General features: G+C 41.9%; 1 protein-coding gene across 1 annotated transcript; it reads left to right on the top strand.

The window, feature by feature from the left end:
* The first annotated feature begins 61,512 nt into the window (after positions 1–61,512).
* LOC118386475 (fidgetin-like) lies at positions 61,513–64,901 on the top strand. The gene has a single exon (XM_035774203.1). The coding sequence runs from the start codon at positions 61,516–61,518 to the stop codon at positions 63,733–63,735; it is 2,220 nt and encodes a 739-aa protein (XP_035630096.1). The 5' UTR covers positions 61,513–61,515; the 3' UTR covers positions 63,736–64,901.
* The last annotated feature ends 7,188 nt before the right edge of the window (positions 64,902–72,089 follow it).

Here is a 72,089-nt window from a genome sequence, read left to right as displayed (position 1 = left end):
GTCTGCCCCTGAACGAGGCAGTTAACCCACTGTTCCTAGGCCGTCACTGAAAATAAGAATTTGTTCTTAACTGACTTGCATTGTAAGTTAAAGAAATGTCTTGAGATGTTGCTTCAATATATCCACATAATCTTACAGCCTCATGATGCCATCTATTTTGTGAAGTGCACCAGTCCATCCTGCAGCAAAACATCCCCACAACATCATGCTGCCACCCCCGTCCTTCACGGTTGGGATGGTGTTCTTCGGATTGCAAACCTCCCCCTTGTTCCTCCAAACATAACGATGGTCATTATGGCCAAACAGTTCTATTTTTGTTTCATCAGACCAGAGGACATTTCTCCAAAAGGTACGATCTTTGTCCCCATGTGCAGTTGCAAACTATAGTCTGGCTTTTTTATGGCAGTTTTTGGAGCAGTGGCTTCTTCTTTGCTGAGCGGCCTTTCAGGTTATGTTGATATAGGACTTATTTTTACTGTGGATATAGACACTTTTATACCTGTTTCCTCCAGCATCTTCACAAGGTCCTTTGCTGTTGTTCTGGGATTGATCTGCACTTTTCGCAACAAAGTACGTTCATCTCTAGGAGACAGAACGCGTCTCCTTCCTGAGCGGTATGATGGCTGCGTGCTCACATGGTGTTTATACTTGTGTACTATTGTTTGTGTAGATGAATGTGTTACCTCCAGGCGTTTGGAAATTGCTCCTAAGGATGAACCAGACTTGTGGACGTCTTGGCTGATTTCTTTTGATTTTCTCATGATGTCAAGCAAAGAGGCACTGAGTTTGAAGGTAGGCCTTGAAATACATTAACAGGTACACCTAAAATTGACTCAAATGATGTCAATTAGCCTATCAGAAGCTTCTAAAGCCATGACATAATTTTCTGAAATTGTCCAAGCTGTTTAAAGACACAGTCAACTTAGTGTATGTAGACTTCTGACCCACTGGAATTGTGATACAGTGAATTATAAGTGAAATAATCTGTCTGTAAACAATTGTTAGAAAAATGAGTTGTGTCATGAACAAAGTAGATGTCCTAACCGACTTGCCAAATGTCACGTTCTGACCTTAGTTCCTTTTTTATGTCTTTGTTTTAGTATGGTCAGGGCGTGAGTTGGGTGGGTTGTCTATGTGCTTTTTTCAACTTGCCAAAACTATAGTTTGTTAACAAGATATTTGTGGAGTGGTTGAAAAACTAGGTTTAATGACTCCAAATACGTGTATGTAAACTTCCGACTTCAACTGTATGTGGGCAAAGCTGACGTCTCTACCTATCCTCCATTGATGTTAATATATCCCCAGTCTGATTCCCAGTTTGTCCACTAGATTGCAGTAGGAGATCACATGATGTCTCTTGGCCACTTAAAACTAGTTGCGTCTGGTTTGGGTAGTGAGTCACTGTGCCAAAATGTCTGAACGGATGTCTGACATCCCAGTCGCCTCTTCACTGTTGACGTTGAGACTGGTGTTTTGCGGATATTATTTAATGAAGCTGCCAGTTGAGGACTTGTGAGGCGTCTTTTACTCAAACTAGACACTCTAGACACTGATGCTCCAAAATACTCAACTAGTCTAAATAAGGCCAGTTTAATTGATTCTTTCATCAGAACAAGTTTTCAATTGTCCTAACGTAATAGCAAAAGGGTTTTCTAATGATCAATTAGCGTTTTAAAATTATAAACTTGGATTAGCTAACACAATGTGCCATTGGAACATAGGAGTGATAGTTGCTGATAATGGGCCGCTAAATGCCTATGTAGTTATTCCATAAAAAAAGATGCCGTTTCCAGCTACAATAGTTATTTACAACACTATCAATGTCTACACTGTATTTCTGATAAATTTGATGTTATTTTAATGGACCAAAAACGTTTTCATTTTCTTTCACAAACAAGGGCATTTCTAAGTGACCCCAAACATTTGAACTGTAAGCGTACATTTTTAGTCCATTATCTTCAAAGGCACATTCAAAACCAAGTGAAATGTCCTCTCTCAGTGCAGTAATATAGTCACATAATTTGTCATCCCCACGCTGGGTAGGAAAGTTTTAGACGAGCTCGATTGGAAGTTGTGAGAGTTCAAGGGAACAAGGACCCATAATATATTCAAAATGGTCCAGAGCAAGGTCACTGTTCCAATCCCTCTCTAGATCTACGTGCCATTCAGCAGGCAAGGATGCGGCACATTGCATCTGGGCCTGCCAGAGAAGACAATGTAGAGCCATGACTTGTCTGTATACCTGACACTCGTCCTTAGGCCAGGGCTTAAATAAATCTGTAGCTGTGTCGAACACCCATACTAGCGTACTACATACTTAACCTGCATACTATGTACTCATCGTCACATACTATTTAGTACATACCTTTCAGTATGCAACGGCAGCAACGCAGTAGCAGCTCCTGACTGGCTGAGTAGCTGGGGCAGGGCTGAGTACGGGTGGATTCCTCCAAATTCAACAGACATGCATCGCATTAATAGCTCGTTTCAAATTCGATTAATTTCTCTAAACTCTGAATAGAATAGGAATGGAGTTATAGGCCTACTCAGGCTGGTTTTTGGCAGACTATCACATTCAAACTATACTGTGGCCCATATTGCCCATCTATCCTATTTTATTAGGACTGAAGACAGAAACAGATCATTTGGTTCCATTTCAACATATGTATTAGTGAAACCAAAGTGCTGTAACACATATACATGAAATCAAATAGCCTAGTATACACACCAAAACGTTTCAAATGTTCAAATCAGAAGGCCATGGCACTAAATAACATGGACAGTGGGGTGCATCGCAAATTCAGAACCACCCGACAGCAAACTAAAGCACTGATCACTGGGAACATGATCAGATGGACTGCTTAGGCTTGATCCATAAATGAACTAGGTAGCCTATAAAATTGAAACAATCCACATGCTCAAATCATAAGGCCTGATTAACATGACATCAATAACGCAGCAACGGCCCAAGTCCGTGAGGACACATTCAGAAATCAAAGATGTTTTAGTATTTAGTTTAAAAGCTCAGATGAAGGCCAAGAGAACAAGAAACAGAAATCCACTTAAACAGAAAATACTTGTGTTTTCACAAGTATGGGCATTTGGACACGGCCTGTGTATAAATCAAAATCACAGCGATTCTCCCCCAGTCCGGCTGCAAGAAAGTGGACTTCATCTGCAGTTTAATACATACACTTATATACATTCGGAGATAATATTGGCTTAGGCTTGACTGATTGAACTGCATTCTGGAATCAACCCCCTTTTGCCGGACCACACCTGGGGCTGGCGTGTGGCTTTCACTGGCCATAGCCATAGAGCGGGATTGATGACAGCCATTCACTGATGAAGCTGTATTCATCATTCCTGTCCGGGGCTGCACTGACCAGATGGACCCTGACCATCCATCCACTGTCAGGGACACATCTGTTCCCGTTGTTGCTTAGAGTACTAACAAGTCACTGGCTCCCCGAAAGCCTCCGTGTCAGCCAGAGGAGGAGGGACATTGATGCATGCTGCCTGTTAAAGACATAGCAGTGCTTTACAAGGGGCCGAGGGAATCATCAGATCCCTCTTCCACACTGCTGGGAGAGCTTTGTCCTGCATAATCACTCAGCAGACGCCTGACTGTTTTACTGCTCACTGTGCTGTTGTGTTCAGACTCCGCTGGTGCTTAGAAGGGATATTTCACTCTTTGTTTCTTCGTGTTTTGTGGTGTCTGCCTTTAAAATCATCTGCTCACAATCTGAGTTTTGGCATGGAGTCCTTTCTTGCTGGCTGACAAGGGCACACAGACGTGTTCCCCTCCCTCTGTCGCTGACAGGCAAATCAAATACAATTGTATTTGTCAGAAGCTTTGTAAACAACAGGTGTAGACTAACAGTGAAATGCTGATTTACGGGCCCTTCCCAACAATGCAGATAGAACACATTTGAAAAATTATAGAAAAATTATAACACAAAGAATAAATACACAATGAGTAATTATAACTTGACTATATACTGTACAAGAGTTATCAACACCGACTTGATGCGCAGAGGTACGAGGTCATTGAGGTAGATATGTACATATAGGTAGGCGTGAAGGCACCACACAAAGAGACAGAGGTCTCTAATCTTTGTGTCAATCTCACAACCACAAATGGTATCAGTGTGGAATTTTCACTCAACATCTCAATTAGTATCTTTTTTTATATCTTTGATAAAAAAATGTTTCTACCTAACTTCAAAAGCACACAACACCGCAACCTTGACATACTGTAACTGCCCTCACTTGATGATCTAAATCAGGGGTATTCAACTCTGACCCTACGAGGTCCGGAGCCTGCTGGTTTTCTGTTCTACCTGATAATTAATTGCACCCGAGTGGCGCAGCGGTCTAAGGCACTGCATCTCATTGCAAGAGGTGTCACTACAGTCCCTGGTTCGTGATCGGGAGTCCCATAGGGCAGTACACAATTGGCCCAGCGTCGTCCAGGTTTGGCCAGGGTAGGCTGTCATTGTAAGGAATTTGTTCTTAATTGACTTGCCTAGTTAAATAAAATGTAAAAATCCCTGATTAGAGGTGAATAATGAAAATAATGCAGTGGAACTGGCTTTCAAGGTCCAAAATCGAGTGTGAGCAGTCCGAAATGAATGCGGTGAAGGAAAGTTCCCCTTTCATTCCATCTTCTCCTGCTGCTTTTGCCCACTCAACCTCCCTATAACACATAGCTTCCCTCTCCAAGCGCCTCACACTAGAGAGAATGGGATATGAAAGGGCTCGGTGTGAGTTTCCGATGGGAATCCCTGCTGTTGATTATTAATCTCTCTGTGTTGTATAATAAAAGCGTACAGCTCTGCTGCTCCTGGTCTCTGTGTGTTTGTGTGTGTCTGCGTGCAGGTGAGAGGTAGGTAGTCTGCTCTGCAGGACTGCTCTCTCTGCCAGTGTATTGGGCGGTGGATGTGAGTTCATTAGGCTCCTACCAAGGAGTCTGCGAGCGCCGGGAGGAAGCCCTGTTAAGTTATTCATTATCTTAAGACTCAATTCTAATCACCTCACTCAGTGTGACTGACAGGGCTGCTCTCTAGTGTGATTGAGAGTATTGATCTCTCCGTCGAGTCTTTCTGGCCACGTCGGGGATGCACAATCATAGCCTTCACTTTCAAAAAAATCTCTTCATCTGCCTTAATCATCTGATCGATAATTAGTGTCAGGAAAGTGGGGCTTTGACAGAGCCGTGTTAGAGAGTGTTTTTATTCCCTGCCTCCAGTCTTCTCTCTTCCTGTACATTCCCACTGGGAGCTGGAGGAATGTGCTGAGTCAAGCTGATCTGTTAGATTGGGGCAGTAAGGGCAGGGTGACGGAAGCCTTAGCAGCGTTGAGTTTTGGATCCCCTCGCTCCTCCTCCCTGTGTTGTGTCCACCCCTCTTTCCTGTCGTGCAAGATCTGCAAGATTTCTGTCACCTTCAGGGATGGCAAGGGGCCAAGAACTCTTGGAACTGAAATCCATTCTCAAAGCATCCCCTCATAGCAGTTTGAACTTGTTAATCTTTCGATAATTGCCGTCTTAAAGGAATATCATAACTCTTCTGGCGGAAGAGTCGGTGTGCAGTTTTTGATCGCACTGTCATGTGGACATGATCGACATGAATCTATTGTATCTAACCATACTGAGTATTCAGAGTGGAAATGACAGGCAGTGTTGTATTGATTAAATGGATAACACAACGCTAGTGACCAGCCAGTAGGTTTGTCCTTCTACTCTTTTCCATATTCACATGGTAACATGTGCCAGAAGTCTCCCATCACATGCTCAAGTTAGCAGAGCTACACTGAAGTGTGAAGGACCAAGCAATCTGGTTTCTGGATCAGTCATGAAAAGTGTTTTTCTCGCTTTTTTTTCTCTTTTCGGGTCAATTGATTCAGATCCAAGAACTGATGATGGTGCTTTTTCTGTCTGCATTATCTGAAAACGTCATCCACGCTATTATAACAGTTTATCAGCAAAAGTTAGCTTGCTGGCTACGTCTGCTGTGTTTATATTTTACACACTGTAGAAAGTTACTTCCCACTTCCTCTCGCTCTTTAGCAATGTCATTTGAGTGGGTGGAACTTCTTGATGCACCCATCCCAGAAGCGGGATAATTTCCGTCAACCACCGCTGAATTGCAGAGCGCCAAATTCAAATTAAACCACTAAAAATATTTAATTTTCATGAAATCACAAGTGCAATATAGCAAAACACAGCTTAGCTTGTTGTTAATCCACCTGGCATGTCAGGTCAGATTTCAATAAAGATGTTCGGCAAAAGCATACCAAGCGTTTATGTAAGCACATTTCTCTCAGTAGACAAAATATTACAAACAGCTAGCAGCCAAGTAGATTGGTCACGAAAGTCAGAAAAGCAATAAATTAAATTGCTTACCTTTGATGATATTCGGATGTTTGCACTCACGAGACTCCCAGTTACACAATAAATGTTCATTTTTTTCCATAAAGATTATTATTATATCCATAATACCTCCATTTGGTTGGCGCTTATGTTCAGAAATCAACAGGCTCGAGCGGTCACGACATCGCAGACGAACATTCCAAATAGTATCCGTTATGTTCGTAGAAACATATCAAATGTTTTTTAGAATCAATCTTCAGGTTGTTTTTCAATATATAATTGATAATATATCAACTGGGAATATAGCTTCTTCAATAGGAGAGAGGGAGAAAATGGATGCTCCAAGCTGTAGCATACAAAACGCTGCTGGCACCCAGCCATACAATGACGCGATGTGATCTTTCTCGCTCATTTTTCAAAATAAAAATCTGAAATTATGTCTAAAGACTGTTCACGCCATGGGGAAGCCATAGGAACAGGAATCTGGTTGATGTCCCTTTAAATGGAGCGAAGGCAGGCTATGGAACATGGAGCTTTCAAAATAGAGGCCACTTCCTGGTTTGATTTTCCTCAGGTTTTCGCCGGCAATATCAGTTCTGTTATACTCACAGACAATATTTTGACAGTTTTGGAAACCTTAGAGTGTGTTCTATCCTAATCTGACAATGATATGCATATTCTAGATTCTGAGCCTGAGAAATAGGCAGTTTAATATGGGTACGTTTTTCATCCGAACATCAAAATACTGCCCCCTACATTCAAGAGGTTTTAATGCAAAGACACACCTTGCCCAAAAGGCCAGCCCAGAGCAGCTCAGGGCCCAACCCCCATGTTTTGTTGACTCTTTCACTGGCTGACAAACACCACAACATGCACTGTTTGTACTGTAGATATGCCTCTCTCCACTAACTGCCGGTTGTCCTCATAGTGTGACTGATCTAGTACTACGGGACAGCAAAGCACCAGGAAATCTGCAATCAATGGCTTTGTAGCGTGACTCTGCCATTTGAGTAAAGCTGGTCAACTCGATTACAAACTCCTAATCTCTTGTGTAGATAATGATGGGCACAATTTACGGTGTGCAGGTCAGTTCGTTGTTTCACTGGCACCTTCTCTCTCTCTCTCTCTCTCTCTCTCTCTCTCTCTCTCTCTCTCTCTCGCCTTCACTTTCTCTTTTTCCCTCTCTCTGCCTAGGGGCCAGGCAGCTGGGAGTAAAATGATTGGGTAAATTCTTCAGGAGGGAAACAAAATATCATCATGGTTTGTGGTGTGACGGACTAGGTCAATGTTATAGGGCTGTAATCAACACAATGGCTTTAGTGTGAGATTCGACTCCCTCTCAGAGCCCAAAAAATCTCCAAGAAACCAAAACATGTTCCAACGGACAGACAGAGTGAGAGAGATCCATAGATCTGTCACAGAGTAAGTAGCCTGTCAGAGATGATCATTTCAATGATCATTTCAATGATCATATTACACTGGTGTGTCGTTGCAAATCTAGCTTTTTGTTTTGTCATATGCCTGTCTTTCATCAAAAGCCATTTAATTATTGTATTGTAATTACTCAAAAGTAGACTACTAAAGGCAAGGATTCCTAAATATCTCGCCAGCTCCTCTTATCCAATGCGTCAAAATGTTTGTGTTGATTACAGCCCTATAACACTGACCCACTCCATAGAATAACCCATCAGCTAATTGGTGTGGGTATATGTCCAGGTCACCAAACAATTAAGTCAGTTTGATCCCCCAATTTGCTGTGACGGCTATAAGGCTGTAAGCTAGATCTTACAAATAGAGAAGAAGAGAAGCTGCCAGCTAAAGCTTAAATCTTTTATACTTTCGTAAAGAATACGCCATTCTCTGGCTTACAAAATAATACTTGTCTATCCCTCAGAGATAGTGTTAGTGTTTGTTGTGGGGGGGGCATTGTGGGTAAGCCGATTTTTGCTTGGAACAAGGAGGAAGGACAAGTATGCTCCATGAGTCCTATAGAGAGAGCGGAACACAAGTCACGCTGCGGATGCTACAAAAAGCAGAAACTCTCCGGCACAATGGATGTCTTGAAGTGATTCTGAATGGGATTTAACTTTACGCAGAATGTTTTATTAATTCACGTTTACAAAAAAATCCTTGTCACATTGTGTTGAACACAAGAAAAGCATTCACCTCTCCACAGGGGCATTCAACATCTCGTTGTCAGTGGGATGAAAGAGGCACATAGCCAGAGCCGCGTCATCCTATATGCAGACTATGCTCTGCGCACAGGGCCCGCGGCTGCCGAACAAACATTTTTATTATCATTTCAGTTGGGGTCTCAACTTATTGTTTCGTAGTGCAATTTCGAAAATGTGGTAGTGCATCAGCAGTTTTATAGTTGTTATTTCCGTCAGTTAATTAGTCCACGTCAGCTAAAATGTTGTAGATTGCTAAGGAAGGTAGTCTAGCCAACTATCTAACCCTTGTAGTAGGCCTGATTATCACCACATTACCGACCAGGCACACAGGGCATGTGCCCAGGTACCCTGACCTCAAGGGGTCCCCCATTGATTTTGTTACTCATTCTAACACAGATATCATATGAACATGGTATGAGTCATGGAAAAAATGTGTAGAATTGCAGGAAATTAACTTTAACACCGCAAAAAAAAAGTTTTGATTGTCACGCCCTGATATGTTTCACCTGACTTTGTGACTCTCCGCCCACATCCAAGTGTCACCCGTTTTTCCCATTAGTCCCTATTGTCTGTTGCCAGTTCGTCTACTCAAGTCAACTAGCATGTCTGTCCGTGCTCCTGCCTTTTCTTCTCTCTTTTGCTAGTCCTCCCGGTTTTGACCCTTGCCTGCCTCGACTCTGAACCCGCCTGCCTGCCTGACCATACTGCTTGCCCTGACCTCGAGTCTGCCTGCCACTCTGTACCTCCTGGACTCTGACCTTGTTTTGATCTTTTGCCTGTCCACGACCATTCTCTTGCCTGCCCCTTGGATTATAATAACTATCAGAGACTCGAACCATCTGCCTCCCGTGTGCTGCATCTGGGTCTCGCCCTGCGCCCTTATACTGATAAGAAATGTTACGAATGAAATGTCTCCATTCCAAGGCATTTGTCATTCAATCATAATCTGTCAAATTGTCAAATCAAATTGTTGGGAAGTCAAATCACAAAGGGAAAAATAAGAAATATTGAAATAGTGGCTCATTCAAGGCCGTCAATGTCAATAAGATTTTTTTCTCAAATGACTTGCCTAGTTAAATAAAGGTTAAATAAATGACATTTTAAAAAAACATCTTCACATTGAGGGATACTTTCTATCAAATATTGTGACATTTTCACATCTCATCCACCTTTAGTAAACTCAACATGGCCACACTCACAATACTTGTGGAAAAAACACAAGGGACGTGTCTCTTTTCCATTATTGCCCATTATATATCCAACATCAAGTCCTGCTTATTGAGAGCCATACACTCCAAACACTTACTCATACTTAACGGAACATTTCAATTCAGCAAGAGCCTGTCCAAGTTAGAGAAAATCAACTATTCAAGCAATTGATTATGTAATGCTAGAATCCATCAAGTCTCCCCTTTTCAAGTCTCCCCATCTCAACTGGCCCCTCCTCATTTTAAGGTAAATCCCAAATATTGAAATAGGTTCATGCATTAATGAATTTTCCACATTTCCCATTTAACAAATGCATTACTTACATAAGAGTTGTGCATACATCTGAAGTTACTTTTCGCATGATAGATCTCAATAAACAGAATATAGGAGACAGTAGTAGCTGATTGTGTGTTAAGATCAACTCCAAATAGTCCCCCTTACTCTCTTCCTCTCCTGCTCCCTTTCTTTTAGAAAATATCACAAGTTTACAATGAATATTTGACCAGCTATGTTCTGTACAATATCATACTTAATGTGTGGTTTATCATCTGAGTGCTATAGCCCTTACATTTACTAGTCAGAGCTCATCAGATCATTTGATGTGTTTCAGTGCACATTTACTCAGGGAAACTGCATAGAGTACATACCTTGAATTTTTTTTTTTAAACTGGTAAAATCCAAGAGCAGGTATGTTAGTCAAGCTGAATGGCATCAGACATGACCTATTGCAAGGTGGCAGTCTGTATAGAATCCATGTGACCTTCTTGTCTTCAGGCAACCTGCTTCTTCAGGGGAAGCATTCAGACAGAGGTATTTTCACAGTATTGTGGATGACAAACAAGGGAACCAAATCGTTTTGTAAGTTGTGAGAAAGAAAACAAATCTAACCTTTTGGATATGTTATGATTTTCCTCCAGGAAGAATTTTGCTGAATTTTCTTTGTGTGCTTAATTGTGAAACTACTGTAGCACTGCATTCCCTGGGGGTGTGACTGGCTGGATCCATGCCAATTCTGCTTCATGGGTTCAGTCTATTACGTTTGCATTAGTTCAAAAACAAAAGGAGAGCAAAGAGAGGAGCTGGTTGATGAACCCACAGCGACCTCTGGGAGACCATAAAAACTACATAGTTATTAAATATTCAATAACAAAGATGGCTGCCATGAAAACCATGCGTATTGGCAATTTTCCACTGTAATTCTGTCATGATCTTTTCATTTCTAAAGCAATAACAATCTACATCCAGTTTCCATCAGGGAAATACACAGGGCCGGCCCTAGCCTGTTGGGGGCCTAAGTTAAATGTTGTTCTTGACATGGGCTAATTGAGCGAGTGTCAGTGACCAACTTAACAAGCAAAAACTGCTGACGAACAACCAAATTTTGAAATTGCTCATTGTGTATTCTACTATTCTAATTCTCAACTGTAAGTCAAGGCTCCGACTGAGTCCTTTAAAATATATTTAAGTGGTTGCTTATGTCGCTATTGCCGACCAAAAATATTTGCTATGTGGGATGAAGTTCTTGCATACATTCTCTTAGATACATTCTAAATGCCCTGAGTGAAGGAAATTAAAACTTATATCCACCAATTTATCCCGTTTTTTAAAATCAGAAATCTTTGCTTAGTTAGGGGTACCTTCATGTGTGAGTAAAATATGACTGTTTTCAGATTATTTTCTGAACAGATTTTAGATGTGTATGGATTAATTAATCGTTTTATTTTTTGCAAAATGCTATATACTGTATGTATCCATCGTTTACCTGGAATGGAATGTTTGTATCCTCTATATTTGCCTGCTAAATGACAAAAATATAAAATAAAATGTATACATTTTAAAAAATGTAGTTATTTGTTACATTTGACAATGTGTAAAACCTAGCCGTACTACTTATTTATCTGGGAGTGAGGCGGATATATTGCATTTGGCAAAAAATCATGATTATTTGTTTCTCAAAGTTATTTTATTATTATTTATTACTTTTTTAACCTTTATTTTAACATGGACATATTGAGAACTCGGCCTCTTTTTCAAATGCACCCTGTATGACTCAACTTTCACATACATACGTGCATACATACATACCTATATACATACATACATGCAATAAAATGCAAATGAATTACTTAAAAATCATACAATGTGATTTTCTGGATTTTTGTTTTAGATTCCGTCTCTCACAGTTAAAGTGTACCTATGATTAACATTACAGACCTCTACATGCTTTGTAAGTAGGAAAACCTGCAAAATTGGCAGTGTATCAAATACTTGTTCTCCCCACTGTACATACATACATACATACATACATACATACATACATACATACATACATACATACATACATACATACAGTGGGGCAAAAAAGTATTTAGTCAGCCACCAATTGTGCAAGTTCTCCCACTTAAAAAGATGAGAGAGGCCTGTAATTTTCATCATAGGTACACTTCAACTATGACAGACAAAATGAGAAAAAAAATCCAGAAAATCACATTGTAGGATTTTTAATGAATTTATTTGCAAATTATGGTGGAAAATAAGTATTTGGTTACCTACAAACAAGCAAGATTTCTGGCTCTCACAGACCTGTAACTTCTTCTTTAAGAGGCTCCTCTGTCCTCCACTAGTTACCTGTATTAATGGCACCTGTTTGAACTTGTTATCAGTATAAAAGACACCTGTCCACAACCTCAAACAGTCACACTCCAAACTCCACTATGGCCAAGACCAAAGAGCTGTCAAAGGACACCAGAAACAAAATTGTAGACCTGCACCAGGCTGGGAAGACGGGAGCAATTATTATTATGGGAGCAATTATTAGGAAATGGAAGACATTCAAGACCACTGATAATCTCCCTCGATCTGGAGCTCCACGCAAGATCTCACACCGTGGGGTCAAAATGATCACAAGAACGGTGAGCAAAAATCCCAGAACCACATGGGGTGACTTAGTGAATGACCTGCAGAGAGCTGGGACCAAAGTAACAAAGCCTACCATCAGTAACACACTATACCGCCAGGGACTCAAATCCTGCAGTGCCAGACGTGTCCCCCTGCTTTAGCCAGTACATGTCCAGGCCCGTCTGAAGTTTGCTAGAGAGTATTTGGATGATCCAGAAGAAGATTGGGAGAATGCCATATGGTCAGATGAAACCAAAATATAACTTTTTGGTAAAAACTCAACTCGTTGTGTTTGGAGGACAAAGAATGCCGAGTTGCATCCAAAGAACACCATACCTACTGTGAAGCATGGGGGTGGAAACATCATGCTTTGGGGCTGTTATTCTGCAAAGGGACCAGGACGACTGATCCGTGTAAAGGAAAGAATGAATGGGGCCTTGTATCGTGAGATTTTGAGTGAAAACCTCCTTCCATCAGCAAGGGCATTGAAGATGAAACGTGGCTGGGTCTTTCAGCATGACAATGATCCCAAACACACTGCCCGGGAAACGAAGGAGTGGCTTCGTAAGAAGCATTTCAAGGTCCTGGAGTGGCCTAGTCAGTCTTCAGATCTCAACCCCATAGAACATCTTTGGAGGGAGTTGAAAGTTCGTGTTGCCCAGCAACAGCCCCAAAACATCACTGCTCTAGAGGAGATCTGCATGGATGAAAGGGCCAAAATACCAGCAACAGTGTGTAAAAACCTTGTGAAAGACTTACAGAAAACGTTTGACCTCTGTCATTGCCAACAAAGGGTATATAACAAAGTATTGAGATAAACTTTTGTTATTGACCAAATACTTATTTTCCACCATAATTTGCAAATAAATTCCTTAAAAATCCTACAATGTGATTTTCTGGATTTTTTTCTCAGTTTGTCTGTCATAGTTGAAGTGTACCTATGATGAAAATTGCAGGCCTCTCTCATCTTTTTAAGTGGGAGAACTTGCACAATTGGTGGCTGACTAAATACGTTTTTGCCCCACTGTACATACATACATACATACATACATACATACATACATACATACATACATACATACATACATACATACATACATACATACATACATATACAGTACCAGTCAAATGTTTGGACACACCTACTCATTCCAGGGTTTTTCTTTATTTTGACAATTTTCTACCATTGTAGAATAATAGTGAAAACATCAAAACTATGAAATAACACATATGGAACCATGTAGTAACCAAAAACAAATTCAGAAAATATATTTTATATTTTAGATACTTCAAAGTAGCCACCCTTTGCCTTGATGACAGCTTTGCACACTCTAGGCATTCTCTCAACCAGCTTCAGGAAGTAGTCACCAGGAATGCATTTCAACTAACAGGTATGCCTTGTTAAAAGTTCATTTATCATGATCTTCCAAGATGGCGTAGCAGTCGGATGTGTGTTTTGTCTTGTCCCATCCTGTCCCGTGTAAATATATTTTTCTTCATTTTTTCCCCTTGTCGTCTATATTTAGTATATTTTTCAATATCACTTTCCATCTATGGACTGAATATACTCTCCAGCAACCCACCTAACCCAATGTGGTACGGATCTGCTATTTTTATACTTTAGAACCGGAAACCTCATCAGGAGCTAGCCATTTAACTAGCTACTAGTTAGTAGTCAGTTAGCCACTGCTAGCGGTCTTCACCGTTAACTCGGACACCAGCCAGCCTCAGCTCGGTCAATACCTTCCAGTCTGCACAGTGTGATATCAACCCAGAGCATATCGGACTGCTTTTTCTCTATCACGTCTCCAGATTCCTACCACAAGCTCTGAACCTTTACACCGGATCATCGCAATTGTGTCATTGTGTCAAGAGATACACTTGAGTGTCTCTCTTGATCCTAGGTCCTGGCAGAGTTGTCCAGACTCAGGACAACTGAGCTTTGGAGGAATATGCGGATTTAAAGAAGAGTCGAAGCTCTGCATCTGTCCTCTTGCTCCTAGACCTTAGTGCTCTTTTTGATACCATCGATCACCACATTCTTTTGGAGAGATTGGAGACCAAAATTGGTCTACATGGACAAGTTCTGGCCTGGTTTAGAGCTTATCTGGTGGAAAGATATCAGTTTGTCTCTGTGGATGGTTTGTCCTCTGACAAATAAACTGTACATTTCAGTGTTCCCCAAGGTTCAGTTTTAGGACCACTATTGTTTTCACTATATATTTTACCTCTTGGTGATGTCATTCGGAAACATAATGTTAACTTTCGCAGCTAAATGTTCTACTTTAAACTCGGACAAAACAGAGATGCTTGTTCTAGTTCCCAAGAAACAAAGAGATCTTCTGTTGAATCTGACAATTTATCTTGATGGTTGTACAGTCATCTCAAATAAAACTGTGAAGGACCTCAGCGTTACTCTGGACCCTGACCTCTCTTTTGACGAACATAACAAGACTGTTTCAAGGACAGCTTTTTTCCAACTATGTAACATTGCAAAATTCAGAAACTTTCTGTCCAAAAATGATGCAGAAAAATTCATCCATGCTTTTGTTACTTCTAGGTTAGAGTACTGCAATGCTCTACTTTCCGGCTACCCGGATGAAACACTAAATAAACTTCAGTTAGTGCTAAACACGGCTGCTAGAATCTTGACTAGAACCAAACAATTTCATCATACTACTCCAGTGCTAGCCTCTCTGCACTGGCTTCCTGTTAAGGCAAGGGCTGATTTCAAGGTTTTACTGCTAACCTAGAAAGCATTACATGGGATTGCTTCTCCCTATCTTTCCGATTTGGTCCTGCCGTTCATACCTACACGTACGCTACGGTCACAAGACGCAGGCCTCCTTACTGGCCCTAGAATTTCTAAACAAACAGCTGGAGGCAAGGCTTTCTCCTATAGAGTTCCATTTTTATGGAATGGTCTGCCTACCCATGTGAGAGACACAGACTCGGTCTCAACCTTTAAGTCTTTATTGAAGACTCATCTCTTCAGGTCCTATGATTGAGTGTAGTCTGGCCCAGGAGTGTGAAGGTGAACGGAAAGGCACTGGAGTAACGATCCACCCTTGCTGTCTCTGCCTGGCCGGTTCCCCTCTCTCCGCTGGGATTCTCTGCCTCTAACCCTGTTACAGGGGCTGACTCACTGGCTTACTGGTGCTCCTCCATGCCGTCCCTGGGAGGGGTGCGTCACTTGAGTGGGTTGAGTCATTGACGTGATCTTCCTGTCTGGGTTGGCTTTCTTTCTTTCTTTCTTTTTATTCTCTCTCTCTGAGGACCTGAGCCCTAGGACCATGCCACAGGACTATCTGGCCTGATGACTCCTTGCTGTCCCGAGTCCACCTGGCTGTGCTGCTGCTCCAGTTTCAACTGTTCTGCCTGTGGCTATGGAATCCTGACCTGTTCACCGGACGTGTTACCTGTCCCAAACCTGCTGTTTTCAACTCCCTAGAGACAGCAAGATCGGTAGAGATACTCTGATTAATCGGCTATGAAAAGCCAACTGACATTTCCTCCTGAGGTGCTGATCTGTTGCACCCTCGACATCCACTGTGATTATTATTATTTGAGCCTACTGTTCACCTATGAACATTTGAACATCTTGGCCATGTTCTGATACCCAATTGAGATGGTTTGGGATGAGTTGGACCGCAGAGTGAAGGAAAAGTAGCCAACAAGTGTTCAGCATATGTGGGAGCTCCTGTTGGAAAAGCATTCCTCATGAAGATGATTGAGAGAATGCCAACAGTGTGCAAAGCTGTCATCAAGGTGGAGAATCTTAAATCGAAAATATATTTTGATTTGTTGAACAGTCTTTTGGTTACTCTATGATTCCATATGTGTTATTTCATCGTTTTGATGTCTTCACTATTATTCTACAATGTAGAAAATAGTAAAAATAAGAATAACTTTTGAATGAGTAGGTGTGTCCAAACCTTTGACTGGTACTGTGTAAATGTACCCACATAAAAATACAAAAACACAGTCAATGGAAGAAATGACTTAAGTAATTTGAAACAAATAGATGTCAATCATTGAACAACCATGCCATGGTTATAGTGAAAAAACATACAAATCTCTTTCAGAATTTCTTAAAACCATATAATTTCTGATAATGGATATATAGTGTTTTAGAATGAAACTCTTCAAGTGTCTATTCTCATACATAACTAATGGACATGTGGTCTCCTATCCTCTGCTTTGTTCAAATTGATTTGATGGTCATATGGTCACACGATAGAAATTTGCTAGTTCGTTTTGGTCTTTTCTTCAAGTCATTGTCACCTTCAGTAAGCAAAAAAAAAACACTAAATGGGCTACTTCACTGTTTTGAGCAACTACTGCTACATACTTATCAACCTATGATTACGTAGACAATGGTTTTGTGATATCATTTTCATCAGCAACAGGAATTAGAGGACTTGTTTGACTTGTCTGTGTTGATAATACCTCAGTCAGCTTGACTCTATGGACCAACATCTTTGTGTCTGTGACTGAGGGCCAGTGCAGCGACGCGGCAGGAGGGTGGTGGCGGGGGGTTGGAGAAGGAGGAGGGGAAAGGGGGTTGATTCCTGCTCTGTGCTCTCCTCCTCATGCACAGGCACTCCAGAGATAATAATGGAAGCTGCAGCTATCGTGGCTGTATTGATTGCTCAGACCTGCAGATTATTGCTGTGAAGAGTGACCAACAGCAACAACAAAGTCTGACTCAACCCAGAAAAGCAACATGTTTAATTGTTTGTGGTGTTCTCCAGTCCCTACAACTGGAGGCCTTTTCCTTTCCACAGCCAGCCTCATGCACAGATAGAACAGGAAACATATCAACGCTTCTCACTTCAACATTCCTCTAATTACCAGCTACAAACAAGGATGGAGTTAGCCCTCATGAGTTGAAATAGTGCTGGGGTTGTATTGCTCAGCATTTGTATTTAATTACGTTACATATCAGATACGATGTAAAGCCTTTTTGAAGTGTGCATTCCAAACTGATAATTAAACGTTTGAATTGTAAAATAATTGTTACACGTGAAATGAAGGTAAATATTCAGAAGTCAACATGTAAACATAGATTGATTAGTAGGTCTACTTGCTAGTTTGTAGAGGGTTTTAATTGAATAAAGGCTAAATCTGTTAAGATTCTAATCACCTTCCTGAACACCTGCACTAGCAGCACTGCTGTTCTGGAGGTGCGGAGGGAAATACAATGAAAACAATACCAGCTCTCTGCTGGTGTCCACAGACACTCAATCTGCATTCATCTCAGTGTTTCCCAATCATAATGAATATTAATGGCTGTTTTTCTGCTCCATAATAATCTCATAATTACCCTACAAAGTAAATGTAGACACGCTAGAACAACCATTTATCATCACTACAGCATCTCAAAGCAGCAATGCTATCATCTTTTGCTAAACGAGACCCTCATTGGGTTTCCAAATCATTCCAGTCTAGCAGGAATAGTACAGAGAGACAGAAATAAAAGAAAAGTTGACTTGTGAATACATTCGCCGCTGGGTTGGTCGTAGTAGTGAATGAGTACCATCCTACTACACAGTCTTCGTGTAGAGCATGGCTTTTTCATCCTACAATGTGTATGTGGGTTTCTGTTGAGCTATTTTTTATTGTATATTTATAGGGGTGCTGGTGTTAGTGTGGAACTAAATGATTCATGTACACAGCCTCCATTCCATTGTTCAATCATTCAACCCCCCCATATAAACATCCTTCAACCGTCCAACGAACAAATGCATTTTGGCAAATAGAACAGAATGAAATTGAGCGTTGTGTGTGCTTAATAGCACTTCTTTAGTTCCCATCAAACGCCTCTCCCATGGGTCTTTACCACATGGCCGAGGAGTCCAGCTCAATCCACACAGATATTATCTGCGAACGTCTGAACTCTATTTGGGAATTGGTAAAGCGTACAGAGAAATAGACTCGAGATAGAATACCCTGGCAAATTCCATTTCACATCTGAAGTGGTCTGCTTGTGAAAGATCATTTGGTTTGGAGTGAGTAAACAGAGAGGACTCCATCGCTCTCAATGAGTTATGTGTGAAAGCTGGGGATTAGGGCCTGATCAGGAAGTCCTGGAGATTGTTTGGAGAAGCGATGCTGCTTCGCAAAATGAGACTCCAACTCCACTGTTTCACAAGAAGCCCTCTTTCTCCTCTGATTGTTGTCACACTTTGATACAGTGTGTCGTTTTTGTGGATTTGCTTTCCATTATGTGATCATCATGTATTTCCAATGATGTAACCATCTGGCTTCGCATCACATCCTTCATTTCTGGCTTGAGGAAGATTTATTTTTCTTCTCTAGCGTCTATAGTCCTAAATACTAGGAATTCATGAATAGGAATGACTGCTTTCTGTTTCTGCTTTCTGAGGCAATATCCTTACTTGTATGTAGAAATAATAAAATGTATATTCATGTTAGTTAACATAATTATTGACACAATCAATTACTTGCGTCCATCAATTTCTTATACTGTATACGTACGGTATTCCCTTTATATATGTCATTTCTCCTCAATAAAAGTACATAATGACTGATATAGATAAAACTTACATGAATATCTTAAGTTACTTTAATCATTTGAATGCAGAATAACGAGAAAAACCACATGGACTCATCATGGTGAGCTTCTTTTTATTTTGGACAGGGCACTTGAGTGTGATGGGCGAAGTGTGGCTCCGTCACAATAGATCTACTAAAACTGATGAAAGGCACAGACATTAATTGAATGACCTTGGCATCACAGGTTTTATGGAGGAGATCCACTTCAACGTCAAAGGCACACAGCAGGAGACATTTTATTTTTATCTTAGGGAGCATTTCATCTCCATCTTTGACCATGTCTACTCTGAACACTGACAACTATTGCCCTAAATAACATTACGCAGTTAACTTCGGTGACCTTCTCCTGCTCCTATGGAGTTTGAAATAAATGACGACACACTGAGCAGGTAACAGTCAACAAAGAACTGGTTGGTAAGCCTTTTAGGGCAGGTGAGTGATGTCCTTCCACTGAGAAAATCACAGACGACGGGGAGTATTTCAGGATGTATCTTGAGACGGCATAAGATGGTTTAAAACGGTCTATGTCTCAAAGTCTCTTAAGATGTCTCAACTTTATGTCTCAATACGTTTCGAGACATTTTAAGACCGAGTATGTACTGTACATTGCGCAGTTTTTGCTTGCCTGTAATGTAAACCAAAATAACATATCACAATATACTGTAGTAGCTAACAAGATGGAGGTCACAGAGGTTGTTTTAAAAGAGTGCGTTTTGCAAACGGCTAGTTTGCCTCAACTACCTTAACTACCACTGCAAAGGTTTTGCCTGCAAACTTTGGTTTTGAATCGCGACGTTCTGGCATGTCTGCCCTGTGATTTGTTGGGAGAGTCCTTACTGACATAGGCAATAACGTAGTTCCTAAAAAGAGCCCATTGAAGCCAGGCCCTAGTCACTGTGTTACCTGGAGTTGGGTTTTCAAGACTATGATCAATGTAGAGGTCTGGGGGCTTATGCCTACTTCTCAAGACACGTTTACAAATAGTGTACTTATGAGCAGTATTCTACTCTGCCGCTCAGAATAGCGGGAAAGTGACAGCTACCATCTTGTCATGAACTTCAGACCTTGTTTGTTGTTTGTGAAACTTGTTTGTTATTAAAGTGAATATAATGATCCCTATTCTCACATTGAAACATCTGCCCAACAATGTATCCCAATGGAGGGTTACCAACACAACGGATGCGCATTTTTCACGTTGTCGAACGTGGTCAAAATGTGTAGGAAAATGACTGAAATACAGAGTTTTAGAAGGTATGGGGAAGGAGATGGGCTTAATTCCCCGCCCTGCTTTTTAATGATGTTTTAGTGGTGGTGGTGGATACCTGAACTACTGAGAGTAGGGCAGAGTCTACACAGTGGCAAGATCCGTCAAAGCAGTGGAGGCGGTCTCACCTGATGTGGAGTCAGGCATGGGGTTTCTGCCTGGCACAGAGAGATGGGGCCCAGACTGCACTGTCCACTGGCACCCAGCCAAACTGGTCTACCTACTATTGTCCTTCACTCCTCAGGCTCATGCTGAAGCCTGCTATTCAATTAGGATTCTATAACTTTCTGTTTCGGGCTTCAAGTGATACAGTACATCATCACCTTATTTGAAGTTCAAAGAAGATGTTAAATAGAAATGACATGAATTGATATGTAGAAAATTGCTAAATAATATCAATGAATATTGATAGGTTGACTTCAAATAAGTCAATGTCAATAGTGACAACAGCATCTTCTTTTTCTTTTTAAATGGTCATTATCACAATGTCTCAGACACCATATGACACACTGTATTGTGTCCAGGACAACTCTGTCTGACAATTTTGTCGTCTTCGAATCGTCTGGAGTATCTGTCAGATATGCAATAGTATTATTGCTGTTTAATTCACAAGAGCGACTGTGTCAGGGTTCTCAAAAACCAAACAGATGGAGCGAGACTGGAACAGAAGGTATGTAAATCTTGGATCACACCATTGGAATTGTCATTCAATTATTTCTCCAAGTGGCCATCTTTGAGAAGTCTTCATGAGTGCTGTTTACTGTGTGTGTGTGTGTTGGCAACTTTTTATGTTGAACCTGACACATACTGCTTGTGAAATTCACTTAATGAATGACTGATTAGATCGATTTTGAGATTGCCAGAATGGTTGATACTGTACTTATTTTTCATTTTATTTTTAACAATTATCTGAATACGAACATATTTATTGACAATAATACCACAGCCACTACACCTATGGTGATGACAAACACTGACAAAAATAAATCAAATAAAGACAAAGACCAGGATAATATCTAAATAGAACTGATGCTTTTGACAAGGTATCAGCTGTCCAGTCTGAAAACAGTATAGGAGATGTACAGTATGTCACAAACATATACTGAAAAATATAGAAAGGCAACATGCAACAATTTAAACAATTTTACTGAGTTACAAATTTATATAAGGAAATCAGCCAATTGAAATAAATAAATTAGACCCTAATCTATGGATTTCACATGACTTGGCAGGGGCGCAGCCATGAGTGGGCCTGGGAGGGCATAGGCCCACCCACTGGGTATCCAGGTCCACCCACTGGGGAGCCAGTCCCAGCAAATCAGAATGAGTTTTTCTCCACAAAAGAGCGTTATTACAGACAGAAATACTCCTCATTTCCATCAGCTGTCCGGATAGCTGGTCTCAGACAATCCCACAGGTGAAGAAGCCGGATGTGGAGGTCCTGGGTTGGTGTGGTTACACCTGCACTATGTTCACATTGACATCAGCAAAACGCTCACCCACACAACGCCATACACGTGATCTGTGGTTGTGAGGCCGGTTGGACGTACTGCCAAATTCTCTAAAACGATGTTGGAGGTGGCTTATGGTAGAGAAGTTAACATTAAATTATCTGGCAACAGCTCTGGTGGACATTCCTGAAGTAAGCATCCCATTTGCACGTTCCCTCAAAACTTGAGATATCTGTGGCATTGTGTTGTGTGACCAAACTGCACATTTTAGAGTGGACTTTTATTATCCCCAGCACAAGGTCCACCAGTGTAATGATCATACCGTTTAAACAGCTTCTTGATATGCCCCACCTGATAGGTGGATCGATTCTCTTGGCAAAGGAGAAATGCTCACTAACAGGGTTGTAAACACATTTCTGCACAAAATTGGAGAAAAATAAGCTTCTTGTGCAATGTTTTATTTCAGCTCATGAAACATGGGACCAACACTTTACATGTTGCGTTTATATTTTTGTTCAGTACATATATATACTGATACTCTGAGTGCATTCTGCTGCAGTGTATGTTTAAAAAATTGTCAGAAGCTTTAGAGCCCCAGTTGAACATTTTGCTCCTTGGAGCTTAGATATTTATTTCATTGAGTCCATCCAACTGAAGAGCTATTGAATCTAGTCTAAACCATGGGGATTTTGTCCAGCCAAGCAATATTCCCCTCCACCTTGCCACAGTTACCCCTTCAGTAGAACCATGATTACTGTACTCTGCTGGAGTGGGCAGAAAATAGCAGAATGTCTAAGAGTTTGAACTTTTGGTATGTAGACAAATTCTATGCTATCTGCATTTCACACAGAAACATGCTGTTCTTTGTAGATCTCCCCAGGGCTTTTTTAAAACCGACCACTTACAAGTGAATGCATTACCAGAACTACTGTGTTGTTCAGATTCATTCATAGTTGATCATTTGAATAAACACTACTCAGATAAACATTAAAGCAGTAACGTGGGAGAGGAGATGACCCGATTTAGTTCAAGTGTCTATTTGATTGAGGACTTGATGGCTGCAATGCTGTAAAGAAAGAGCAAACTTGAATTTCAACCAACAAACACCATACTCACATCACAGTAAACCTCAAAAATATCCGTCCTACACATTTCAGCTGTCATTTTCATTGCATGTAGGGATTTTAAAACAGAAGTTAATGTCAGCTGCAGTTCTGTTTAACGTCTTCGCCGCACAATGCTGAAAAGTGACAAGTGCTTATCTCCATGGAGATGGGGGACAGGATCAACTGTGTGAAGTGACTGCAGGTTTAATGCAGATATAAGATGTCATTATTGTTTTACTTCCCCTAATGACGGTCAAAATGCATGGACACTGATTGAATTCCATTTGTTACCTGCGCTTGAGCCTGAGTGGAATAATTACCATTTAAGTATCTCCATTAAAATTCATACACGAATGTTCATGACCAAACCTCCTGTTAAAAATAACTAAAATATTATTTGAATATGAATTGGATTATTAGCCCAGCCCTGTTTTAAATACCTGATTAACGAATAACGTCTGACTGTACGAAATGTGTTGTCCATGTGTTGCTTTTTTTGCTGTGTCCTTTCTCAGAAGATGCACAAACCACAGCAGGAAACCACTTTTAGCTACTCGCATCTTTCTCAGCATTCTCACCTAATATTTCATTTAAATGGATCTGCTGGTGAATGTAATCAATATCAAGCTCCCAGTCTAAATGTCATTTTCAACCTCTTGTGCCACATTCCAAATAAGCATAGCTGTTTCACTGTAACGAGCGTTTGACAGGAAGTGTCCTATAGTAACAGTGCACTTTTTTGTCTTCTTGGTACATGTATGGTTTGTTTAAAATGTAATGCAGAGAGATAACCCGAGATAACCCGGTTGGCTAATTCTAAAGCAAACCCCATATAATTCAGGTGTTCCAATAGTTCTGTGCAACACATGCATTAAACAATGCCCTTTGACCACGATTGCTGTGTATTTGGGAATTGAATGTGGTTATGTTCCGTTATGATAACAACCATAGCCAGCGTGTCCACTGTCCATTAAACGCTGCTGATACCGGAAAGACTGGTCAATTCAACAAGACAACGTCACACAGGGATAACAGCTGAAATTGTTATTTTAAACATCTTGGAGTCATTGGGCTATAATAATGCGTTTGTTTATCCCTGGGTGCGTGCATTCAGCCACAACAGGAACATGTCACTTCTCGTTTCCTGTTTTATTGGCATTCACCCTGCACACATTTACTCAAGTGGAATTAAGCGTGCTTGTGTAGCAGTAAATAACGCATGCACTTCCCTAATACAGCCCTCCTGCCACTGTATCGCATGCACAGCTGTGACTGAACATTGAGACTGCAGAGGCAAATAGGGCGGGGATCTAGTGAGACCCAATCAATCACTGACAGATTACTGGTAAAGCCACTTCCAGACCCATTAAAGAGGGACCAATGCAGAATTGCAACTGAACAACTTATCGTTTTAAGCCAACAGTGGACTTCCTGGTTATTTATCAAAGTCATTGCTGGTGAGCAGCACAGCTCGCTGCGCGATTGTAGTTCACAGCAGATAGAGCCGAGTGGCAGCACAGCATTGAAAGCAGTGTTTATGCCCTCAGCTGTGGCGCTGTCAGCCTTGTGGAATCTACTGTAAATCACATTTTTATTGCAACATTTAGTAGCTTATTCTCTGTGGGCTTCGTTCACGTCAAGCTTGTCCCCATTAGGATTTTAGCCCCAGTCCATAAAGGGACTTGGCTACACATCATCAAATAATGAGAGAAAGCAAACCTTTCCTTTTGTTTTTCGGGTCCATTTCTGTTCTTTTCTACCTGGACTCTTCAGCCATCATGGATTTTCATTGTGGAGGTTGCTATAGACGTATCCTTTACCTGGCCACTTCCTCCCCCCAAACCCCCTTACAGCATATCAATCCCCCAGAGGACAACTTTACTTTTATTTCTATTCATGGACCTTGGTGATTTGCACTAGCTTTATTTGTTAAGATGCATCTGTGGACTGCATTTTGAAATAACACCGTACAGAGCTTACTCTAAGTATAGAAACAACATTATATTTCATTTTAGGCAGCATATTTTGTCCACAGCCTAGACTATAAAATGATAACTACTTCAGGTGTGTTTTGCTAGATTCATGCGAAAAGATGTTCTCATCTCTATTACTAGATGGATGTTAAGTTATAGATCTCCTGCATGTCAAAATAAATGTGAACAGCCTAAATGCAATGAACAGAGAACGAGACGTTTATCTGATTCCACAAAGCAGTGAGCCAGAGACTGAAACATGTCCCATTTGCTTAAAGCATCTCGAATGACACAATCGTCTCCTTTGATAGGAGCAGTTGGTAAAGCTTTCTCCAAAGCTAGTGTTTCATGGCAGACTTAATAAACCACCAGCAGCCACTGTTGAGGTGATCAGACGTGACACAAGAGTCTGTAGGCAGAACATTAAATAACAGCTAGTTACATGCCTTTGTAAATCCCTAACCTTGTTCCTGAGGGGATTTTCACTTTTGGGGACACGTGAGCAAACATTCTAGCCACACTCATTGCATCAAAGAGTTACTGCTTGTTACAGGTGAAGTGGGCCCAGATCGTAACCTCAGATTAATGCAAAATGTACTCTGATTATCATAATGGAGTGGCTTAGTTACCTTACCTGTAAGTGCATACTATTTTTCAATTCTGTCAGATCTAACCTGTTGTCTATATTATGTAAGAGACCATGTACTATTTAAATAGAAATCGTGTTGCAATTACATATTTTGATGATCATTTTACAGGTGTTCATTAACGCAATGTGTTGTAGTTTAACATACAAAGATGTCCCAATTGCAACAGCATTACTCCTGTAACAGCATTACACTGTATTCTAAATAGGGGGTTGGGGGGGGTGTTAATTTGGTCAATCCGAAGGAACGATTAACAGTCGCAGTCATGCACGTGAGCAGAGGGGGAAGGTGAAAAAAAGATGCAAATTCCTGATCAATGTTCCTTTTTGTCTCATAACTTGATCACTGACCGTAGGAGCTTTCAGGTGGGTGATACGATAGACATGAAACTGCAGCCCTGATATGTGGGAGAGTCTAGAGGATGTGCGTATTGACGTGCTGTAGCAAGAGTTCAGGGAGGCAGCTGAGCAAAATCATCCAGAATGTCCTGCCTGCTGACACAAGGACAAAAGGCACAGACAGAACATTTTCGTATGAGGGAGGAGACAATGAACGTGGCTACACCTGGAAATGCACTGAGTTTGTTTTCTCCCTGACCTCTAGGGCACACTGAGGTTATGTCCCAAATGGTACCCTATTTCCTATATCGTGCACTGCTTTTGACCCGAGCCCTATGGACCCTGCTCAAAAGTCATGCACTATGAAGCCCAGTGATAGGATGCCATTTGGGCCGCCGTCTGATCTTTTAAGGCTGTTCTTAGGAACAGACAGAGTCTGGTAGCTATAGTAGGAACTGGGCATTGTCACACTCAGCTACTAGCACCGATGAGCAGCAGCGTGTCCTCACCTAATTCCAGGGCTGGAAACATCTCAAGCAGGAGATTAATACCATCTACTGTTCTGCCTGTACTTTTGGTCTCCTCCTTCGATTTCACCTTGTCTGATCTCAATTGAAGAATGAAGCAATGAGCCTTTTCTTTATCAATATATTCCATATTTATATTGCATCATTTTCTTTCACATAAACAATGTCATATTACCTTGCATAATCCTTCAGAGATGGAATAAGGAGGGAATGATTGGAAAAATGACGAGCAACACAGAACAATCGAGGTATGGCTATTCTTTCCCACAGGCTGCTAGCTATAGGTATCCGCTGTGCACCGCTGAATCAGTGCAGTGATTATTACCTTTGAGTGTGTGAGCTGGAGCTGGCATTGGTCAGAGCTGCACAGCGAGTCTTGTCTACCTATGGGTAGGAGTTATCTGAAGAGCTCAGGATCTGCTGGAAATGGCACGGGGATCTGTGGGGAGTGCTCAAGGCTGAATCGATGCATCACTCCAAGGCCCTTGCAAATGAATTTCAGAGGGCATTGTGGGACTAACGGTGCCAGGATCTAGATCATGTGTCTAACTGGGGTTCCTCCTAGCCTGCAATCCCAATGGGCTAGAGAGATAACTTTCTCCCTTCAAGAAGCTGAGAAATTATAAAAGAGAGATGGAATGGGGCATTTAATTATCAATTTTATATAATGTAATATAATGTATAATTTATTTATTATTATTTATTAATTGTTTCATTACAGTCACCAGTGCATTTGACTAGGCCTATTGAATTATCTATTTATAGCCTAATTATTAGCTTTGGTTTTATACTGAATTAACTAATCAATATATTCGTTCTTGATACTGAAGCTATACGCTAAGTGTACAAAACATTAGGAACACCTGCTCTTTCCATGACAGGTAAATCTAGGTGAAAGCTATGATCCCTTATTGATGTCACTTGCTGAATCCACTTCAATCGGTGTAGTTGAAGGGGAGGAGACAGGTTAAATAAATATTTTTAAGCCTTGAAACAATTGCGACATGGATTGTGTATGTGCCATTCAGAGGGTGAATCCGCAAGACAAAATATTTAAGTGTCTTTGAATGGGGTTTGATAGTAGATGCCAGGCACACCGGCTTGTGTGTGTCAAGAACTGCAACACTGCTGGGTTTTCCACGCCCATCAGTTTCCCGTGTCTATCAAGAATGGTCCACCACCCAAAGGATATCCATCCAACTTGACCCAACTGTGGGAAGCAATCGAGTCAACATGGGCCAGCATCCCTGTGGAACACTTTCGACACCTTGTAGTCCATGCCCACACGAATTGAGGCTGTTCTGAGGGCAAAGGGGTGCAATTCAATATTAGGAATATTTTGTACACTCAGTGTATATTCCATGTGAAATATAGACTACAGTGCATTAGAAAAAGCAAAGCAATTATCCAATGTAAACGCAACCTATAAATTGTCATATCTATGGAAGGAAGCGCTTTGAATTGGCCTCGTCCGACAGAATACATGCGCAGTGCGCCTCATGCTGCTTTCTGTAGAGCAGCTGTCCAGGGTTTGGAATTCCAATATGGCAGAGGCTTTGGTCAGTCTTCCTCTCACTAACTTGGAATGGTTTCAAATCGCAAGCAGTCGCGTTTAACCCGAGCACCCATTCATCAAGCATATCCACTGGATCGATGTTACTCTAATCTCTGAAGCTACCCTGTCATATACACAGGTAAGAGTTCAAGTGCCTCTATCTTAGATATGAACAATTAAAAAGAAGCGAGGCTGCAATACGCAAGAGTAAGCGCTTTTTGTGTTATACCCCTTGAAACGTTCTCACGCATTACGCATTATGCAGCTTAGCACCTATCCAACTGTCATCTATTAAAAATGTATATATAGGCAATGTCAAATGCGAAAGTAGACTATAGCTAATGCGAGGATGTGAAGTTTATGGCACGGCTGAGAATCAATCAGGCGCTCGAGGCAATTCATAATTTAATAATCAATCATTTTAATGTGAAAGTGATGAGGACTATACAAATTGTTGCAAAGTAACTTTCAAGTGAAAACAGGATGATATTCGGAAGATACACTTGCTGCGATAACTGTTGGCAGGTGGCTAATAAATACGTTGTCATTGCGCTCTTCGTGGTGACAATTGGCTGTATGTAGTATAACAGTATTTTAAAAGTAATGGGAGAACATCATTCATGCTGCTTTAGCCGCTTCCACTAATGGGGTTGCAAGAAACTGTGTTTTTAAATCATCGTAGGGAGAGTCAGCAAGGAACAAGGAGTACTGATCTCGGCTTAACATTCATGGTCATGTGTTTTTGGCTCTCTCTTCACGTGTTATCCAATAGCTTTTGTTGTTTTTTATTTCTTCTTAGTTATATGCATGTCGGTTCAAATGAATACCTGACGAAAGGACCCACGTTTCAAGGCAGTGAAATTCGATAGCTTAAAGGAAAAGTGCCTGTAATGAGAAGCAACATTTGGAATTCCTCCTCGTGAAAATTCCGATTCTGCTGTTTTTATTTTCCTTTCCCCTTGTTTTTAGGCGTAAAGAAGACATGATCACTAGCACCAGTATTTATGGTATGTTGGACTATTTCACTTATTGATTGATTACATGAAACCTGGGAGAATTTTCCCGGTGCGTTTATGTCGTGTATGCATGGCTCATCTTAATGTTGAAAAGTTCAACAGTGACGTTGCAATTGCAGCAATAGTTTCTTCTAGAAATACCAATAATAGGTTAGAAAATATCAATCGTTTGTTAAATGCACATAGCTGGTTGTGAATAGCATGTTTAACATGTGGAGGCATGTTTTTTTAGGATATGTTGTACTGTGCTATTTTAGTAAGGTATATTGGTTCAAAAATAAAAGCGAACTACTAATAATAATGATAATAATAACAACAATAGTTACAGAATAGCATAATACTGCCACCAGCCTAAAAATGTAATGACGATACTTCGGCTATTATCAGTTTTACATTGTGAAGAACAAGTTAGTGCGTAACTTCTGTCATTTGCATTAACATTTCGTTTCACACACTATACATCTTATTTATTTTTTTGCATGTGTCTGAAATGTATGTATTGTCGTATTTTATGCGTCAATTTATCTTAACCTGAAGGGAGCTGCTTCCCCTATCCGCATTAACAAAATGATTAGTGGTGGTTTCAGATTAACATCATGTAAAAGTAGTATTTGGGAGTGGGAGACCAGCTCTCGTGTCATTGGGGAAGTGATTCCTATATGAGGGATCTCTTCCATGTATAGTAACACGCTCCCATGTATTTGCTCTCTGCTGTTTTGCCTGTCTCTGATGTTCAGAAATTCAACCACTATATTAGACCCTGGCATTAGCTCCAAATTGCACTGTCATGCATTCAGTCGAGTCCAGGGACATTTCAACAACTCCACATAAGACTTCAGCTTATGATCATGAAAGTGCATGGGGCATTAACTCTGTTTGTGTGGTGACATGAATGGTTAAGTGGCCCGTCATGTGTCGACTTATGCATGTTTTATCAATCAGATTTGTCTTTGTATATGCCATTTCCGATATGGAGTTAATACATTGAAGTCATTTGATACCAGTAAATAACATGCCACTTTAATGGGTTTGCAGACAGCCAAAGATTAGAGCCGGAACAGCCTTTTTTTTTGTGGTGAAGATCCAGTAAAGCTGTAGGCAAATGTGTGAGTTAATCAGTAAGGACATTGATCATCAGCACAACTCCCAACATCCTTAAAGTGCTGTTTTACGACCCCTCATGTCTGTCTTGTGTTGTGCTGTCCTTGTACTTTCACTTTTCAACATTATGGGAAACTTTGCTCATTCTTTATTTTATTATCAGAAAATTCACATTCAACATGCTCACATTATTTGTCTCCATCAGAATTGGTTACCCTCATTCTATAGCCTACAGGGGCACACATTATGACCCTCTTCCGTCCACAGTCCAACCCGCAAGTGTTAGCAGTTGTTCAGGGTGATACATAGATTTACTCCAGATTTGTACTTAACATTATAACACTGACACAAGAAATTCCGATTCAGAACTTCCACACTGGGCACAGACGTCAGTTCAGCGTCTAGTTTTGATTTACATTTGGTTGAGTTTTCGACTAATGGGAATTCAACATGAAACAAACAAAAAATGTCACCGTGTCATTGGATTTAGGTTCAAAGTTGGGTGAAAAAAATATGATTCAACGTCATCGCATAGTTTTTCTTTGGTTGAAATGACATGGAAACAGCATTGATTCAACCAGTGTTTACCCATTGGGTCTTGTTTAGCTGTATGAAGTTTTAATACTTATATTGAACACTTATTATCTCAATACAAAAATCTAACATATTTTTGTTCACACTTCTCAGTTGAATTCATATGCGAGGGAATTAAGTAATTAACAGAGAGCTGAGATTCCTCTTCAGTAAAATGTACATCACAACCACTCAAATCAAATCAAAGTGTATTGGTCGTGTGCACAATTTTGCCGTTGTTATAGCAGGTGCTGCGAAATGCTTGTGTTACTAGCTCCAAAAGTGCAATAGAATGTCTCGCAAATACATTACAAATACACAAATAATCCAAAAATCAAAACAAGACATCAAGAAATGACAGAACGTATCCAATTAATAATGCTGAGAAGATACTGTGAATTAGCATGAGCAAGTGTCAGAACCAGAATATACAGTAGGTTTTTTATCAAGGATCTCTCTGTAATTTGCTCCGTCCATCTTTCGCTCGATCCTGACAAGTCCCTCAGTCTCTGCTGCTGAAAAATATCCCTGCAGTATATTAGGATGGGCTATGTCGAAAATACAGTATACAGTGCATTCAACATTTTGTTACGTTACAGCCTTATTCTGAAATGTATTAAATACATGTTTTTCCTCATCAATCTACACACAATACCCCATAATGACAAAGTGAAAACAGTTTTTTTATTTTTATTTCTAATGTATTAAATATAAAAAACAGAAATACCCTTTTTATGTAAGTATTCAGACCCTTTGCTATGAGCTCGGGTGCATCATGTTTCCAGTGATTGTCCATGAAACGATTGATTGTCTCTACAACTTGATTGGAGTCCACCTGTGGCAAATTAAATTGATTGGACATGATTTGGAAAGGCACACACTTGTCTATATATGGTCCCACAGTTGTCAGTCCATGTCAGAGCAAAAACCAAGCCATGAAGTTGAAGGAATTGTCTGTAGAGCTTCGAGACAGGATTGTGTCGAGGCACAGATCTGGGAAAGGGTGCCAAAACATTTCTGCAGCATTGAAGGTCCCCATGAACACAATGGCCTCTATCATTCTTAAATGGAAGAAGTTTTTAACCACCAAGACTCTTACTAGAGCTGGCCTAACTGAGCAGTTGGGGGAGAAGGTCCTTGGTCAGGGAGGTGACCCAGAACCCAATAGTCACACTGACAAAGCTCCAGAGTTCCTCTATTGAGATTGGAGAACCTTCCAGAAGGACAACCATCTCTGCAGCACTCCAATCAGGCCTTTATGGTGGAGTGGCCAGTCAGAAGCTACTCCTCAGTAAAAGGCATATGACAGCCCGCTTGGAGTTTGCCAAAGGCACCTAAAGGACTCTCAGACCATGAGAAACAAAGGGGAAGGCTTTCCACTAGATGTAGGGTTGACTTCAGGGCTCTGTGCAGGCCAGTCAAGTTCTTCCACACCGATCTCGAGAAACCATTTCTGTATGGACCTCGCTTTGTGCATGGGGGGCATTATCATGCTGAAACAGGAAAGGGCCTTCCCCAAACTGTTGCCACAAAGTTGGAAGCACAGAATCGTTTAAAATGTAATTGTATGCTGTAGCGTTAAGATTCCCCTTCACTGGAACTAAGGGGCCTAGCCCGAACATTGAAAAACAGCCCCAGACAATTATTCCTCCTCAAGCTAACTTTACAGTTATGCATCGGGGCAAGTAGCGTTCTCCTGGCATCCGTCAATCCCAGATTCCTCCGTCGGACTGCCAGATGATGATGCGCGATTCATCACTCCAGAGAAGGCATTTCCACTGCTCCAGAGTCCAATAGCGGCAAGCTTTACACCACTCCAGCAGCAATTAGCATTGCTCATGGTGATCTTCGGCTTGTGTGCTGCTGCTCGGCCATGGAAATCCATTTTTATGAAGATCCCAACTAACAGTTTTTGTGTGGCCTACCAACACTTACAGTAGACCGGGGCAGCTATAGCAGGACAGAAATTGAATGAACTGACTTGTTGGAAAGGTGGCATCTTATGACGGTGCCACGTTGAAAGTCACTGAGCTCTTCAGTAATTCCATTCTACTGCCAATGTTTGTCTATGGAGATTACATGGCTGCGTGCTCGATTGTATACACCTGTCAGCAATGGGTGTGGCTGAAATAATCGAAGCCACATAGGGCCGTCCACATACTTTTCTATATACAGTATAGTGTATTTAAATTCCTAAACTCGTCAAACATTTGTTTTTTAGACAATATTTTTGTTCATCTTCACTCTAGCGTTTTCACAATCAACACCATACATTATGATTTATCATACATACTGTATATGCATATGCTTTTACAAGTCATGTAGTTGTATGGTAGAATATGTTTTGAAGATATGAATTCCACCATGTCAGATCCTAGGGATCCCAACCTGTTCTTCAGTAAATCAATAAGAGAGAGAGGTGGCGTCAACCTCTGAAATCGAGTCCAGGGCCATAAACATACAGTTCCTTCAGAAAGTATTCATACCACTTGACTTATTCCACATTTTGTTGTGTTAAAGCCTGAATTCAAAATGGATATACGTTTTTTTCTCACCCATTTACACACAATCCCTCATAATGACAAAGTGAAAACATGTTTTTAGAAATGCAAATTTATTGAAAACGGAATACAGAAATATAATCTACATAACTATTCACACCCTTTTGCTATGATGCTCCAAATTGAGCTCAGGTGCATCCGTTTTCCTTTGATCATCCTTGAGATGTTTTTACAACTTGGTTGGAGTCCACCTGTGGCCAATTCTATTGATTGGACATGATTTAGAAAGAAACACACCTGTCCATGTAAGGTCCCACAGTTGACAGTGCATGTCAGAAGTGTTGGGTCATTGAGTTTGGATGGGGTTTTGAAGAGATGTTTTTTTGGGGGGTTGGAAGGAATTTTGGGGATGGGGGAGGGTCTATTAGAAGTTAGTAGTACTGAGTTAGGTAGGAGGATATTTAGAAATGCTGTAAACCGTGACGAACCACACACTCCAGCACAGTAGGTGAGGACATACAAACTATACTATGAAGTCCAATGAACTGTCCTTAGAGGTCTGAGATAGAATTGTGAGGAGGCATATATCTGGGGAAGGACATAAAACAATATCTAGGGTGTTGAAATTTTTCAAGAGCACAGTGATCTCCATCATTGGGAAATGGGGGAAAAAAATGGAACTACCCAGACTGCCTAGAGCTGGCCGGTGACCAAACTGAGCAACCGGGCAAGAAAGACCTTGGATAAGGAGGTGACCAAGAACCCAATGAACAATCTGACAGAACTACAGAGTTCCTTGGCTGGAAGATGGGAGAACGTGCCAGAAGGACAACAGACTCTACAGCACTTCACCAATCTGCGGTTTATGGGAGAGTGGCCAGACGGAAGCCACTCCTGAGAAAAAGGCACATGACAGCACGCCTAGAGTTTGGTCTGATGAGACATAAATTGAACTCTTTGGCCTGAATGCAAAGCGCTATCTCTGGAGAAAAACAGTTACTGCTCATCACCAATCTAACACCATCACTACTGTGAAGCATGGTGGTGGGAGCATGCTTCAGCGGCCGGGACTGGGACTGGTAAATACTGGTAAATACAGGCAAATCCTTGATGAGAACCTGCTTCAGAGTGCAAACAAACCTTAGACTGCGGTGCAAAGATTTACTTGCCAACAGGACAATGACCATACAGCCAAAGCAATGATGGAATAGCTTCAAAACAAGAATGTGAAAGTCCTTGAGTAGCACAGCCAAAGCCGAGACTTGAATCCCAATGAACATCTGTCACGTTCTGACCTTTATTTCCTTTGTTTTGTGTTTATTTAGTATGGTCAGGGAGTGAGTTGGGTGGGCAGTCTATGTTTGTTTTTCTAGGTTTTGGGTATTTCTATGTTTCGGCCTAGTATGGTTCTCAATCAGAGGCAGGTGTCATTAGTTGTCTCTGATTGAGAATCATACTTAAGTAGCCTGGGTTTCACTGTGTGTTTGTGGGTGATTGTTCCTGTCTCTGTGTTTGCACCAGATAGGACGGTTTTGGGTTTGCACGGTTCTTGTTTTTGTATTCAGTTGTTCATGTGTACATTTACGTATTAAAAGGAACCATGGACACTTACCACGCCGCATATTGTTCCTCTGATCCGTTTCGCCTCTCCTCTTCGGAAGAAGAGGAGGAAATCCCTTACAACATCTATGGAAAGACTTGGAGATTGCTGTTCATCGCCTCTCCCCATCTAACTTAATTAACAGAGCTTGAGAAAATCTGCAAGGAAGAAGAATGGGAGAAAATCCACAAATTCAGATGTGCAAAGCTGATACAGACATACCCAAGACAACTCAAAGGCATAATGAAGCAGTGTATTTTAACATTGTCTGTAGATAAGTCTCTCAGCGAGCTACAGTAAAGGGTGCGTTATAAGTTAGGGCTGGAATTGGTTTCAGTGGAAGATGTGACCAGAGCCATTTCCTGTGGGATGGTGTGTGAATACGACTCACAGTTTTTGTTGTCCTCTAATGGTGACAATTAAAGCAAGCTTGTGACTAACTTACGTTACTTCTGTGTAAACACCCCTGGGAGGTCTGTGGGGCTTTTGTAAATTGATGACACGCTCATCCGTTCAGACAGATACATTTGTCAGTTACTGTAACAAATCCCATTCGGTCTCTCCCATCTCAATTCTAGACAAAGCCTTGCGCAAATGAAATCAGTGCAGGCTTGTCATCTTTCAGCAAATATGTTAAGTGTTGTCTTTTGTGCTTTTCATCTGAAAAGTGAGGGAGACCCCAGGGGAGTGAGACATGCAAATAAGAACAAATCCCATCTCTTCTCAATGCAGCATTCCCCCTCTCCTCTCCAATGCCCCTCTCTCTCTCTCTCTCCCTCTCTCTCTCTCTGTCTCTTTCGTCTCCCACATGGCAACTTGCTATGTTATCTTTGTATGTTTCTCGGGTGCGCTGACAACTACAGTGATCGAAGTTGGGTTGCTTTAGAAAGTGGAAGCAGCTGTCTGTCGCTATACTGAGAGACGTGTGCTCTAATGTAAAGATGAAGGACCATGCATCCTTGACACCCCCTCCCCCCACCTCCCCTCCCACCCCCTATACCTTGCCATTTAGACACAGGGACTGTGGGCTCACTGTTTCCCCTTCTTCTTCGTTTCTGACTGACAGCCTATAGACATTTCATAAAATGCATGTGTGTCCATTATCTGTTGCTTGTGCTTACCCTTCATGTGTCTCCTCCCTTTTGTCCTGTTCATTTATTTATGCATGCTCTCTGGATCTAAAGACATGCAGCTCCATTGAGATCCTTGTAAACGTAATACATTATCAGACACTTGGATTTAGATCATTTAAAAAAATGTGGGTTAGTTTAGGCTACTTCTTATGGCGTATGTTAATTACATAAACTCACGGTGGTATTCATTTGAGTTTAAAAGGCGCTAAGACCATTTCCCTTCGTCTCTCGAAGCCTGTCTTCAAGAGGTTTAACCCCAACTCACATATACGCTTGACATTTACTGTACATGTTGTGGAAAGAGCAGCGTTTCTCAAACATTTGCTTTGTTCAGTCTTTCTGAAGATTACAGTGAGGATTTGACTGTTGTGTTTTGGTGTATTTAGAGCCAGATTACCTCTAACCTTACCCTCACCTTAGCCCTAGCCATCACCCTTAAAACCGCAACCAGCGGATATAGAAAATAGTAAAATAAGGAACATTTGCACAGAAAATTGTAACATGCATACGACATTCAAGAGAATAGTAAAAATGCTTTGCTTTTAGGCATGATACCAGGTAGCAGTCAGTCATTAACCCATCAATTGTTTGACTGACCAAAATGTTCTCATTCATCCTTTTAAATAAATCTTAGTGTTGCACGGGACATTGTGCTTACTTAGTGATAACTTCAAATGCTTTCAAAATCCATACAGCAAGAGTGGTTCATTCAGGCCATGTATGTCATATGGGTAATTTAAATGATTTAATTGGAGTGTAACTCTGCCTTTAAACCCATTTTCTTGCAATTGGAAACAATGAAATGTAGGTTTTGTTTCATCTCCTCCACATAATCCTTGCTCTGTCTCTGGACTCATAAAGAGTGGAGGCAGCTCAGAGCCTGTTGGGGATTGGTTAGAATAGACAATCCCCAGGTGTACAAAACTAGGTTCAGCAGTAATGCTTTTAATCTGGATTTGTAGAGGATTCATGTGCATTCATAGATCTTCTTCAGTAATTATCATACCCCCAGTGGCAGCAAGAGAGACGTTTGCCTAAATCACTGATGTCCTCATTACACTGTTTACATTTGAATTAGATTTGCTAAACTTTTGATTTCTAATGGCCATAATGATTGGAGATGTTCTCCTCTTTAGTTCAAGGGAAGCGGAGGCTCCAGGCTGATCATACAGTTACACTACACTCGTAGGAGGAGTGTTTTTCTGTTGACAGCTCACCATGCTAGGAAATAGTTTGGTCAAGTGTTTGTGAGGATATAAACAAATGTTTTGCAGGTTTAATCAATGACCCCTTAGCAAGACTGTGTGCTTCAAATGTCAGTTTGAGGCCTCTCATAGAGTATTCTTATCAACACATTTAGGCTAGGGGAATGATTGTGAAATTGTCACTGGTAACAACAGTAAATTGAAATGTATTTATAGTTTTGCTCTCGCAATGACATGTATAGGAGGTTGGATGCGACTCCTTAAAACAGATCTTGCCATGTGAGGTTGCCTATTGTATGGAAGGAAATGTCAGACACAAGGATTCTATTCTCAAAAAAATCTACAGTTTCATGCTTTTCAAACATCAGAGACACTTAGAAATGGTTGGAGTTCATCATTCTCTTCTTGTACGTAGCTTATCATTGAACAGCCTTGAAAAGAGAGCCACTTTTCCCTGCTTCAAGGTGTTTCCCTGCATAATACTGTTAGTGTTTTCTATAGCGATTGAAGCACAACAGGGTAAGCGAAAACTCAATATGTTACTGTACTGAAATTCCACTTGTCTTCTCACAAAGCACGTGTCTAATATTCCGAGCGAGGCCACCATCCTTGGTAGCTTCCAAGCCCATGCATTCAACAAGTCTGGAACAGAACAGATACTCGCCTCAGAGAGCTTAGAATTAACATTTTGTCTCTTTTCAGAGCTATCTTAAATCTCAACTCACACAATAGTCGACATTGTTCTATTGACAATAATATCCCCCATCCTTGGAATGTGAAACGTGAGTGTTTGAAATTCATTGTATTATTCAAAGTTCCTATGATCCTCTTTTCATCTTCGTCAACTTTGAGTTGAATTGCAAATGTTATTAAGTAGTCTACTGTAATTCAGCTTCCATAACCATAATTTGTCAAATGCCAGGTGGATTTATTTTGATTAGAGATTTTACCACAAAAGGCATCAGTAGCTATGTGTAATGTTTCTTATTGACTATATTAGAATAGATTCACATAATGACACCCTAGTTTTATAATTACTGCATTGAAATTAGATTCTCAATAAAGATATACACGAATATTCAAGAGACCAGGCATGTGTTTGCGTGAATCTGAAAGTCAATGTTTTGGCTGCTTTTGGAATAGAGTCATCACGTTGACTGGTTAATTGTCTCAAATTTATATTTTGATGTTCCACTAAAGATCACATAAAAGAAGTCAGATCTTAATTAGGAAGATGATCATAGGGAGATGCTTGTTATCAGGGGTGCTTGCTAACTTCCCAATGATTCATTCATCCTCGGCGGAGCCGTGTGGCTGACAGGTTGGCTGGGTGCCAGGGACTGGCAGAGATAACCTTGAGTGCCTGGGAGAGAATGGGTCTGAGGCCTGTCTGCAGGAGAAGAGAGCCGGGGAGGGGAGAAGAGAGGAGAGGGGCTGGTACACTGCCATGGAGGTTTAAGGCGACAGGCTGCGGGCGGGCGGGCTGAGTGTGTCTGCATTTTCACAGTGATGTGATGATATCAACCACTGCAGGGGTGAGTGAGTGCTACTGGCCTTGGCGGGGGGCAGGGGAGCTGCTGCTAATGATGCTATGTAGTGTGATTATCTCATTCTGCCTTCTGCGCTAGAGATTGGCACTGGGCTCTTTAGATGGCCAGAGGACATACTGCACACAGCCCCTGGTTTATCCTAGGCTTTCAAGGAAAATTTCATGCATCCTGTTTTTCCATTAGACCTTAGACTAAATTCAATCCCATAAAGCACTAGGAGATGTATGCTTGTGTCTAAAGTTAGTGTTTTGCAGATGAAAAGATGAGCACAGCAAACAAAGTGGTTTATTGCTCACGTTGTTTTCATTGGTAGAAAAGCACAGAAAAAGTTTTGCATGAGCAAATTAAAAAGCTGCCTACTTGTTGCCTGTTGATTGATATTGTTTATTTTGTCGTCCAACAGCAGCAATATATTACTGGACAGTATAATGACCATCCCCAGAGGACTGGACATGGATTTTAGTTTTTTAATATGTTGCAAACCACCTCCCTCTTAGCAACCACCTTATTCATCCGTTTAAGATGACCCTATTGTTTGCCACAAAAGTACAATCATTTTGGTTTCAAATTAGCTTGAAAGTATCCAGAAAGTTAATTTGAGTTTCTACACAATACTGTTGCACAGTGATATTTGCTTGTGTATGTATAGAATTAACAATTTCCCACTTTGAGACTGAAATGTCTTGTGAAATATAACATCTTTAACCCTGTCAATGTCCTGTGGTTATATTGTGTGGACTAGGTGTGGATAGACGCAAAGCCAATGTTTATGATCAGATTTGAACAGGCGTATGGGGTCTTTGTCTCCCAGACAGACAAGCAGTGTCCCATGTCTGTTATAGACAGATCGCCACGGAAAAGCTTGTTTTGTGTGTGGCCTATTTGACGTCCCCTCTTAGTGTCCACATGGAATTAGATTAAATTAAAAGCTGCCTACTTGTTGCCTGTTGATTGATATTGTTTATTTTGTTGTCCAACAGCAGCAATATATTACTGGACAGTGTAATGACCATCCCCAGAGGACTGGACATGGATTTTATTTTTTTAAGATGTTGCAAACCACCTCCCTCTTAGCAACCACCTTATTCATCCGTTTAAGATTACCCTATTGTTTGTCACAAAAGTACAATCATTTTGGTTTCAAATTAGCTTGAAAGTTTCCGGAAAGTACATTTGAGTTTTTACACAATACTGTTGCACAGTGATATTTGATTGTATATGTATAGAATGAACAATTTCCCACTTTGAGACTGAAATGTCTTGTGAAATATAACATCTTTAACTATGTGAATGTCCTGTGGTTAGCTTGTGTGGACTCGGTGTGGATAGACGCAAAGCCCAATGTTTATGATCAGATTTGAACAGGTGTATGGGGTCTTTGTCTCTCTGACAGCCTAGCAGAGTATCCCGTGTCTGTTATAGACAGATCGCCATGGAATGGCTTGTTTTGTGTGTGGCCTATTTGACAGCTCCTCTTAGTGTCCACATGGAATTAGATTAATTTAAACCTGGAAATAAAATAGTCCGCGTGAAGAGTTCAGCATCATCCTGGAGCTTTATGAGGGTTGACACTTATTTTGTGTTCATTATCGGGAAATCACCTCAGGGAGTAGTGTTGACTTTGCGTTGTCTAAAATAGCTGTTACAGTACACTGTTCCATGCTCTCTGGTTCACTTAGATTCCTGGGCTCGGGGGAGGGAGGTGGAAATACCCAATCAACGTTTTGCTGAGAAACCTTAAACATTGTTTTAATTCTCTCTCTTTCAAAAAGGGAATCAAGTCAGCTAAAGCTTATATTGGCGGTCTATTATTCTCTAGTATGTTCTGTGTTCTGACCTTTATTCTAGTTAAATTGGTGCCTGGAGGAAAGTATGGACTCTGAGTAGACTAGAGGACAAAAAAATGCCCCCTTTTTGGTGTGTAGTTGCCAATATGTGACCCACCTGGATTCAGTCCTATTTAGCAACATTTTAAATTGTATTTTTTACATTGGATAAAAGTAGAGACTCAGAGCTAGAAAATGGTATATCATACACTGCAGTCGAGGGACAATGGGAAAGTCATTCTGCCTTTGAACGTTGATAAACATGGGAAGCTCACTTTTGAGAAAATGGTCCGTGAATTTTTTGGTACACCTACTGGAGAGCTCTTCTTTGTCTACACCCATTCAGCATCGTTCACACCCCTTCAAACCTGAACCCCACCCTTCTCTTTAAGGATTCACAATGTAGTAAACAACCAAAGATTGTAAGACTATAAGTGGTGAAAGTAGTAGAAAAAGTAGTTAAAATACACTTGATCTAGTCCTTATCCTAATCTGCCTTTGGTACAGGTCATGTTGTTCTTCAGATTACCGTCTTTGGTAAACACACACTATATCAAATAAAATCAACGTTTATTTGTCACATGCACAGGAAACAGAAGGTGTAAACGGTACAGTGAAATGGTTACTTGCATAGTGGAGTCTTTTGGTAAGACATGTACTGTAGCTAGCTAGCTAAACAATTAACCATAAACCCAACTCTAATGCCGCATTCAAAACAACTGGGAACTCACAAATCTCAGACTACCGACTCCAGTGCGTTCAAAACAACTGGGAACTCTGAGAAAAACTAGCTCCGACTGGGAAAAATCTATTTGAACGGTCATCCAAATCGTAGTACCAACTTGGGAACAATGGCCTTTTTCTAGAGCTACGACTTTCCGACCTGAAGATCACTGATGTCATGATTTGAGTTCCCAGTTGTGTTGAATGCAGCAATACTACCATGCACGAATCTGCTGGTAGCTAAAGCTAACAAACTAGGTTCAATGTTAGCTAGCTAGCTAACATTAGGCTATAACTAGCAATGCAAATGACTTTCTGCGATACGAATAATATTACTGCACAGATCATACACGTAACATTAGCTAGTGAACCAGGCAGATAATGGTAAAGCGTACTGTTAGCTGGCTAGCTAACAGTACAAGGTAACTTGCAATGAAAACTTCTTTCTGACTAAATTAGCCATGTATAATTTCTGGAAAGGGTCTCTCTCCCTGTCATGGATGCCATGGTTGCCCTTAGTTTGAAGATGTAATCCGGAGACAGGTGTTTTATCTCCACATTTTGCAATCATCTCTCTGCTTCCACCGGGCATTCCGCTGATTTCAAAACTCTGTCAACTTCTTCCGTGACAATGACACCGTTTCTTCCCCACCACTGTCATCAGAAACTCTACAATGTCTGTTTTAATGAAAATGTTTTTACCTAAAACATGGATTTCCTCGTTGTCTGATTGATTTTGAGAATCAGAGATCCACATGGTACGATCATCATCCAGAAAGTAGTCCAGCAAAACCTTTTCAGTTCTTTAAGATATCTTTCAATCAAAGCCGCGGTAGAAAGGATTATTCACACATACTGAGCAGCTCATGTTATAGACAGAAGCGAGCGACATGGCAGACCAATCCGACCTCATCTCAAGGGCATGTCCAGCCTATTCATTATCTCAGCCAATCATAGCTAGAAGGAAGGTTCAATTGTATTCCTATTTACAGATGGCATGCAATTTTGTTATTAAGATACATGAAAGTTCACATGTTCCAGAAGGCATTTCTGCCAAAACATTTTTCTAAATAAATAACATTAAAATGCCTCTCCTGTGAAGTAGTAACTTACGACATATTCCATAAGCTTTTTAAAACAGATCATATATTATACTGACCTCATGTATTCTGATATTGATCATATTCTGTGTTTAGTCAAAAGGAGCAACATGGCAGGTATTGAGACTGGTTAGTTGACTAATCAGCTGATCGCTCTAACTGACCAGTTGTCAGTGCTTTGCACCCAAAAGTCATCAGTACATATTGCTAGACCAAAAAGCTAGCTTCCTGCCCGGGGTCTCCAGTTGACTCTTTAGGCAAGGTTATGTTATTCACGTACTATCTCACACTACTTCACTACCTTTTGTATTGTCAAACCTGAGTATAACCTTTAACCGTCTTTAAAATGTAACATTTAGATGTGACAAATGAAAAAAAAGGTGTTAAAATTAGGTAATAAAACAGGAATCCGTCATCTAAGGGGGTTCTTACGCAAGCAACATTTATAGCCTAAATATCACCACATTAATATTAATTGAGCATTATTAGATTTTTATCAGAACACTTGGCATATGTAGATTCAGCCCTATGCCAAACTGCATCTGCTCTCCCACATCTTCAACCGTATCCCCAGAGCCTTCAGCCAGCCCTGTCGTTTCCATTATTCATTCCCAAAGTTTCATGTAGTATGGGAGGCTAGGGAGGGGGCATTTTTTTTAGGGTGTCTGACAAAATGTATGTAGAGCGAAGTCACTGCTTTATGCAAAATATGCTCTGCCTTGGGAGGCAGTGGTCTCGTGTAGGAGGTGTGAGTGCTTGGACAGGGGATGAGGCATGCATGGTGGCAGCCTGTGTGTGCCTGTCAGTCTGTCACCCAGACCTAATGTTCCTCCCTAGAGGTACCTGAGGGAGACCCGACCAGCACCCAGTCTGCCTCAGCTGCCGGCCATTCGGTGACCATGGTTTCCCACAGAGAGCGGAAGTGTCATTGTATGTATGTAAACTAGTGACAGATGACTGGAGACATGCAGTCCGTAGACACTTGGGCTGAAAGTAAAGTAGTCTTGCTTCTTTGCCTTCTCTCTCTTTCTCCCTCTCCACCCTGGACTAGAAAGAGAAAAAAAACATCAAGCTCCACAACCGTAGTGGAATACATTGACAAAGTCAAAGATATGAATAAAAAGGATGCAAATCATTTGGCATGAAAGAGGCATACTATGTGTAGAAGGTTGTGATCCTTTTCGAAAGCCCTTTGCTAATAATTGCAAACGAGCTAAGGGTTTTGTGTGTAGGGCTTCAGGCAACTTTTCTAGGTCAGAGGTCAGGGAGGTCAGTGTTACACTCCCAGCAGCCTCAGTTCAACCCTAGCTCTGGAAATAGAACATGCAACGTCATTGAGCCAGAAGGGATGTGGATTCCAGACCTCAGTGGCCAGAGGCTGCACATGTGGAATCTGCTCGTGTATTTGACGTAAGTGTTTGAAACTTGGAATGCTCTTAGTGGGTTGCTGTTATTTCATGCATACCCACAACGAACAGCTCGTGATAGCCCTGCGCAGAGCGTTCAAATATTCTGGAGACGTTACGTTAACTATTCATCAAAGGGACTCGTAGGCCTACCAGCTAAAAGCAGATTTGCTAAACATTAGGCACACCACCTGCAAGCGAGATGAAATGGAATTAATACATCAGAAATTTGTTATGAGGGAAATACATGATCTGTAAAACATTGCCCTGTTGTAGGCTAGTCATCAGGATCTAACAGTGTTTTCTCTCCATAACAAGCTTTCATTCTGAACAACAGAAGGTGAGCTTTTGAGACTGTTTATTGCCCTGTGAGTGCTGGGTCAGGGATAATGGACATAAATCTTCTTGATAAAGCAATGAGGCCCGAGAGGCCATGGTATCTCGTGAAAATGGGTATTGCTAGGGGGCGTTGTTAGACATTGAGTTACATGAACAATATACTGTACCACGGGCCCCAGTGAATTATTGCTTTATTAAAACACATCCACCCACATTTTCATGAAAGAAAGATTATCAAATGTTTCGCGAAGATCCTTCTGCAAATCACTGTTCAGTTACTAAGCAACGCTACTAACAATACACCAATGTAGGACTGCAATACGTAGGAGCGTATAGTTTAAGCAATTGCTCATGAAACCCCATCATTGCTCCACCCATACAACCTCAAATGCCCACTACCATTCTCACAGTAAAAATCATTGTAGAAAGAGTAACTAGCTAGCTTCAATTCTGCTATCACTATATTTATTTGTGGCAAAATCAAATCAAACAGCAGTGAACTGTTCCACTATTGTGAATACTCTCGCAAGTAACTTATTTACAGTAAGATGAACTGCTAGTCCTGTTTTTCTGTCAGCTTGATATTATGGTTCGGAATTAATCACCATTAATGAGCAGACATCTGTTGCAACCAACATAAATGGACATGACAGAGAGGGATGGAGAGCAGTTCAAAGCCTTGGTGTTACTTAATTAGATGGCACAGCATCATCTTTTGCATGAACAACTTTGTCTGCATTTGATCATTCTTAAAATATGATATATATTGCACCGCACGTGATGGCTCGGGCTCACAGGCTAGGAGCCATGTGTGTTTACTGTATTACCAAGGTATGTTTTCTGATGTGACTGTCTGCCCGGTGGAAGAAAATCAGATCTGATGAGATCCTGCACCTTAGAGCCCATGCCAAGCTCTTTATATACTGCTATTGTGCTATTTTTTTTAGGTTCAAACGATATAAAGAGCCAATTCACATTTGAGCAATGGGTGACTTTAGGTTGTGTATATTGACGATAGGGATTTGTTTCTTAATAGAATTGTGTCTAATTAATTAGCCTTAAATTGGTACGTTTAGAAGACAGAACATGCAAATGCAGCACACTGATTCGATCGTTATTTAAACTGCATAAATAACTGTACATCAGAGTCTACTTAGTGGAATATCCTCGTTCTTTGTAGCATTTTGCCTTTCGCTTTAAGTAGTAGTCAAAACAGGTCATTCTGGTGTGTGGAAACAATGCATCTAATGGATTAAGGATAAATAGCACTGAAAATCCTCAGGAATAAGAAATAAACATTTAGTCTCTCAATTATTATCGTTGACCGTTACTTATTTTACAATATCTGTTTTAAGTACAAACGCAGGGATTAGAATCCAAGTTTCACCCCGATCCATTGCTCCAAACCCTCATGTCAGAAATGAACTTAGACCACTCATTTCCCAATGTGTAAAGGAATGTTCTGGAACATTTAATTATACTGAAGCTTCTTGGCTCATTTCCTCCAAATCACTGTCTTCTTAGCAGGCCGCCCCCTCCCTGTCATCAGCACCGCCCACACTGGTTGACATTGGGCCTCACTGGACAACAATCGGACACAATCAGCCGCTACCAGCAGCCTAATCAGCAGTTTATTGCCAATGACCGCCATTTATGGCCATTAAACTGACCAATGATCAATGTAAACCAGTGAAGCCTATTGTAAATGTGCTACAGTAAGTGAGAGATACCAAATCACACCAGCTCCATGGGTTAACTTTTCTCACTTTTATTGTGTGAGATAATAATGAAAAGCCTGCAATACTCTTGATTCTGGATTCACTTGAGATTTCTTAGAGAGCTTTTGGCAAAAACACCCTAATTTGTTTTGATTGGCCACTTGATTAATTTAGATTGATAGTGTTCTAGCGAGCACAAGACAATGAAGACGAACAGCACTGATGTACCCATTATCCATGGGATGTTTAGTCCACATAGGGCGCCGATCAAAGTCAAATGTGTTTACACTGCTTATCACTGCATGTTTGTCAGTTTCTTGTTTTCTCCCCTTCTTTGCTCAACTCATCTTTTTCTTTACAATTACTGTACATAGCTTAGAGTTATTTATTTAGTCTCTGGTGCCAACAACATACCATCCTGCATCCCACTGCTGGCTTGCTGCTGGAAGTGGTGTTGGAGGGCCAGTAGGAGGCAATCTTTCCTCTGGTCTAAAAAAAAAAAATACCTCAATGCCCCAGGGCAGTGATTGGGGACATTGCCCTGTGTAGGGTGCTGTCTTTCGGATGGGACATTAAACAGGTGTCCTGACTCTCTGTGGTCACTAAAGATCCCATGGCCCTTATCGTAAGAGTAGGGGTGTTAAGCCCCGGTGTTCTGGCTAAATTCTCAATCTGGCCCTCATACCATCACGGTCACCTAATCATCCCCAGCTTGCAATTGGTTCATTCGTCCTCTCCCCTGTAACTATTCCCCTAGGTCGTTGCTGTAAATGAGAATGTGCTCTCAGTAAACTTACCTGGTAAAATCAGGGTAAAATAGATAAATGAAACCAATAGTGGGATGACAGCTGAATCCAGGCAGTGAGAGCTCATGTGCGGATGAATAGAGTTGTCTTAATCAGGAGGACCATCCCAGCACAATGGGAATGCCAATTTTTACTGAGGCTGTGATGCATTTTCATCACGAGGCTTCTGATCAGCTTTGGTAGTCACTGTGTCGGTCTCTCCACCCCCTGAATAACCATGAAATTTTCTCGGCTGTAGGAAATGAACTATATCCACAATAAACACCAGGGCAGATTGATAGACAAAATGACGTCAATGATAGGAGGTCAAAAAAAACAGCAGTGAACTGAGTGACACATGGTACACATAGTAATCAGATTCGTTGGTACTGTAACTGTACTCCCCTCGCCACAGAGCACTTACTGGGCGGAGTTTGCCGGTGGGCGAACCAATCTCCCAGACAGAGCTCTCCTTGTAAAAGTTTCCCTTTATAGCTTCCCTACTTCACTTCAGTAACTTTATTACAGTATAGCTGAGCAAGTTCTATTTCATATTGACCTAAGATTGCTTCAGTTGTCTCATTTCACCTTTTGTCTGGCCTGTGTTGGAGAAATGACCTTCCTCCAGACCGGCAGTCGATGGTGACCATGCTTCAGGGGAAGTTAGTTGTGGCGACAGACAAAGTTCCTTTCTTGGTACGTTTAATCAGATATTTTCAATTAGTCTTCTATTTAAACCCATAATTGTCGTATAGATCGGAGGTCATCGAATAAAACAATAGCCTTGACTTCCTTTGTATAAAAGACACCCGTTTAATTGTTACCTTTATTACTGGCGCGTCTATATCAATTTCAGTACAAAGGCCTCTTGATTGATATGCTTTCTGTAATTTCTACATGAGTTGGATAGCAGTAATTCCCCCTAAACGAGCTGAGTTGTATTATTGGCATAGCTAAATTTAACTTGTTCTGTCCATCATAGACGATAGGATCTATTCCAGCATTATCAAACTGCTTGGATGCCTTTTCCTTACACAAGAGCAGAGTTCACTTTAAAGGTCAATGTCCGTGCCCCCTTGGAAATCCATATAGCATAATACAAAAATCCCTAGTTTAAGCTAGTGCAAAAAAAAAATACTGTATTGGATGCCTCTCAATCCATCGCATCCGCCTATGTCGCACTTCCGTATCTGCGGTGAAAGGTGTTTGTCAGACCATGAGACATCTCACAAAATCGTCTGTAGTGTCCAAACTGTTTGGCTCACAAACTGTCATGACCCCTCTATGGAAAGATGAGATACTCACGAACACTTACATGTCGGTTGTTTTGCTCGAGAAGACACATCTGAAGGTTGCCCGATACCAGTTGAAAAGAATTATGGAAGTATATATGGAGACTCTTTAGTGCCGAAAATAAGGGGTTAAATAAATGTTTAAAAAATAACAAATGTTTCCAGATCTTTCTTATATCTGATATCTCTCAAACTTCCTTTAGATTTTTTTGGGGGGGACTCTCTGTTGTTCCATGTAGTGAATCTGTTATTCAATGCATTTGTATGGGCTAATAGCAGTAAGACCAAAAATACATTCTTATCAAATCATTTTAAAATATTTGTTTGGATACTTCAAGTGGTCTTAAAATTCAAAATAAAATAGAAAAATTATCCTTGATATGACCTTCTTAAAACAATTCCATATAGCTTAGTTGAACCCCCTCCCCCGGATTAGATAGGGCTTAGACAACAACAACAAAAATAACAAAAAAAAGGGGGGAAAGATGAGTTAGCAATGTAGTATTACAGAGTGTGGATGGGATGTGTAGCAGAGAGAAAGGGAGCTGCTGTCCAGGGTTCGTTGCTTTAGTCTTTAAACTGAGTTGTGTTTGCAGAGCAACTAGCAGAGAAATAACACACCCCTGTCTGTCACTAGAGTGAGGAGACGTCCTGAAATTCAGACATCCTCTGCTGAAATGCCTGTCAAAATAGAACTACGTGGACACTGAGGACTCAGAGTACACGCACTGGGGATAAGATATATAAATATATATATATTTTTAAATGGATTGTTTGATAAACACAAGTAGATTAGTAGTTTGTTAGTCTGCCAAGACCGCAGATAGAGGTTTTACATCAACGTTACGTTAGCAGGAATCAGATTATCATTACTGGCGAGATCTGACACCTCGCCAACAGTTTTAGTCTGTTGTAAAGTCTAATGGGTGGAAGTGTGAAGTAATCACAGTAGTGAATGGGACCAGTGAACAAGATAATCTGTTCATTTCCAACATGGCCGGCCTATTGGTTTGTGAATCAAATGACTGGCTCATCATGCCATTAAACCGCTGAAATGCAGTCAAAATCTGTGGTAAATGTGATAAGCGCCCAGAATGCTTTGCGTTCTTCCTCCTAATTTCTCCACCAGTTCACAGCTCTCTTTATTGGACACATCCTTATGGGGATAGGACTTTTGGGACTGGGTATGGGGGCGTTGGTGAGAGAGTGGATTTTGGTCAATGAGCCTTAGTGTAGCAAGGTCGCCTTCCCCAGCTCCTCTCCTTTGAAGTGTGTAAGTGATCCCTTAGGGGGAGACTTGCAAAACCACTGCAGAGTACATTTTAAACAATAACTACCATCATATCATTCTTCAGCTAACAGGCCATTTGAGTATTGAATGGTATCCTACTGTAAGTTGTCCTTATTGTATTATTCTCCATACAAGAACATTGCATTGTTCTCAGTTTCTGTGTTGAGGGCTGTTGGTTTTGCATGTCTGAGGATTTAGCTGTAGAGGTAGCCTTGCGTGTCTCTTGGCCTCAAGAGTCATAGTATAATGAGCATATCTGACAGCTCAGAAACGCTATATATATATATATATATGTATGTGTGTATGTAAGAAAACTAAAACTAACAAATAATTCATTTGGAATCAATACATTTGAACATTTGTTCCTTGATAATTCAGAGTAGAAGTAGTGTTCGCACTGGGTACATTGAACCATCCTCTGCCCTCTTACGCTCTAACAGCACGTTTGATGCCTCTGAGCTCCGGTGAGTTTGTTTACAAATGACAGATCAATATGTTGTTATTATACTGTCTGTAGTTCAGATGTCAGCCCAGATAAGTTTCTCCTGAGAAGCACCTCTAGTATCCGTTGTTAACAGAGAGCTTTTCATCTGTTTAGTTTAATCAGACAGCGACGCTAATGTCTCAATGGTTCATTAGAAAGTTTACTAATACATGTTACCAGTGTCGATTTTAGCATGAACATTTTGGTGGGGCAAACTGACCAATTTTTTTTTAGATGCATGCAGGCTAAGCCTCTACACAACAAAACACAACACTAAACAATACATGAATTGCACTATAACGGTGACAAACGGTGCCCACAAACTAATTAGGGCCTACATAAAGCTGTCCCAACAGCAGAGCTTTCTTTTCAGCACCATGGAGTGAATCCTTACCACTGCTAGACCTGGCTATCGGCGGAGCCTTGTCTGGCAGCGAAACAGTTCATTCAGCTTCATTTACTGCCTTAAAAAAAACATAGCTGATATGGCTGACTCGCTTAAACAAATGTGGTTTCTACTGACAATTGAGATGTATAAACTATGGCATTAATTCACGACGAGTGGATAAGAGGCAATCCTTAATTTCGATTAAGACTTTAATGATCGAGCTAACACGGACGTAGTCAATGTAACGATTTGTTCAGCTCTTTTTAAATGTACAGCGACAGAATACAGAACATGGGCCATTGTTAAGGTATTCCCTCTGTACACCAAGTCAGAACCATAGGATAAATAAAGGGGACATATAAGCAGGCAATGAAAGCTCTTACAATATTCAATGATTCCATTACCCTAAAACAGGCTATAGGCTACATGTGCACCACCAAGTCAGAACAGTAGACTATATTATGAGGGAGAAAGTGACCAAATGATTAGGGTGAGGCACATGGGCTACTAACAGCTTACACAACATACACTTAGTATTACTGTCTTAGCTACAGTATACATATGTCCCTGGCATATTACATAATTGATGCAGCAGCATGCAATACATTGTTGTACTCACCTTGTTGTGCTGTGTTTACTTGAACAGGAAGGTTTCGCTGCGGTCCTTCTTATGGGCTCTAGATAGAATAGTCTTTAAACTGAGTTGGAATTTCGAGTTGGATGACCGTGTAAAAATATTTTCTGTATTTTCCCAGTTGGAACTAGTTTTATCCGAGTTCGCAGTTGTCTTGAATGCGGCATAAGTCATTCTGGATTGACAGCATGGCCAACGTATTCAAACTTTTCTATCCCATGGCATTACCCCCTTTTTTGTGATATTCAATTGGTAGTTACGATCTTGTCTCATCGCTGCAGCTCCCCTACAGACTCGGCGAAGGTTGAGAGCTGCACTGCTTCTTGACACACTTGTTTGCTTAAAATGGAAGTCAGCCGCACCAATGTGTCAAAGGAAACACTGTCAAACTTGCTGCAATTGCCCGGTCCGCCACAAGGAGTCACTAGAGCACGATGAGACAAAGACATCCCGGCCGGCCAAACCCTCCCCTAACCCGGACGACGCTGGGCCAATTGTGCGCCACCTCATAAGTCTCCCGGTCACAGCCTGGGATCGAACCCGGGGCTGCAGTGGCGCCTTAGCATTCATTGTTGAATTTGTGATTTCCGACTTGTTGTGTAATGTTTATGTCCAATGGCCTATGAGCACCGATACAATTTATCTATAATTTCTCTTCATATGACAATGATTGAAAAGGATTTGAAGGTATGATGTTGACATGATCAAGTCCAATCAAAGCTACGGTAGATATAACGTGATTTGACGTAATTTTATCTGTCGCCAATGACCTCGAGCCTTCTTGGATGGGCACTAAGTATATGGCAGCACCCAAGGGGCTTGAATGGTCGAGATCTACCTGTAGATTTTGTGGTGACGTAGTGTCCCCATTTTCCGCTGGCTGACCACCCACAACAGAAAGCACTGAGCTAGGCTGAAACACCTTCCTTTTGGAGCTGCCTTACTCAAGAAAGCAAATAAGAGACCATGTTTATATGCGGCTTTATTAACTCAATGATTATTTTATTTTTTTTACATTGTTTGCAAACTTATATGTGACGCATAGTAATAACATGCATATTAATAACATGGGCTCTCTGCCCCACCTGCCCTGAATGATGTGACGCCACTGCATGTGATGTAATGATAACAATGTGGTATATGTCAGCACAGAATTGTTGGGAATATAGAGTAGCCTGTTTGACAATGTGTTGTCATGTATATTTATAACATGATTCAGTTAATGTGTGAACATTTAAATCTTCCCATGACATCGACAGAGGAAGAATACACAGCATCGGCTGATCAGTGACTTTGAGCGTGAACACTTGCTCTATAGAGATTGGTCCTAATATGAGGACAAACTTAAGCTTTTTATGGGTTCTGCCCTTCAGGGCCATGCACAGACCTTTCAGTGGTAAGGTGCTCAAAATGCTAGCTAAAGTTACAGAGTAACCACTGGGCTTAATTTTTTTATACATAGAACAATATGTAGATAACTGGTAGAACTACTAAAAGAACAAATATAATATATTCTATTCTATATTACATTTCTTTTTATATATCTTAAATGTTCCTTATTCAAAACCATATCTCAGACTGAGAGCATACAACATAATTGTACAATTACATCTAAACTGTTTTAAAATGAATTTGATGCATCATTTGCTCATCTATTGCCTAAGTATTGGGTCAAATGAAATTTATAGAAACCTATGATTTATTGTTCATTACAACTATATCATTTAACATATTATATTAATAATGTAGTTCCAAAATGACATAAAATAACAATTTGAAGCTCATTTCTGAAGCTTCTGTATTGCAATAGTCTCTCCAATGGATCTTACACAGCATGCTACGACTCCCAGGGTGCAGTGCTCCGCCCAAGGCTGCAAGGTTGGCTGGTTACTGTTAGCAAGCCCATACAAACAGGAATATAATTATATAGTTGCTAGTAGAATAACGTTACAATGCAAATGTCATGTGTAAAATAGTTTTTATGTCGTTTTGGTAAAATAAACCTCCCTTGCACTGCACTGCTTTGTAAAACCTTTTGCATAGTTGTTTTGGCGGGCTGGCCCCTCAGGAGAGCTGGACAATGGTGACCCTGGCTATGACCCCACTCCATGCGAGTGTCTCAGGGGGAGTTGGGCTATGCAAGAAACACATTTGCATTACATATTTGTGTATAACAGGACAAATATAAGCAACCTCAAAAGTATTATTATTATTATCATTATTATCATTATTATCATCATCTACTCTGTAAGGAAAGTATTCCCATAGTTCCCTTCTGGAGCCAGTTTTGTCAACAAGTTGCTGGTGTGTAGGTATGATGTTTTCATTAGAAGCCATGTTGTCTGCATTTTCTCTCTTCTCTCGCTTGCTTCTCAAAAGTGGCTTGCACTGTAGCTGCATGAGCAAACGCAAGTAGCCTGGCTAGCTTACTACTGTCCCCTTGAGAAGACAAGTAGCCTGGCTAGCTTACTACTGCCCCCTTGAGAAGACAAGTAGCCTGGCTAGCTTACTACTGCCCCCTTGAGAAGACAAGTAGCCTGGCTAGCTTACTACTGCCCCCTTGAGAAGACAAGTAGCCTGGCTGGCTTACTACTGCCCCCTTGGGAAGACAAGTAGCCTGGCTGGATTACTACTGCCCCCTTGGGAAGACAAGTAGCCTGGCTGGCTTACTACTGCCCCCTTGGGAAGACATGTAGCCTGGCTGGCTTACTACTGCCCCCTTGAGAAGACAAGTATCCTGGCTGGCTTACTACTGCCCCGTTGAGAAGATTCAGACATATTACTAGAGTGACTCGATCCTCTCAATCCTGATATGATGCGAGACCCATTTGACAGAAGTACCGAAAGTAACATTGTAAAAAAAGTACCGAAAGTAACATTGCATTGTAACGATGTTCAAATATTTCTGATGTTCACATTTTTTGGTGATAAACTTGCAGGTACAGTGTGACACGCTTGGTACTGAAGTTCATTTATATTACTTTACAGTATTGTCTTATTTAATAACATACCCTATTGCAATTGTGGAGAAAATCTTAGATGTCCCCATGCAAATTTCACTCAAATCAATTCTTATAATACACAGGCCGATAAACCAGGACAAGCGTTGTTATGTGTAGGGGATTTGCATAATGATGATGATTCATTGCTGTTCTTCAGCATTTATGTGTAGCGTTTGATATAGAGGTCGAAATGTGTGCAGTACTTTATGGGCATACGTATAAAGTGTGGAAAAAGGAAGCTTTGTGCAAATAAAAAAATTAAAAATAATCATCGGCCATGAAAATGCAACGCTAGAAGACTTGAATAGCAATGGAGATGGTGCCATAGATGCATGTGTTTCCTTGTTTTGTCAGGGCGAGAGAGTGAGAGTGATGGAGGGAGGGAGAGAGAGAGATAGAGGGAGGGAGGGAGCGAGGGAGGGAGGGAGGGCTCCCAGACATCTCGTTGTAATTTAACTTTTCTGCTCTCTTTTCTAGACACAACGATGCATAGTTGACCTGGTACTAGAACAATATTTAGGATTGAATTATAATTGAGAAAATCTCTCTCTCTCTCTCTCTCTCTCTCTCTCTCTCTCTTAAATTATCAAAGTATATTTTGTGTAATCCATTTAAATCACAGACAATAAAGCTTTGTTTGGTAGAAGAAAGAACGACACTGGTAGAATAAAAGTGGTTTGATACAAGTTGGGTACAACTGTATATATTTGGAGACTTGGAGACCTGTTTGTATTTACTGTATTTACAGGCCCCCATGTGCTGCTGGGTAAATGCCACAGTGAGACACTCGTCTCTACTCGCGTTCCCTCTAGGATATATTGCCGCAGGTAAGAGTGCCTGCGCTTCCAGGAACAAGACAAGGGAAGAGGCACATTGTATCACTGAAGGAGCGGGCTGCTTTGAAAGGGAAGAATCTGTATTTACTAAATTGAAATGATTACAGCTCTGTCACAGCGGGCTGTGTCTGTGTCGTGTGTTCTCTGAGAAAAGCATCACATTAATATTACTGTGAGTACAAAGAGTGGCCTTGTCACAGCAAATGTACTGTTTGACTGACAGGCCAACTACATCAAAGATAAGTGCATCATAGATTTACAATCATATCCTGCATGAATTGCCTTGGAATCATCTGGAATCTGTTGCCTAGCTTCCTTAGTCGGTGTGAAACTTACAACAATTAACCACAATACTATGATGTTGACTGCTCTCTGACCATATTCAAATGTAATTACATGATTAATTGTGCTTTGAATATTTAGATTGATTACCATACAATGGAGGTAAATTGTTATGAGTGTCTGGTTCATTTGGATCATCTGATGCCCTTGCCAGAATAGATTCCGACCCTACGCTTGCTTAAAGATCCACTGGGGTCAAACAGGCTTCCTGTTTAGATTAAGACACCGTGAAGCCAGTGCGAGATATGGCTCAGAAAACGTACCTCAATGAAGGGATGTGTTGTACCTTCTGTTACCTAGCATGAGGACGAAAAGGGCAGTTTCTCTGAAAAACTAGGAGTCGTTCTATCTTCTCAGTGTAACAGTTGGGATAATGGGACAATTCTGAGTACAACACAATTTCTCATCCCTGGATTGAAGTACGTTTCCTGATCCATATCTCGCGCCGGCTCCGCAGTGTCTTAATCTCAACAGGAAGCCTGGTCCGCAAGTGTAAGGTTGGAATCTATTCTGGCTACTGATGCCCGGCATCAGTGACAGACAAAGCACACTGCAAAACTGCATCAAATTCATTGACAGTCTAGTCTGGCTGAGAAATGGATGGGTAGAAACAGTGAAAAAGACAGTGACTGAGGAAGGCATATCTTTACTAAATGAGGGGTTAAATGGCGCCCTGCGGTCTATAGATTCATCGGAATTACTGCCACATGGACCTCTAAATTGAGTTTAAATGGTCAACTTGATATGTGAGATGAATGGGCTTCAGTTGCCATGCCGATTCCCTCTACATATTGCATTGGAATATTCTCTCCCCCTCGAAATATCTTGAGTGAATTTTAATTTGAATATGAGCTTGTTTTTACTGGTAAATGTAATTGTCTGTCGACAGTATTTGCATGCTTGTCATATCCAGTGGTCTGTGTGTGCGATATAAAAAGAAAAAGCTCTTATAATTATGTTTACATCCACAGATGAAAATCCCAGGGCTGTAATGATCAGTAATTATACACATTTTTCAGCAGGTCTACTGGCTCAGCTGTGGCTATTGTGTGCTGTGGAGTGCAGAGTGTGTGCAGATTAATTATGACATTGTACACGACTAAATGTACCAGTCTGCTTCAGCCCTGCAAAACACTTCCAGTGCATAATCACGCTCAAGTCTGACTTTAAAGAGCTCATTACAGTTCATTTTCTAAAAGGCGGCTTATTAAACACAGTTACCTAATAAGCATCTTTGGTGGTGCAAATTGCTGGAAATGGTAATGAGTCTGATTAGGCCACGTTTCAATTACGACAGCTAGCTACCTCAAACCTCCTCCACCCCAAAAGAGAGTCCAGCTTTCTATGCTTGGGAATCCTCCTAAAAGGCATTGCCCTCTCTCTCTCGCTCTTCTTTCCCTCTCTCTCACACACACACACGCGCACGTGCGCGCACGCACACACACACACACACACACACACACACACACACACACACACACACACACACACACACACACACACACACACACACACACACAGAGAAAAAGGAAAAGAAAAACGCTCTGCCACCTCTGTGCTTCCTTTCAGCAGCCCAGTAATGAATAGAGAATTGTGCAAGCGGTGGTCCAATTTACGCACTGGGAAATTGGATGGACAGAGCAGAGGCCCAGTTCTGTTTGCTTAAAAATGGCCAAGGCAACCAAGATTAATAGTTCCCAAAAAGGTCAGTGTCTCTGTTTCATTGGAGATGATCGCAGTAGCAGAAATTAAACACCATACAATATCTAGTCAAAGGGTTTTGTACTTCAGCATGTCATTTTTATACATTACGAGTACCATTTTGAACAAAAACAAAGAAATATGTAACTGACCAATGACATGTATCCCATAGATTTGGAGGATGCTGTTTTGCATTTGACCAACAGAGGAGACTGCTAAGTTAAACAAAGAGCTTTTTGTGAATTGCTAATCAGAGGAATTTTAGCTTACGCCCTCAGGCTGTCTGAAAACATTCCACTAATGGAACAGTCAGTAATTATACCAGTTGCAAGACAGAAAGGAAGCTGTGGATATTATTGTATTTCTATGCAGACGGGATAATGTGAATCATACGTCTATGGGCTAACACAAGACCTAGAGAAAGTTGTCATTGTTGCCTGATTTGGTTTGAATTGGTTTGTGTGGTGTGTGTGTGTGCGCAACACACTCTTAATTTACTGATGTAAATGAGTAAATGTTTAACCTAAAAGTACTCCCTTAAAAATCTGTATTAGACGTTAGGAGTTAAGTGTTAGGAGCAGTTTTCCTTGATATTTTTATTGACGTAATGGAGACGCTTTAAATCAACACAGTTGTCCATGCTAATGTCATGCATGAAGTGTGTAATCACATTTCATGCAGTTACTGGGTCAGATTGACATCATTCAAGTGTCCTCACATTAGAGGTCGACCGATTATGATTTTTTCGACGCCGACACCACTACCGATTATTGGAGGACCAAAAAAGCCGCTGCCGATTAATCGGACGATTTAAAAAATATATATATTTGTAATAATGACAATTACAACAATACTGAATGAACACTTATTTTAACTAAATATAATACGTCAATAAAATCAATTTAGCCTCAAATAAATAATGAAACATGTTCAATTTGGCTTAAATAATGCAAAAACAAAGTGTTGGAGAAGAAAGTAAAAGTGCAATATGTGCCATGTAAGAAAGCTGAAGTTTAAGGTCCTTGCTCAGAACATGAGAACATATGAAAGCTGGTGGTTCCTTTTAACGTGCGTCTTCAATATTCCCAGGTAAGAAGTTTTAGGTTGTAGTTATTATAGGAATTATAGGACTATTTCTCTCTATACCATTTGTATTTCATTAACCTTTGACTATTGGATGTTCTTATAGGCACTTTAGTATTGCCAGTGTAACAGTATAGCTTCCATCCCTCTCCTCGCTCCTACCTGTGCTCGAAGCAGCATAACCCATGCAGAGCAAGGGGAACAACCACTCCTAGTCTCAGTGAGTGATGTTTGAAACGCTATTAGCGCGCACCCCGCTAACTAGCTAGCCATTTCACATCGGTTACACCAGCCTAATTTTGGGAGTTGATAGGCTTGAAGTCATAAACAGCTGCTGGCAAACGCACGAAAGTGCTGTTTGAATGAATGCTTACGAGCTTGCTGGTGCCTACCATCGCTCAGTCAAACTGCTCTATCAAATCATAGACTTAGTTATAACATGATAACACACAGAAATACAAGCCTTAGGTCATTAATATGGTCGAATCCGGAAACTGTCATCTCGAAAACAAGACGGAACCGTTCCGTATTTTATCTAACGGGTGGCATCCATAAGTCTAAATATTAATGTTACATTGCACAATCTTCAATGTTATGTCATAATTACGTAAAATTCTGGCTAATTAGGCGGCCCAAACTGTTACATATACACTGACTCTGCGTGCAATGAACGCAAGAGAAGTGACACAATTTCACCTGGTTAATATTGCCTGCTAACCTGGATTTATTTTAGTTATTTATGCAGGTTTAAAAATATATACTTCTGTGTATTGATTTTAAGAAAGGCATTGATGTTTTTGGTTAGGTACACATTGGAGCAACGATACGCACCACATTGATTATATGCAACGCAGAACACGCTAGATAAACTAGTAATATCATCAACCATGTGTAGTTAACTAGTGATTATGATTGATTGATTGTTTTTTATAAGATACGTTTAATGCTAGCTAGCAACTTACCTTGGCTTACTGCATTCGCGTAACAGGCAGGCAGGCTCCTTGTGGAGTGCAATGAGAGGCAGGTGGTTAGAGCGTTGGACTAGTTAACTGTAAGGTTGCAAGATTGAATCCCTGAGCTGACAAGGTAAAAATCTGTAGTTCTGCCCCTGAACAAGGCAGTTAACCCACCGTTAAAAATAGGAATACGTTCTTAACTGAGTTGCCTCGTTAAATAAAGATGAAATAAAGGTGTAAAAAAAAAAATGTTTAATCGGCCAAATCGGTGTCCAAAAATACCGATTTCCAATTGTTATGAAAACTTGAAATCGGCCCCAATTAATCGGCCATTCCGATTAATCGGTCGACCTCTACCTCACATGTCTTGACTGATGGCTAGGCTAGGCTAGGCAAGGACATAGTGGCCATGGCTAGGCTAGGCAAGGACATAGTCTATTATGTGGGGGGGGAAACAGCATTTTGTTTATAGTTTGTCAAACACCTTTCGAAGTGAAGCGGTATGCCTCTTTCGACAGAGCGAGGCATGGCTCTCCGTGTTAGCCCTCATCCACAGTTCAGTGGGTTTTCACTGACTTGCTGTATTTAAAACATTTTCTTTTCTTGCTGGCTTTCCATTTCATTCATGGACAACGTGCCTCTCAGACCACTCCAAGGCAGTCCTAGCAAAATGCGTGCTTGAGAAATTGCTCTTTGCTAAGCATTTTTGTTTCTGTTTCTTTTTGAACGTTTTAATTCAAATCAATCCCAGTAAGGTACTTAATTATCACCCAGAAATTGATTTGATATTGAGATGTGTAAGTACACTTTGCGAGAAGCCCCTCTCGGATTGTCTAAAGTGGCACTTTGTGCAGAGAGGATTACAAAGGAGAAAGTATCTTTCTGCACTATGTATAATGGTGACACTGAAAATGATTTATGTTGAATGTGAGGGACAACAATTGTAGAAGACGGTCTCTGGTGACCAAATATGTTTTCTATCCAATCTCTTTGCTTATGCGAAGCTAGAAATTGATGTTGTCAGATAATGTGCACAGATCATGTAAAAATTTTTTTTAAAAGCCATTAAAATGAGAGGCAGAATATTTAGTTTGAGGCTCTTATACACTTGAATGTGTTGTTGCAGAAAAAAATGTACCACTTGAAATATCATACTGTTTTGTATTGCTATGCACCACCCACGTGCATCAAGAGGACTTTACCAAGAGGACTAATGACCTAGAACATAAAGGTTGAGTAATGCTATAAATATGAAAGGTCTAAGAGTACAGTAATCGGTGAAAGTAACTTTCTCAATTCCCAAGACAGCCACAAGCAGTCCCCTCGAACACCTACAGCACTGTATGTAGCCTATTCCTCATAAGCAATTGATCTTTTTTTTTATGCGTCTATCATCCCTATTATTTAATGCTAAGTATTTTCATATTGCCTCTTCAAGTACACTGTTACTTGGATATGTCTGTCTGTGTGTTCTCCTTTGTTTGAAGTGGTACAGACTTGTCTCTCTTGCTCTATAGATTGTATTTACTGTGGATAGACTTGCTGCTAGCTACGGTATATTATGGCTGCTGTGAGTGACTGGGCTCTTTGCCATGGGCTTTTCTTAACCATTAGCTTGGAAAGGCTGACAGCCGCGTGAGCCGTACTGTAGTGTGGATCTCTTTGACTAAAACCTTGTAAATTAACACAATTAGCTCAGCAGCATCCTGCTAATTAGCTCCTGGTGCCTGGTTTGGCGGCTGAGCAAGCGGCTGGAAGGGAGTCATGAGGGAAACCACATGCTTCTCTGTTACTAGACAAACACTACGCTGTAATCCGCCGCTTGATGCTCTCTGTTTGTTTCTTAAAGACTTGGATGGGGACTTAAGCTACTGGGCGATGTCATATTGTGCTGCTGCACGTGTGGCTGGCTGAGGCAGATCAATAAAGCAGGAATGGATGGTTTTGCGGTGTGATTCAGTGTTTACCAATAGAGCTTTAAGTCAGATTGAACTGTGTGGACTGTGTGTGTGTGTGTGTGTGTGTGTGTGTGTGTGTGTGTGTGTGTGTGTGTGTGTGTGTGTGTGTGTGTGCGCGTGCCATGTCGATGTTTGTTTTAACACTATAAACACAGCGGTCTGTTTCTTTCTTGAGTATATCTTTCTTTGATAATCCCATGCTGAGTCTAAGATGACAGCATATGCAATGACTTGTGTTTGTAGATGGAGTTTAGGATTAAACTTGATCATGCCTTTTGAGCCCTGGAGGCAGTGAAATAAAGTCTGGGAAGAGAGAAAGACAAGTGAGGCATGTTTTTTCCCTCTCACTCTGTAGACTGGGAAGCAGTAGCCAGACACAGGGCCGTTGTAATTCATGCTGGGCAGTGGGGTTTGTGTGATGGAAGCAACAGAGCGCTGCCTGAGAGATTGCTTTGCTGCACTCCTCGAAGCAGATTTGAAACTGTCTCAGAATGCCTTACATGAGAGTTGGATTATAGACTGACCTGCACTGTCTATGACATTCTGTTCTGTGCAGGGTGCATTATACTTTGCTAACCAGGTGTTGCATCCCAAATCCACACTGCCCATGATGTAACTGGTCAGCAGAGCCTGTTTTGCAGTATGTTGGATGTTGGTTGTATGAAGGTATTGGAAATTGGGAGATTTTTTTTTTAACAAAGTAATTTGTCAGTACATTGCCACAAAGACAACTTTTCCACCGTGTTAAATGTTCAAACTTTTTTTCTAGACACAAAATGCTGTCAACTACTTGAGAAAACTGAGAATAATTAGCAACTGCTATCTGATAGTCATTTTGACCCATCTCTCTCTTTTTATTTGGGTGTTTAGGCCTAAAGATGCAGTGGACCCCAGAGCATGCGCAGTGGGCCGAGCAGCACTTTGACATCTCCTCCACCACCCGCTCCCCTGCACACAAAGTAGAGGCCTACCGGGGGCACCTGCAGCGCACCTACCAGTATGCTTGGGCAAACGACGACATCTCTGCACTCACTGCCTCCAACCTGCTGAAGAAATACGCAGAGAAGTACTCTGGGATTTTAGAGAGTCCGAGTGAAAGAGCGCTGCTCTGCTCGTATTCCGATGGCACTCCTGGACTCCTCAACGGACGTAAGTCAGAGAGTGAGTCCTGGCAGGAGGGGATTTACTCAATGAACTGCGGTCCAGATGTTATATCTGTGAACAAAGCTGGAATGACAGCTGCCCTTCCCCCTACAGACGTGTCGGCCAGCATAGGTAGCACCCCAGGGGTGGCCAGCAGCCTGAACGAGCCCAGCTATTCCAGAAGTAACTGTGGGAGTCACACGACCACCAGTCTACACTCGGGTCTGTCCTCTCAGGAATACGCTACAGGCTACAATGGCTCCTACCTGCACTCTAGTTACAGCGGGCAGACCAACCCAGGCCTCCCCTCTCAACACCCTTCTCCTATGCACAGTGCTGGTCTCATACAACCCCCTCTTCCACCACCTCCCACTACTCTAGTGCCCAGCTACAACGTGGGGTCTCCCAACATCTCCAACTACAATTATCCTCCGGCGGGGTATCCCTCACAGACAGTTGTTGCCCCTGGCTATAGCCCTGGGGGGGGCCCACCGCCCTCTTCCTATCTGCCATCCAGGATTGCAGCTCCCACACCGCTACCCCTCTCTACACTCTCTGGCTATACGTACCAGTCCCATAACCATGCACCAATTGCACCAACACCTTTGAATGGCAGCTCAGCCAACTCATTGAAAAGAAAAGCTTTCTACATGACGGGGCATGGAGATATGGACTCCAGCTATAGTAATTTCAACTACAATCAACAGCGCTCCTCACAAAGCCCTATGTACAGAATACCAGACAACAGCATCTCAGACTCAAGCAGAGGGAATGGATTTGACAGGAATGCTGATGTGTCATCTTTAGCGTTTAAGCCTACAAAGCAGGCAATATCCTCAGATCAGCAAAGAAAATTTAGCAGTCAGTCTGGCAGAGCACTTACCCCTCCCTCCTATGGATCAACCAAAAGCTCTGTGGGAAGCCTGAGATCAGGCGAGTCCTTTGGAAAATTTGGATCCCCTATCACGGGTGAGCAAAGTGAAGAGCACCTCTCCCATTCCATTGCAGGGTCGGACATTGGCAGAGCTACCTCATCCAGCCACGTTGCAGAGGAGCAGCTGAAGAACAGCGATGCCAGCGTGGTGGAGTTGGTCACCACAGAGATCCTTCAGCCCGGTCCCCCAGTGGACTGGAGTGACATAGCTGGTCTGGAGCTGGCCAAAGCAGCCATCAAAGAAGAGATTCTGTGGCCCATTTTGAGGCCAGACATGTTCAGTGGACTTGCCACATTACCTCGGAGCCTCCTTCTCTTCGGACCTCAGGGAACAGGCAGAACACTGCTGGGCCGCTGCATGGCCAGCCAGCTGGGGGCAGCCTTCCTGCAGCTGAGTGGCTCAGCCCTGGTGACCAAGTGGCTGGGGGAGGGCGAGAAGATTGTCCAGGCCTCCTTCCTGTTGGCCCGGTGTCGCCAGCCCTCAGTTGTGTTCATCAGTGAGGTGGACATGCTTCTATCGGCCCATCTCAGCGAGGAGAGTCCGGTGAACGTGATCCAGAGCGAGCTCCTCATGCAGCTGGACAGTGTGCTGACCACAGCCGAGGACCATGTCCTAGTGGTCTGCTCCACCAGTAAGCCTGAGGAGATCCAAGATTCCCTGAGGAGGTACTTCACCAAACGGCTCCTCATCCCCCTACCTGACAGCACAGCTCGGCGCCAGATAATTAGCCAACTACTCTCACAGCACAACTATTGCCTCAGTGACAAAGAGGTGTCACTGCTGGTCGAGCGGATGGAAGGCTTTTCAGGACTGGACGTGGCCCAGCTGTGCCAGGAGGCAGTGGTAGGACAGCTCCATGGCATCCCAGCTTCTGACCTCTCAGCCATCCATCCCAGCCAGATGAGACCAATCTCCTACCAAGACTTTGAAAATGGATTTAGCAAATTCCAGCCCAGTATATCACAAAAAGAACTGGATACATACACCGAATGGAATAAAATGTTTGGTTGTAGTCAATGAAGCTGAAGTATTAGAACATGTGAGTAGGAAACCCCTTTAGAGGTTTACCATTTAGAATTCTCTCCTCAGTAAACTAGGCAAGGGTAAATGACAGATAGTGGTGACCTTAACACCTGCAGTTCAGTAAAGGCATAAGGATAGGCCTGAGGGAAGCAAAGGCAGGCTTTAGACAACAGCCGGCAATCTGCACACAACACAGAGAAACTTTATTTTGACACTTGAAACCACTGAGGCCAAGCATCACCTCCCAAGGTACAAGTGGGTATATTTTTCATCACACTTTAGTCATTGAGCAGACACTCTTGTACAGTGACATACATTTTTGTACTGGTCCCCCATGGGTTTTGAACCCACAACCCTGGTGTTGCAGCTTTTCCAACTGAGCCACACAGGACCTCGAGACTATAGGGTAGAGTGTAACAAAATGGAACCTCTGTGTGTGTATATATCATTCTGCTGTTCTGGAGATTTAGTTTCTATCAAGTGCCTGAAGTGGTGCTCTTTTATTTTGTGTTATTATTTTCTTCGCCTCACAATCTACTTTGGTGGCATGTGCTAATATAAAAAGCTTTAATATGAGACAAAATCATTTTTTTAAAAGCTTTTTTCCATTGAAACACTATTCCTCAACTGTGTCTGCTTTGCGGTCTCTGATCAGGAGAAAGTATGTGGTATTGTTAATCTGAACTCTAATTTATAGACATCATTTCTTTTGATGTTCTCTTTTTTGAAAACTCAGGAAAGTGATTGTGATATGTGCAGTACCTCTAAAGATTTAGTCAAAGCACGACATACTGCTAAGAGCATTTGGCTTGCTTTTGAATTTACATTATCTAAAAGGAGGGTTAAGGTACCTCAATAGGCTAAAAATTGACAAGAGTATGACTTTGAATGTACCAGAGGAATTCTGGAGTATTTGGAAGACAAAAGGAGGAGTATTGTGCTTTTCTTTGCGATTTTCTAAGCGAAGAATCCCATTGTGAATATACTGTAGTTGTATTTGATATGTGGCAAGGATGAAGGAATAATGTTTCTTAAATTCTATCAACTATAACACATTCGACTGGCCTTGATCCAGAGGACATGAACACATTTGAGTTGTTTTGTTAAACTTCATCTGTAGGAGAAAGCAGAACATATGTATTCGTCGAACATTATCAGCAGCTTAATTTTGCATCTCATCTGCAGATAAAACTGCCAGGCCTCTTGTGGCAGAATAATGGCAAGATACATTTGCTGAAGACAAGCATCATGGGGTTGAAACAGACAGCTTCCCAAGGTATTTAATTCCATTCCGCTGCTGTTTTATCATGAATAAAACCTAAGAATTATGTATGCCATAAGTTATTTTTCTACCTCAGTTGATTAGTTTTCCCTGAAAGCAAAATCTAAGGGAATGGATAGATGACAGAGCCTATTTCGCTTATTATACTATGAAGCCTGTTGAGGGAACAAAAAAAGCTGCCTATCTGTCAACAAAATCAGCTTGAGTTAGTGTTACACATTCAGTGTATGCCCCATTCATAGACACCTATGTTATGGAGTATTACTTTCTCAGAGAACGTTGGTCTTGAAAAAAGGGGTGCGTGCCCATTAGCCCTGTCTTTGAGCCATTCTTCAAGTGTCATTTCTTACAGCTAGGCTTTTTAAAAATTATTATTAACTATCAGTGTTTAGTAATATGCCAGAACAGAGGCAATGGCGACACAGAGGTCTGACAACTGCGTGAAAGAGCCTTGAATCAAATGTATTTATTTATTTATTTTTTGTTCACTAAAGCAGTATGAAAACTGTTGCAAGGCACTAGTACAGTGGAAGGGATGTCACCAGATACAGTACCGCTGAACGGGTCAGTAGTACAGTGGAAGGGATGTCACCAGATACAGTACCGCTGAACGTGTCACGAGTACAGTGGAAGGGATGTCACCAGATACAGTACCGCTGAACGTGTCAGTAGTACAGTGGAAGGGATGTCACCAGATACAGTACCGCTGAACGTGTCACTAGTACAGTGGAAGGGATGTCACCAGATACAGTACCGCTGAACGTGTCACTAGTACAGTGGAAGGGATGTCACCAGATACAGTACCGCTGAACGTGTCACTAGTACAGTGGAAGGGATGTCACCAGATACAGTACCGCTGAACGTGTCAGTAGTACAGTGGAAGGGATGTCATCAGATACAGTACCGCTGAACGTGTCACTAGTACAGTGGAAGGGATGTCATCAGATACAGTACCGTTGAACGTGTCACTAGTACAGTGGAAGGGATGTCATCAGATACAGTACCATTGAACGTGTCACTTGTACAGTGGGAGGGATGTCACTAGATACAGTACCGCTGAACGTGTCAGTAGTACAGTGGAAGGGATGTCATCAGATACAGTACCGCTGAACGTGTCAGTAGTACAGTGGAAGGGATGTCATCAGATACAGTACCGCTGAACGTGTCAGTAGTACAGTGGAAGGGATGTCATCAGATACAGTACCGCTGAACGTGTCAGTAGTACAGTGGAAGGGATGTCATCAGATACAGTACCGCTGAACGTGTCAGTAGTACAGTGGAAGGGATGTCACCAGATACAGTACCGCTGAACGTGTCAGTAGTACAGTGGAAGGGATGTCATCAGATACAGTACCGCTGAACGTGTCAGTAGTACAGTGGAAGGGATGTCATCAGATACAGTACCGCTGAACGTGTCAGTAGTACAGTGGAAGGGATGTCATCAGATACAGTACCGCTGAACGTGTCAGTAGTACAGTGGAAGGGATGTCATCAGATACAGTACCGCTGAACGTGTCAGTAGTACAATGGAAGGGATGTCATCAGATACAGTACCGCTTAACGTGTCAGTAGTACAGTGGAAGGGATGTCATCAGATACAGTACCGTTGAACGTGTCACTAGTACAGTGGAAGGGATGTCATCAGATACAGTACCGCTGAACGTGTCAGTAGTACAGTGGAAAGGATGTCATCAGATACAGTACCGCTGAACGTGTCAGTAGTACAGTGGAAGGGATGTCATCAGATACAGTACCGCTGAACGTGTCACTAGTACAGTGGAAGGGATGTCATCAGATACAGTACCGCTGAACGTGTCAGTAGTACAGTGGAAGGGATGTCATCAGATACAGTACCGCTGAACGTGTCAGTAGTACAGTGGAAGGGATGTCATCAGATACAGTACCGCTGAACGTGTCAGTAGTACAGTGGAAGGGATGTCACCAGATACAGTACCGCTGAACGTGTCAGTAGTACAGTGGAAGGGATGTCATCAGATACAGTACCGCTGAACGTGTCAGTAGTACAGTGGAAGGGATGTCATCAGATACAGTACCGCTGAACGTGTCAGTAGTACAGTGGAAGGGATGTCATCAGATACAGTACCGCTGAACGTGTCAGTAGTACAGTGGAAGGGATGTCATCAGATACAGTACCGCTGAACGTGTCAGTAGTACAATGGAAGGGATGTCATCAGATACAGTACCGCTTAACGTGTCAGTAGTACAGTGGAAGGGATGTCATCAGATACAGTACCGTTGAACGTGTCACTAGTACAGTGGAAGGGATGTCATCAGATACAGTACCGCTGAACGTGTCACTAGTACAGTGGAAAGGATGTCATCAGATACAGTACCGCTGAACGTGTCAGTAGTACAGTGGAAAGGATGTCATCAGATACAGTACCGCTGAACGTGTCAGTAGTACAGTGGAAGAGATGTCATCAGATACAGTACCGCTGAACGTGTCACTAGTACAGTGGAAGGGATGTCATCAGATACAGTACCGCTGAACGTGTCACTAGTACAGTGGAAGGGATGTCACCAGATACAGTACCGCTGAACGTGTCAGTAGTACAGTGGAAGGGATGTCACTAGATACAGTACCGCTGAACGTGTCAGTAGTACAGTGGAAGGGATGTCATCAGATACAGTACCGCTGAACGTGTCAGTAGTACAGTGGAAGGGATGTCATCAGATACAGTACCGCTGAACGTGTCACTAGTACAGTGGAAGGGATGTCATCAGATACAGTACCGTTGAACGTGTCACTAGTACAGTGGAAGGGATGTCATCAGATACAGTACCGCTGAACGTGTCAGTAGTACAATGGAAGGGATGTCATCAGATACAGTACCGCTGAACGTGTCAGTAGTACAGTGGAAGGGATGTCATCAGATACAGTACCGTTGAACGTGTCACTAGTACAGTGGAAGGGATGTCATCAGATACAGTACCGCTGAACGTGTCAGTAGTACAGTGGAAAGGATGTCATCAGATACAGTACCGCTGAACGTGTCAGTAGTACAGTGGAAAGGATGTCATCAGATACAGTACCGCTGAACGTGTCAGTAGTACAGTGGAAGGGATGTCATCAGATACAGTACCGCTGAACGTGTCAGTAGTACAGTGGAAGGGATGTCATCAGATACAGTACCGCTGAACGTGTCACTAGTACAGTGGAAGGGATGTCATCAGATACAGTACCGCTGAACGTGTCACTAGTACAGTGGAAGGGATGTCATCAGATACAGTACCGCTGAACGTGTCAGTAGTACAGTGGAAGGGATGTCATCAGATACAGTACCGCTGAACGTGTCACTAGTACAGTGGAAGGGATGTCATCAGATACAGTACCGCTGAACGTGTCACTAGTACAGTGGAAGGGATGTCATCAGATACAGTACCGCTGAACGTGTCAGTAGTACAGTGGAAGGGATGTCATCAGATACAGTACCGCTGAACGTGTCACTAGTACAGTGGAAGGGATGTCATCAGATACAGTACCGCTGAACGTGTCAGTAGTACAGTGGAAGGGATGTCATCAGATACAGTACCGCTGAACGTGTCACTAGTACAGTGGAAGGGATGTCATCAGATACAGTACCGCTGAACGTGTCAGTAGTACAATGGAAGGGATGTCATCAGATACAGTACCGCTTAACGTGTCAGTAGTACAGTGGAAGGGATGTCATCAGATACAGTACCGTTGAACGTGTCACTAGTACAGTGGAAGGGATGTCATCAGATACAGTACCGCTGAACGTGTCAGTAGTACAGTGGAAAGGATGTCATCAGATACAGTACCGCTGAACGTGTCACTAGTACAGTGGAAAGGATGTCATCAGATACAGTACCGCTGAACGTGTCAGTAGTACAGTGGAAGGGATGTCATCAGATACAGTACCGCTGAACGTGTCACTAGTACAGTGGAAGGATGTCATCAGATACAGTACCGCTGAACGTGTCACTAGTACAGTGGAAGGGATGTCATCAGATACAGTACCGCTGAACGTGTCAGTAGTACAGTGGAAGGGATGTCATCAGATACAGTACCGCTGAACGTGTCACTAGTACAGTGGAAGGGATGTCATCAGATACAGTACCGCTGAACGTGTCACTAGTACAGTGGAAGGGATGTCATCAGATACAGTACCGCTGAACGTGTCAGTAGTACAGTGGAAGGGATGTCATCAGATACAGTACCGCTGAACGTGTCACTAGTACAGTGGAAGGGATGTCATCAGATACAGTACCGCTGAACTTGTCACTAGTACAGTGGAAGGGATGTCATCAGATACAGTACCGCTGAACGTGTCAGTAGTACAGTGGAAGGGATGTCATCAGATACAGTACCGCTGAACGTGTCACTAGTACAGTGGAAGGGATGTCATCAGATACAGTGGAAGGGACCGCTGAACGTGTCACTAGTACAGTGGAAGGGATGTCATCAGATACAGTACCGCTGAACGTGTCAGTAGTACAGTGGAAGGGATGTCATCAGATACAGTACCGCTGAACGTGTCACTAGTACAGTGGAAGGGATGTCATCAGATACAGTACCGCTGAACGTGTCAGTAGTACAGTGGAAGGGATGTCATCAGATACAATACCGCTGAAACAGTAGTACAGTGGAAGGGATGTCAGATACAGTAGTCACTAGTACAGTGGAAGGGATGTCATCAGATACAGTACCGCTGAACGTGTCACTAGTACAGTGGAAGGGATGTCATCAGATACAGTACCGCTGAACGTGTCACTAGTACAGTGGAAGGGATGTCACCAGATACAGTACCGCTGAACGTGTCACTAGTACAGTGGAAGGGATGTCATCAGATACAGTACCGCTGAACGTGTCACTAGTACAGTGGGAGGGATGTCATCAGATACAGTACAGCTGAACGTGTCACTAGTACAGTGGAAGGGATGTCATCAGATACAGTACCGCTGAACGTGTCAGTAGTACAGTGGAAGGGATGTCATCAGATACAGTACCGCTGAACGTGTCACTAGTACAGTGGAAGGGATGTCATCAGATACAGTACCGCTGAACGTGTCACTAGTACAGTGGAAGGGATGTCATCAGATACAGTACCGCTGAACGTGTCAGTAGTACAGTGGAAGGGATGTCATCAGATACAGTACCGCTGAACAGTGGAAGGGATGTCACTAGTACAGTGGAAGGGATGTCATCAGATACAGTACCGCTGAACGTGTCACTAGTACAGTGGAAGGGATGTCATCAGATACAGCTGAACGTGTCACTAGTACAGTGGAAGGGATGTCATCAGATACAGTCACGTGTCACTAGTACAGTGGAAGGGATGTCACCAGATACAGTACCGCTGAACGTGTCACTAGTACAGTGGAAGGGATGTCATCAGATACAGTACCGCTGAACGTGTCACTAGTACAGTGGGAGGGATGTCATCAGATACAGTACCGCTGAACGTGTCACTAGTACAGTGGAAGGGATGTCATCAGATACAGTACCGCTGAACGTGTCACTAGTACAGTGGAAGGGATGTCACCAGATACAGTACCGCTGAACGTGTCACTAGTACAGTGGAAGGGATGTCATCAGATACAGTAGTAGTACAGTGGAAGGGATGTCACGTGTCACTTGTACAGTGGGAGGGATGTCACCAGATACAGTACCGCTGAACGTGTCACTAGTACAGTGGAAGGGATGTCACCAGATACAGTACCGCTGAATGTGTCAGTAGTACAGTGGAAGGGATGTCACCAGATACAGTACCGCTGAACGTGTCACTAGTACAGTGGAAGGGATGTCACCAGATACAGTACCGCTGAATGTGTCACTAGTACAGTGGAAGGGATGTCACCAGATACAGTACCGCTGAATGTGTCAGTAGTACAGTGGAAGGGATGTCACCAGATACAGTACCGCTGAACGTGTCACTAGTACAGTGGAAGGGATGTCACCAGATACAGTACCGCTGAATGTGTCAGTAGTACAGTGGAAGGGATGTCACCAGATACAGTACCGCTGAACGTGTCACTAGTACAGTGGAAGGGATGTCATCAGATACAGTACCGCTGAACGTGTCACTAGTACAGTGGAAGGGATGTCACCAGATACAGTACCGCTGAACGTGTCACTAGTACAGTGGGAGGGATGTCATCAGATACAGTACCGCTGAACGTGTCACTAGTACAGTGGAAGGGATGTCATCAGATACAGTACCGCTGAACGTGTCACTAGTACAGTGGAAGGGATGTCACCAGATACAGTACCTGCTGAACGTGTCACTAGTACAGTGGAAGGGATGTCATCAGATACAATACCGCTGAACGTGTCACTAGTACAGTGGAAGGGATATCATCAGATACAGTACCGCTGAACGTGTCACTAGTACAGTGGAAGGGATGTCATCAGATACAGTACCGTTGAACGTGTCACTAGTACAGTGGGAGGCATGTCACCAGATACAGTACCGCTGAACGTGTCAGTAGTACAGTGGAAGGGATGTCATCAGATACAGTACCGCTGAACGTGTCACTAGTACAGTGGAAGGGATGTCATCAGATACAGTACCGTTGAACGTGTCACTAGTACAGTGGGAGGGATGTCACCAGATACAGTACCGCTGAATGTGTCAGTAGTACAGTGGAAGGGATGTCATCAGATACAGTACCGCTGAACGTGTCACTAGTACAGTGGAAGGGATGTCATCAGATACAGTACCGCTGAACGTGTCACTAGTACAGTGGAAGGGATGTCACCAGATACAGTACCGCTGAACGTGTCACTAGTACAGTGGAAGGGATGTCATCAGATACAGTACCGCTGAACGTGTCACTAGTACAGTGGAAGGGATGTCATCAGATACAGTACCGCTGAACGTGTCACTAGTACAGTGGAAGGGATGTCACCAGATACAGTACCGCTGAACGTGTCACTAGTACAGTGGGAGGGATGTCATCAGATACAGTACCGCTGAACGTGTCACTAGTACAGTGGAAGGGATGTCACCAGATACAGTACCGCTGAACGTGTCAGTAGTACAGTGGAAGGGATGTCATCAGATACAGTACCGCTGAACGTGTC

This window comes from Oncorhynchus keta, chromosome 7, assembly GCF_023373465.1.
Source record: "Oncorhynchus keta strain PuntledgeMale-10-30-2019 chromosome 7, Oket_V2, whole genome shotgun sequence".
In the NCBI taxonomy this organism is placed as follows: domain Eukaryota; kingdom Metazoa; phylum Chordata; class Actinopteri; order Salmoniformes; family Salmonidae; genus Oncorhynchus; species Oncorhynchus keta.
Note: the sequence above shows the minus strand (reverse complement) of the source record. Positions and strands in the feature narration are given on the sequence as shown.

What these genes read in the sequence shown, in the direction of transcription:
- LOC118386475 (XM_035774203.1), top strand. Translation starts at nt 61,516, where the DNA reads ATGCAGTGGACCCCAGAGCATGCGCAGTGGGCCGAGCAGCACTTTGAC.